Here is a 72,089-nt window from a genome sequence, read left to right on the forward strand (position 1 = left end):
TCAGGCAGTCTCCTCAGTGCTCCTCTCTATTCTTAGGTCTTTTACCTGATTCTCCTTTGTTCCCTCAGGCCATCTTCTCAGCATTCTTCTCAGGCCTCAGGCTGTCCTCTCAACACTCCTCACTGTCTTCAAGCTGTCAGCTCATCACTCCTCCTTGCCCTCAGGCCATCTCAGGGGTGCATATGTGCTCATCTCTGCTCTCAGACCGCCTACTCACAATTCTGTCACATCAGAAGATGTCATTTACCTGCAGATGTTGGGATAATCTGCAGGTCAATAGCAGAATGGCCGCTGTTCTAGAAGCATGACAATTGGAAAAAAAAAAAACGTTTTTCCTTCTAGAAATTGTCGGCTTTCAGTCATACATGTCTGCCAGCATGGCTTCAGTGTCCACTCACACCACACGGAGTTCTGGCTGTTAGCATGACCAGGTACTTACAACAGTCCATTCTGTCCTGCTACACTGATGAGCCGAGGAGTGCTTATTGTAAGCTCTGTGAGCACGCCTATATGACTGAAAGCCAGTGACTCCCGGGATGAATAAAGTTCATTTCCTTCAGGGTGCTGCACTTTCAATACAGCAGGCGGGCACATTAATAATGTTATTAACCTGCAGGGGTTGGGTGGGGGGTGTTATTAGTTTATTTTTTTAATTTTATTAGATAGATAGATGATGATAGATAGCATAGAAGGATAGATGTGAAAAGGGAGATAGATAGAGAGATATATAGATAGATAAATATATTTCTTTTTTTAAGCGATTTGTCCCCCACAAGCTTATAGCAGATCCGTGGAGGGCAGTATTTATTTTTTCTTTACTGTGCATATTTTACACTGTAGCTGAGACATCTCTAAGATTCCTAGCCACAGAGCAACCATCCACAGTGATAGGTCACTTGCAGAGCTGATTTGATGAGCTCGGACCCTGCAGCTTTTTGTCAGGCAGAGACCAAGTGATCATTTGACCAGTGGGTCTAACAGAAGCATCGGCTGTGTCAAAGCTTCTATTCAGCACACAGAACTCACTTTGTGCCTGCAGAAGTGGGGACAGAGAGCGGTGAAAAAACGGTTCTGTCTTCTCAGGGGACACTTATCAATGCACAGTCTGAGCTTAGCAAATCCTGCTGACGCTGTTCAGGGCTATTATAAGGAGGGCAGCGAGGGACACTTGGCCCAAGATTTCCTGCTGAATCTGGGATGGTTGGACGCAATGCATAATGCACACTGTATGTGATTTTACCTAACCCAAATAAAGCCAAAATGAATGCACATGTCTATTAATAAGAGTATAATGGTTAAAGAGTCTGTATTATATTGCTTTACTGTTGGCCTAATGCATATTGATCTGTATGTATTGCAACAACTATTGTTTGTTTAATATGATGTTATTTTATGTCTGCTTGCATTTTGTTCAGATGTTAAAGTTAAAAAAAATAAAGGGTCCTCATTCACAGACAGGATGTTCCTCCTCCTTCTCCCAGTGTGTGTATTCTAGTGTGGAGCTGGAAGCTGAAGGTCACAGCAGATTTTCTCTCTCCCTCTCCCAGAAACCAGACTGATCCTATTCTCATGTTGTAAGCTGGATGTTCTTAATTCTCAATAAATGAATATTCTCTGTTGCTCGCTGTGGACATCACACTGATTAACCCGCTGCTAACATTTACTAACATTGATGTGAATCCCTATGGATCGTCCTATGACCGAAAAATGTGGTCTTCTTGAATTACTTCTAAGGAATGTGTATACTTCTACATAACTACTGAAAACATAATGAACAGAAAATCAGGAAGGAAGACTAATAAAGGACAAAATCTTGCAACATAATATCCGGTAAATGGAGGTTCCCCAGTAGCTTTGATGTTAGAGAGAGTGGATTCCTAACATCCCATATTACCACAATGACCTCTGCTACGGTACAATGAGTCAGGATGACAAGCTTACATTAACCTTCTGCATATTGGAAATGGTAACTTTCCATGATCTATTAGTAATACTTGTAAGAGATATTTCCTTCTTCTTCACATACTGAATAGATATATTAATGAATAGATCAGAATATATGAAAATCCAGTGATGGCAGAGCTAGACTGGGACTTAAAAGCATCCCTGGCTTAGAAACCTCCCAATCCTACATACAATATTGCCATTGTGAAACCTGACCGCTCCATTTACAGAGTAACCCAAAGAAGTACGGAAATTTTGATAATAGAAATCATAACACTTTTAACATCACTAGAAAGAAAGTTATGTGTTTGAGAGTGCACCTGTACAGTGACTGTTTTTTTTTACATTTTATCAATTAAATGTTTACAAGGATGACAGCTAGGGTCACATCTGAGATGAGGTCACCTTGTCCCTGGTAAATGGGCTCATGGAGTTTTGATCAAAACTGTAAACTAAATACTAGAGATGGACGGATCATTCCACATAGAATTAAGCTCGAATTTCCTGAAATTTGCGGTTTCATGTGAAGTTGAACACTTTGTGATTCATTTCATTGTTCGCAAAATAAAAACTTGCCAGACACCAGTTCCTACATTGCTGAAGCTTCAGAATAAGTAACGGCATAAACAATAGCATATTAAAAATAGAAATAATATATATATATATATATACATATACCATATAATATGCAAAGAAGGACTACAATATATGAACCAAATCGCTAAAAACTAACATGTCACACAAAAGAAAAGAAGGCGATCATGTGGTTCAAAAATTGCTTTTTATTAATTGGTGCAGAGAGGTAGAAAGGGTAAGGCAAAACGGATTACATCACCGCAGTCGAAGGGTAAAGAACATATTTAGATGTACATACAAAGTAGCTGGCAAAATCCAGATAAACAGTGCAAACAATGGCCCTTGAATTGGGTCAATATCCCAACAATTGTCCAGCAGCCCATTTATTATCAATGTAAAAAATTACACATGCATTACTATTCACAGAGGTGGAAGCCCAGAAAGATAGAATATCTAGAGCACAGTATAGAGCTGCCGGCATACCAAAAATAAGGAAGCCACTGAAGCATTCAAACTGTGTAAGGAGTGGCCACAGAAACGGATATTTAATGGCACATATGATATTGCTATAAATCTACCCATAAACCGCACATCATGGGTGACCCATTCCCCTTTGGGCAAGGGAATTTTTAATAAGCATCATACAGTATACTATGACATGTGCCTATGTCGGTAATAAAGATCAGCACAACCGCAAAAGAGCACATTTAATGGATACATATATACATAACAGTGGAGGCTGAAACCGTCATAAAAAAGGATCAAAAATTCCACTGAAAGGATAGACTAAATTTAATAGGTGCTCCAGCTAAATTAGTGCGATCAAAAAACCGACAAAGGCACCTGTTCTTATACACCCGCCCAGAGGGATGACAACCAGAGTGCAATACATAGGATGCCAATGTACCATAAATAAACCCCTTCCACAGAGAACTGTTTAAAAGTGGCACAATTACAAAAACTGCTGTTAGTCAGGATACGCCAGCAAGGAATAAATATTACCTAGACAAATATCGCTGCGGTGGTAATGCGCACAATGCACATTTCGGAGTGTACCTTCGTCAGGGGACGGTGACTGCCTTTCCCTGCACCTGTGTTGTGTTTACGGTTCCAATGGCTTCCCACCGGTAACCCGCTCCCCAGTTTGGATGGATGCTAAGGGAGCCCCTTTTGCCCGCAGTCTCTGGCCCTGGGAACTGTAGCCTTGGCGGGACTGTGTTTCCCTCTACGGTGTGAGCTGTTGCCTTCATTCGGGTCTTGACTGCTGGGAAACCCCGGAGGTTCCCTTCCCTAATGGATTTGACCAGTTTTACGGTGACTCCTAGCCTGGTTGGGGTCCGTAGGCCCTGCCGGATGGTGCTGGCTTCTCTTCACTCCCCGATCCGGTACCGGCGGGCCACCGCCCGTCCCCGGTCCTTACGGTTCACTCAAATCAGCCTCTCCTGCAGACGGTCACCACCGTCTGCCAACCTTGCTGTATGTGCCCGGGCCACACACCCGGACACAGTCAGTCTCCTCTACTCCCACTTCACTTCTCCAACTCCCTAACTGATCTGACTCCTTCTCCCGCCTCTAGGACTGTGAATTCCTCAGTGGGCAGGGCCAACCGCCTGGCCCACCCCCTGGTCTGGACATCAGCCCCTGGAGGGAGGCAACAAGGATTTGTGTTTGACTTCGGTGTGCCTAGCCGGGGTGTGGGGTGTGTTGTTGTAGTACCTGTGACGTCCTGGCTTGTCCAGGGCGCCACATCTTATATTCTAGGTTCTTCAAAGTAGCCACTTTTTGCTTTCATTACTACTTTGCACACTCTTGGCATTCTCTTGATGAGCTTCAAGAGGTAGTCATCGGAAATGGTTTTCCAACAGTCTTGAAGGAGTTCCCAGAGATGCTTAGCACTTGTTGGCCCTTTTGCCTTCACTCTGCGGTCCAGATCACCCCAAAACCATCTTGATTGGGTTCAGGTCTGGTGACTGTGGAGACCAGGTCATCTGGCGTAGCACCCCATCACTCTTCTTCTTACTCAAATAGCCCTTACACAGCCTGGAGGTGTGTTTGGGGTCATTGTACTGTTGAAAAATAAATGATGGTCCAACTAAACGCAAACCGGATGAAATAGCACGCCTCTGCAATATGCTGTGGTAGGCATGCTGGTTCTGTATGCCTTCAATTTTGAATAAATCCCCAACAGTGTCACCAGCAAAGCACCCCCACACCATCACACCTCCTCCTCCATGCTTCATGGTGGGAAGCAGCCATGTAGAGTCCATCCATTCACCTTTTCTACAAAGACACGGTGGTTGGATTCAAAGATCTCAAATTTGGACTCATCAGACCAAAACACAGATTTCCACTGGTCTAATGTCCATTCCATGTGTTCTTTAGCCCAAACAAGTCTCTTCTGCTTGTTGCCTGTCCTTAGCAGTGGTTTCCTAGCAACTATTTTACCATGAAGGCCTGCTGCACAAAGTCTCCTCTTAATAGTTGTTCTAGAATGCCAGAACGTGACCCGGGGGGAATACACTAACCAGGAGGGGCCAAGGATGGGATATATACTAGGAGGTGATGAATAAACCAGGATTGGGACATATATACCAGGAGGAGGACATATATGCTAGGAAGGGGACAATAAACAAGGATGGGGACAACGCACTGGGAAGGGCCCAGGATGGGGACATATATACCAAGAACGGGACATATATATACGAGGAGGAGGACATACACACCAGGAGGATATTATATAGAGTTGGGCAATATGTGTGTGTGTGTGTGTGTATGGGAGATAGTATACAACAGGGCAGTATATATATATATATATATATATATATATATATATATATACACACACAGTACAGACCAAACGTTTGGACACACCTTCTCATTCAGTTTTCTTTATTTTCATGACTCTGAAAATTGTAGATTCACATTGAAGGCATGACATGACATACAGCTAAGATGTTGTAGGTCACTGGCGACCACAGTAGCGATGTATTGTTCGTGAATGATCTGAGACAGAGTCAGCTCCCTGCTGTGAATGATGAGAGATGAAGAACCTGTGAGAGCCACTAAATTCTCATATTGGTTCTCAAATGGCTTAAAATTTCAGTCTAAAGGCCGCTTTACATGCTGCGATATCGTAACCGATATGTATGGCACACGTGTGTTCTCCGTGTGTTATCCGTGATAACACACAGAGAGCGGGAACTTTCTCCTCACCTGTCCCTGGCGTCACTGTCCGTGGTGCTGATCTTCGGTCTCCGGTCCTGCCGACTCCCCGCTGCCTCTGCTACCGGCCGCAGTGAAGTAAATATTCAATTAGCATAATGAGCGGCGGTCGGCAGCAAGTGACAGCAGCGGCAGAGACTGCAGGGCTGGAGAAGGTGAGTAAAGGTTTGTTTTTTTTTTCTCACAGACACATGTCTTCTCTCCGGTGCGTGTCACATGGAACACATCCGTGTGGTCCGTTTGCATTACGTGTGACACGTTTGCGTTCCGTGTGACACCCATGATGCAGGAGAGAAAACGGACATGTTGTCGTGAGAAACACACGGACACACGTAAGAAGGGAACGGACACACCTTCCGTACGCAAATACTTACTTGTGTCCAAAACCATAGGAATACCTAGGTCTACGTGTGTACGTGTCTCCGGTACGTGAGAAAACTGCCAAACACGTACCGGAGGCACGTACGTGTGAAAGAGGCGTAGATGGAGCAGAGGAACTATAATTAGCTCCCTGCCCTGTTGGGAACACTCGCAAAATGCAGGCTACTTTTACCCCGAGCCCTGTTGGAGATGATGCACGTAGTGGATGTTGGACAGCACGATGCACTAACATAATCGTGTCATCTAGCACTCACTGCTATCTAGGATAAAATAGGAGATGAAGGCTGTACTGGAAGCAGAACATGATTTAAGTGAGTATAAGATGCTTTTGTATTTTTCCTTAAATTATTTTGCCGCTAAATAGAGGCTATTGTACCTGGGCCATGTGCAGCACATTATACTGGGGCATGTGCAGGACATTATACCTGGGTGTGTAGGGGATGTTATACCTTAAAGCTTGTGAAGAGCAACATATAGGGGCATGTGGGGGATATTGTACTGGGGCATCATACCTGGGGACTATGGGGGACACTATACTGAGGAGTGCGGGGAACGTCGTAACTCCACTTTCTGTTTCTAGAAATAGTATATATTCTTCTCATCTTACTGAGTTCGTTCTTGTATGCTGGAATCTTGTCTCGCTTGTTCAAGGGTTTTATGATCCATGTTAGCATGCAAGCATGTTTGCTGTCTCTACAACTCTTCCTGTTGTCTAAAGTTAGCTGATTGATTGATTGATTAACAAGACAAAATGACCAAGATCTAAGCACAAACCTCCCTATGTACTTAGACCCAACTAAGGGGATGCATTTGTACAGGGGGCATTTGTGCAGATTTTCTCCAATTGCCGACTTTTATAAGTGCCCTGCAGTTAAACATGGCAGTTAGACAGGGCAGGAGACAGTGAAGTCATGCCAGACAATCAAACAAACTTGCGTCTAGATCATTTGTGCTGCAAAATGTTTTCACCATATGTATTTGTATCATTTATTTTCTAGCTGATTCAATCCCTCATATCTACAGCTTTTTCAGACGCTCTGTGCACTCCATCTACAGTATATCAGTCCTTCTCCTCCCGTCTCCTATATACTGCTTTCATGCTCTTTTCAAAATTTTAAACCATCCAGATGCATTCACTCCAACCATGCAACATAAGGGACACTATCATAAATATCTTAACCACATGCTCACGCTTTCTATTCTCCTTCTCCTTGTAGCAGGAGATATTGCACCTTATCCAGGCCCTTCTTATAATAGGAAGTTCAACTCCTTCCCTGCTACATTGAGAAACCCCATAAATCTCATTTATTTTCCTTGCATGCAGTCTGTCTCCTTTAACTGTGCCCTTTGGTACCCACGATCAGCATGTAACAAACTCTCTTTCATCCATAACTTTTTCCTTTCCAATTCCCTTGGGCTATGTTTACACACTGCATCTTTTACTACGTTTTTTTGTGCTTTTTTGAGGTCAGAAAGATGCACCTAAATGCATGCTTTCCCTCTCCCAGCAAAGTCTATGAGATTTCTATTTTGCTGTCTACACAGTGCATCTTTTTTTCGGCTGCCTCTTGGCTGCGTTTTTGAAGATGCAGCATGTCAATTCTTTTTTGCTTTTTTTGCCTGCATTTTTGAGCTCTTGCAGCCTATAGATTTGACTTAAAAAACGCATTGTGCAAAATGTGTCAAAAACGCGTCAAAAACGCATGCGTTTATTATGTGTTTTTGCCGCCAGGGCGTTTTTTGGGGTAAAAAATGCTGCATCTTTGTGGCTAAGAAACTATGCAGTGTGTGAACATAGCCTTAACCTCTTGGCTCTTACTGAGACCTAGATCCAGCAGTCAGACACCACTGCCAATGCTGCTCTCTTGTATGGTGACCTTCAATTTTTCATACCCCTAAACTTAAGAACAGACCAGGTGGAGGTGTTGGTCTGCTGCTTTAAATAAATTGCACTTTTCAGGTCATCCCTCCTGTCTCCTCACTTATCTTCCCTTCTTTTGAGGTCCAGACTGTGAGACTTTACAAGCTCTTCTACCTGCAAGTGGCAGTTGTGTATCACCCTCTAGGCTCCCCCCAACCCCCGTCAGTTCCTGGATCATTTTGCCACTTGGCCTCCACACTTTCTAGCCTTTGACCGCCCTACTCTCGTCATGGGGAACTTTAACATCCCTATTGATAATCCCCTCTCCCCATCGGCTGCTCATCTTTTATCACTAACCTTCTCTCTTGGACTTTCACAACTTATTAACTCTCATACACATGTAGACAGGAATATGCTGGACCCGGTCTTCTCCCGTCTCTGCTCAGTACATGATTTCACTAATCTCTCCTACTCTCTGACCACAGCCTTCTTTCATTATAAGTCAAGAACTGTCAACCCACCCAGGACGCCACCAACTATAACACTTATAGGAACATATGCAGCATTAACACCCAGAAACTTCTGAAGAATTTGCAGTCATCATTGGCCCCAATCTCCTCCCTCATATCCTGACCCTGCTCTGAAACATTATAATGAAACACTGCAAAATGCCCTGGATGAAGCTGCCCCTGCTACACACAGAGCAAATCGGCACAGATGACGGCAGCCCTAGCATATGCTCTAAATGTCTGTGGAGGAACTCCAGTCTAGCTGAAGATTTCATCCATTATAAGTTTATGCTTAAAACATACAACTATAATATCATGCATACTCTCCCCTGCTACACTTCATGTAGCCCACTTTCACTCTTTGATCCAGTCACAGAAAAAGTTACCAGGCTACTCACATCTACTTGCCCTTCTACCTGCACCAGTGACCGTATTCCCTCACATCCATCCGGCCGTTTTTGGTTTACCAGAGACTCTGTCATTGATTGTCTGAGTGAGTACACCAGTGCCGTCCGGCACCACGCCGCGCTGTCCCTGCAACCCTGCACCCCAGCCATCCAGCCTCCCCGTTACACCACCACGCCCCGGGATCACCAACCCCCTACCCACGGAGGGGACAACATCCTCGCTGCGTCCTACCATCTCTCCCGGGATCCCCGTAACCAGCAGCGGTGGTGCCATCATCACCACGTCCCGTGGGTGGCGTCACGAACAATCTCCCTAACCCAAACCATCCCTTTTCACTCACGGGCAAGGAGCGCTGCTCGAGTCCCCGGGTCCGGCCCACCGCTCGAGCCACCGAGCAGCAGCAGCAGAAGCCCCGGACCCGAGCGTGGCGAGTGCGTCCCCTCCACCCGCGACAACTTGGCGTCACGAACAGGATAGAACCGACCTACCTATCGGTAGAAGTGCACCTTGCAGTCTCCGCCGGCGGCGTCCGGCCGAAAAATTTGAAGCGCAGCCATCTTTGGCGCGAAGATTTCCCGCTCGAGCGTCTTCCCTGAGCAGGGAAGGCGCAAAAGCGAAGCCCCCCCCCGAAGAGAGAGGTGCTAAAGAGAACCAAGGGGGGACGGATGGCGTCCTGCCTAATGTAGCCGAGAGTATAAAGAAGCGGGGACTCCAGGACTCCGTATCGATATCCGGTTTCTGGAAGCCTGCCAGCAAGCATGTCTGCCCCATTCGAATGCACTGAATTCCCGGAGCCGGCGTGGATAAGAGCTCGAACGGTTGAGATCTGCCAGCACCACCGGAACCAGATACGCCTCCTGATGGAGCAGTGGACCGCGGAGGTAGAGGAGTTAGCTGCGGTCGCCAGGGCGTATGGGATGGAGGCCATGATGGAGGAGCTGGTGAGTGACCCACGCCCCTATGTCCCTGAGGGACCGGCCGCTACGGCTGAGGGACCCGGTCTACCCCTGGCCCCCATACTGCCCCCTCCTCCAATGCCCGCGTGCCCTGCCGCTGCTGGTCCGTCTGGCTTGCGGCCCCCTGCAGCGACAGCAGAACCTGAAGTGCCGATGCAGGAAGACCCGGAGGCCGCGGCGGCTGGCGGCAACCCGCCCGGCGCGGAAACGGATGGTAGTGATTCCGGGCCCGACACAGAACCGGTCTCCAGCTCAGAGGAAGCAGATGAAAGCCTTCTCGATGGTAGCGCCCCGGTAGCCATGTATGTCCCGCGGAGCGGTGGGAACGGATATCGGATGTCTCTCTCCCACCACGCCTGCTGTGTATTGGAGATATTTGAGGCGGGGGTCGGGTCTGCATCGGAGGGGGAGCTGGAGTAACCGTCCGAAAAGGAGAAAGTTGTCCCCATTGGGACCCTGTGCCGTATGTTGATTGTTACTGATGTGAGTGAATGAAAATTAATCAATCTGAAAAATCACCAGATTACCGTCCGAGAAGAGAACCATCACCGTTGGGACTAGAGTTGCCCCTTTTGTTAAGTTAACTCCCCATACCCACATGAGAAACTCCTCATGGACATGGCCGAGAACTTGCAGGCCACCCACGAACTTGTGGGTTTGTAAATAATGTTGTTGGATGGATACCGTTGCCGCCTCTGGAGAGGCTGATTTGGAGGATGGGCCTGGAGGAAAGTGATGGCCCAGGCCCGCCACTACCGTAACCGATGGCGATCCTCCGTGGGTCAGGGGTTCTCCCTTGGACGTGAGGTCCCCTGAAGTGACAGTCGGGTGCGAGTTACCGTACCCGTTCCCGCTCGGGCAGCCTGAACCTGGACTGGGGTAAAGGGGTGCTGCCCACTTCTTAAGGGCAGCATCAGGGCTAGGTTGCTTGGGTGGGAGAGCGGAAGACATCCGTCCGTCCGTCATTAAAAATGTTTATGTGTGTTGTAACGTTTAAGAGGACCTAAAGTATGCTTATTTTTCATGTTTTACCGTTTTTCCCATGTTATTTATATTTTTACAGTTTGAAAAATAAAACCGGTGATGGACGGGCAGCCCGCGGACGGTCTGCATTTTACCAAGGGGGAGTGTGAAGCCCTGGACTAGCCAGGTAGTCACATAAATACCAACATACACACACCCCCCACCCTAGGCAGTTACAACAGTCAGACAAAAACCCTTGTTGCCTCCCTCCAGGGTCTGATGTCCACACCACGTGGGGCGGAGCCAGGCGGTTGGCCCCACCCACCGAGGAGTTCACAGACCTGGAGGCGGGAAAAGTGTCAGTTTAGTGTTGGAGGTGGAAGTGAGAGGAGTAAACACTTGAGCTGTCTGGGTCGGAGCCCAGGCACTGACAGCAAGGTTGGTAGACGGTGGTGGCCGTCTGCAGGAGTTGGTGGAACTCCGCAGAGCCGTAAGGACCGGGGTCGGGCGTCGGCCCGCCGGTACCGGACCGGGGAACGGAGTGAAGCTAAGCACACAGGCAGGGCCATCGGACCCCGACCAGGCTTGGAGCCGCCGTCAATAGTCAAATCCGAATGTGACAGTAACCCCAGGGGTTTCTTAACAACCAAGTCCCGATTGAAGGCAACCGTCCACCCAGAGAGGATATACAGCCACCGCCACAGGCTAGAGATCCAAGGGCCAGCGCCTGCAGGCAAAACGGGCTCCTACGGCACCTATACGCCGGGGAGCGGACTACCGGTGGGCAACCACAGGAGTCAAGAACATCTTCACAGGTGCAGGGAAAGACAGCCACCATCAGCTGTCCGGGGAGAGCACAACAACACTGCAGCCGGCTGCGGAACCCGTCCATCCGGCCGTTTTGGTTTACCAGAGACTTTGTCAGTGATTGTCTGAGTGAGTACACCAGTGCCGTCCGGCACCGCGCCGCGCTGTCCCTGCACCTCACCAACCCTGCCTCCCCGTCATACCACCGGGCCCCGGGACCACCAACCCCTACCCACGGAGGGGGAAAACAACATCCCGGCTGCTCCCTACCATCGCTCCCGGCATCCCCGTCACCAGCAGCGGTGGTGCCCATCTTCACCACAACCCGTGGGTGGCGTCACGGACTAAATCCCCAAACAAACCACCCCCTTTTCACTCACGGGCGAAGAGCGCCATTCGTGTCCCCGGATCCGGCCCACCGCTCGAGCCACCGAGCAGCAGCAGCAGCGCCGGACCCGAGCGTTAGCGAGCGCAGCGTCCCACCGTCCACGACACAAACATGCCAGCATACACCCATTTCTTTAGAAACCATCCCTGGACCAAAACTGCGCTGCTAACTATAGACCTGTCTCTAATATCCCATTCATCTCCAAATTTCTAGAACACTTGGTCCACTCCTGTCTAATCCACTATCTGTCAGATAATTCTCTTCTCGACCTTACATTCCACTAAAACTGCTCTTACTAAAGTATCCAATGATCTACTAACAGCTAAATCTAATGGTCACTACTCCTTGCTGATGCTCCTGGATCTCTCTGCTATATTCGACACCGTGTATCACACCGTTCTCTTTTGGTTCTCCTCCCATATCTCTGACCTCTCCTTCACTGTATCCTTTTTCCGGCTCCTCTTCCTCTTCTCTTCCCTTTACTGTTGGGGTTCCTCAGGGTTCAGTCCTAGGTCCCCTTCTCTTCTGTCTATTCACTGCCACTATTGGAAAACCATCAGCAGATTTTTTTTCCAGTACCATCTGTATGCTGATGATAACCAGTTATACAATGCACCTCCTGACATCACCCTTGCATTATTACAAAATACCAGTGATTGTCTGTCCACTGTCTCCAACAAAATGTCCCTCTTCTATCCAAAACTGAATCTGTCAAAAACTGAACTTCTCATGTTTCCTTCCACTCCTAACCTTCCTAAACCCAATATTATAATTTCTGTGTGTGGTTCTACCATTATGCCCACTGTCTTGGGGTTATATTTGACTCGGATATCTCTTTCACTCCTCACATCCGATCACTCGCTCGATCATGTCACTCCCTTGTATTCATTCTCGCCTGGATTACTGCAACTCTCTACTAGTTGGTCTTCCTATTACTAAACTCTCCCTTCTCCAATCCAACCTGAATGCCGCAACCAGGATCATTTTCCTCTCCAACCTTTTCACTGATACCTCCGCTCTGTGCCAGTCATTGCACTGGTTGCCCATCTGCTATAGAGTCCGATATAAACTTATCACTCTAACCCACAAAGCTCTCCACACTTCTCTACCACTCTACATCTACACCCTCATCTCTGTCTTTCACGCCACCCCTGCCCTCCATTCTGCTAATGACCTTAGACTGTACGTGGAATGTGGAGGAAAGTCGAGTTTATGCCGCGCTAACACCAAGATGCAAAGTTAATTAATTCATCTCTTTTATTCTTGTACAGGTCTACGTTTCAGAGATCTCCTTCATCAGGACATCAAGAGAAAATGAACATATTGTGCCCATAGATTATACAGCCTAATCAGGCAAGAGAAAAGACAAATATTTGGAAACACTGTTGCTAACCTAAGATGCTGCCTCCCATTCTTCCCTTTATCTTTCTTAGGTTCCTTTTCACTCAAAATGAGCATAATACTAGTCTTCATAATCCTTAGCAACCTCTTGCTTCCTCTTTCCTCTAAGCATTTAATTTAATCTTCATGAATCACACATTATGTAGGTGTTCCCTGCGTATCATAGGTTCTCCAATATATTGTTTCAACATTCAAATCTTACAAAAGGAGCATAAATGTGACTAAATAAATTAATTAATTAATTCGGAGGTCATAGTTGTGTCAAGAATTATTGTAGCAACAGATCTTACATATCGTTAGAAACAACTCCAAGTATAACGTAATGTAGAGAGTGGAAGTTTATTTGTCAATATGCATGGTATGAATGATTTAGTGACGAAATGTATAACTGGTGGGAGAAGATTGAATGTGTTCGTATTTTAGCGTCAATATAAATGACAAAGGCAAATAGAAATCTATAAGTCTGTGAAAAAACTGTACGGCACTTGGATGACATCCATGTGTCCAGGTGACATCCGTGTGCTGTCCTTGTGACATGGACCAGAATTAAACCCTCCATGACCGGGCGATTTTCCATTTTTATTTTTGTTTTTTGCTCCCCTCCTTCCTTCTCTTTGTTTTGTTCATTGCCAAATGAAGGCTTGCTTGCAGGACTAGTTGTACTTTTAAAGGAAACCATGATTTTTACCATATACTGTACTGAAATCGGTAAACAAATTCCAAGTGCGGAAAAATTGCAAAAAAATTCCAATTGCATGATTGTTTTGGGGGTATTTTATTCACCGTGTTCACTATATGGTAAAAGTGATGTGTTGTTTTGATGCCTTAGGTCGGTATAAGTTTGTAGATACCAAACATGTAGAGGTTTACTTTTATCTAAGGGGTGAAAAAAATTCTGAAGTTTGTCCAAAAAAAGTAGCACACCTTTTTAGCTGTTTTCCATGACCCGTACAGTTCTCGTTTTTTGGGATATGAAGCTCAGTTATGGTTTATTTTTTGCGTTTCAAGGTGATATTTTTAACGGTACCATTTTTGCGCAGATCCTACATTTTGATTGCCTGTTATTGCATTTTGCTCAAAATTTGCAACAATCAAAAAATGTAATTTTGTCGTTTGGCATTTTTTTGCTGCTACGCCATTTACTATTCAGTTAATTAATCTTAGATTTTGATATATCTGGCATTTCCCGCAGCTGCCCCAGAAGTGGCGTATCACATTAGATGCGCCAATTCTAGCACTTCGCCACGGCTCTTCCCAATGGCCCTGGTGCGTTAGCAATTGGAGTAATGGATAATGGGGTTGATATCAGTTGTTGTGATGTCTGTCCGGGGCCAAAGGCACAGAAAGACTAAGCACAAGTCCCCCACAAAGCAGGATCTCGAGAAACTCTGAAACCCTTTAACTTCTATACAGTGATCTGGAATTATTGCAGGGTCCAGGAGATTGCTGGCTATGGAAAGGCTGCAGTCGAGAGAGAAATAGTTGCCAGACAGGGTCAAAACCAGGAAGTACAAAAAGGGCAAAAACAGCAGATAAGAAAATAGTAAGTAAATCAGGCCAAGGTAAAAACAGAGATGCCAGTATGGTACAAAACAGCAGGTATGAGAATAGTAAGTAATTAGGCTGAGGTAAAAAAATGGGGAATAATGATGCAAGGGTAGCAAGGAATCTGAACCAGAGGAGCAGCAGTACAAAACTAACCTAAGGCTATATCTGGCAAAGTTCAGCAGACCACTGAAGGTATAAGAAGGGTGTGGTGCTTTCCCATTGCTTGGACCTGGGCCTTACGCAGTTCAGTATGACCATGAAGTGCCAGTAAGAAAAGTCTATGGAGTGTCAAAACAATGCTTCATAGACTTTGTACGTCAGAATCCTCCCTGGACTACGTCGGAGAGGCTGGGAATTTTTTTATTTTTTTTTATTTCTTCTGAATAATGTGGTGAACAAGGGTAGGTGTCTTGTTTTATTTTTCTTGTTTCTGTTTTTTTTTTCAGATATCTTTTTTGGAATAAGACAGGTGTGGTGGAATATGGTGGATCCCCTGGCCTATGGTGGAGTTACTTTTTTTTTTTTCTTTTTTTTCAAAATGGTAAGCGAGGGAAAGTGTACTAGGTTAGTAAGGTTAATAGGTTAGGTTAGTTGTTTGATAGACACCTCTCCATTACAAACCCCTGGGCTTGATGCCAGTTGACAGTACACAGCTCATATGAACACCATAAACTATTACTCTGATTGGCAAGGCACAAGGGCAATCGGAAAGAGACACACTAAAGCGTCAGAATTGGCATGTCTAATGTTTTGCACCACTTTTGGGTTGGTTGCGGGCTGTTATTTTGAGGTTGGGAAGGGCCCAAGATTTATCGACCTTCCCAGTCTGATGTCAACCCCCAGCTGTCTAATTTACCTTTGGTGGTTATCAAAAATGGGGGGGGGGATCCATGTTGCTTGATTCAATTAAATATTTATTTAATTGGCTAGTACTCGGATTTCATACAGGTAACACATAGATGTCACATCCGTATACAGAAGGCCGCACAGATGCTCAAAATGGAACATGCCACAGAGAGACACCATCTTAGTGGTAAAAAGAGACGGGCACAGTTAACTAGAAAATATTTGTGGTACACATATATGGAAAAATAAACATTTTAAAAAATCAAAAGACAACACAAAAATATAGACCTGAATTTCACAATTAAAAATGTATAAACAATTGATTGATATTGAGGAAAGAAAAATACAAAATAGAACTAAACACATCTATAATATGGTCATCTAATAATGTATATATGATTGGACCACACTAATAAAATCAAAATAGAAAATTACCAGGTTATTTAAAAAAATCACTTTTGTAATGTGCAATCATGACCTCTGGCATAAAAAAGACCACATGTGATAAATGAATAGGAATTTGCTGATCTTTAAAAGGAGTCTGACACCAGATTTTTTTCCTCCTAATCTGAATACAGCATAATGTAGAGACAGAGACTCTGATTCCAGTGATGTGTCACAAACTAGACTAGTCTGCTTAGTCTAGTGTTGATAAAATCACTATTTTATTAGCCAGAGATTATCATTAGATGACTATGTGTCCTGCTGCAATGTAGTCAAGCATATTCATGAGCTCTGTGTAACCCCACCCACACCACTGATTGGCAGCTTTTTGCGTACATTGTACATGGACAGGAATCTGCCAATCAGTGGTGGGCGGTGTTAAACAGATCTCAACATTCCAGTAATGTCTAAATCTGCAGCAGAGAAAATATTGATTTTCTAAAAATGACGGCAAACAGCTCAGTAAGTGACTCATCGCTGGCATCAGGGTCTCTGTCTCTACATTATGCTGCTCTCAGATGGGGGAGCAAAAATGAGGTAACATATTCCCTTTAACCCATTTGTTTTTATATAAAACTACAATAAAACCATACCGGAACACAAAATGTCTAATATATAAAGCCAAGTGTATGTATTTATGTATAGCTGTATGTATGTATGTATGTATGCATGTATGTATGTATGTATGTATGTGTGTATGTCCACTAAAGGAATCTGCACCGTCGCAGTCACAATCACGAAATTTTGCACAGACACTCCATGTGACTCAGGGAACGTCATAGACTATGTTTTGATGGGAAAATGTAACACCGCACTTTACAGTTACTCTCCAACAAACCTGCCTCCATTAAAGTCAATGTAGCTACAAGCTATAGGTTATTAATAGCAGCTGTGAGTGGTTGCTATAGGAACGAAAGACATTCATAGTATAACAAGCTTATGTGTGAGGTAATAAGATGTCGGTAGAGAAACAGAGAGAGACAGACAGACATAGGCACAGACAGAGTAAGAGGCAAACAGGGAAAGAGACAGAGAGACAGAGAGAGACAGTCAAAGAGACAGAGGCAGCCAGACACAGGCAGACAGGGAAAGAGACAGGGAAAGAGACAGACAGACAAAGAGACAGATAGAGACAGACACTCAAAGAGATAGCGGCCAACAGACAGACAGACAGACAGTCAAAGAGACAGAGGCAGACAGACACAGACAGACAGGGAAAGTGACAGAGATAGGGAAAGAGACAGAGACAGATGGGGAAAGAGACAGACCTGGAACTAGACAGATCTGGAAAGAGACATCTGAAATGGGACAAACTGGGAAAGAGACTGACAGACACAGACAGACTCAGAGCTAGAGAGAGACAGACAGATACAGAGAGAGACAGAGAGATAGACAGACAGACATAGATAGAGACAGAGACACAGATAGATAGAGACAGAGAGAAAGAGACAGACACGGAAAGAGACAGAAAGAGACAGACATGGAAAGACAGACAGACACAAACAGACAGAGACAGACAGACAGACACAAACAGACAGACACAAACAGACAGAGACAGACAAAACAGACAGAGACTGGGAGAGAGACAAGGAGACAGTTACTATCCCGTGCAACGCCCGGGTACTACAGCTAGTCTAACATATAAAGCTGAATGTATGTATGTGTGTGTGTATGTATGTATGTATGTATGTATGGGTGTATGTCCGCTAAAGGAATCCACACTGTCGCATTTACAATCACGAAATTTTGCACAGACACTCCATGTGACCCAAGGAACGTCATAGACTATGTATTGACAGGAAAATTTAACCCCGCGCTTTACAGTTGCTCTCCGGATCCTGGAACGACTGGTTATTAGCAGCTGTGATTGGTTGCTATAGTAACAAAGGACAGTCACAGTGTAAGAAGCTTATGTGTGAGGTAATATGATGTCGGTGGGGAGACGGATAGAGAGAGAGACAGAGAGAGACAGACAAAGAGAGAGAGAGAGAGACAGTCAGAGACAGACAAGGAAAGAGACAGACAGGGAAAGAGACAGACAGAGATAGAGACAGACAAAGACAGACCGTAAAAGAGACAGACAGAGACAGACGGGGAAAGAGACAGAGACAGACAGGGAAAGAGACAGACAGACAGAAAGACAGGGAAAGAGACTGACAGAGACAGATGGAGAAAGAGACAGATGGGAAAAGAGACAGACGGGAAAAGAGACAGACGGGGAAAGAGACAGACGGGGAAAGACACTGACCTAGAAAGAGACAGACGGGTAAAGAGACAGACAGAGACAGGTAGACAGAGACAGACAGGCAGGGACAGAGACAGGCAGACAGGGAAAGAGACAGACAGAGAGACAGACAAAGACAGATGGGGAAAGAGACAGACCTGGATAGAGACAGACAAGGAAAGAGACAGACAGACACAGGACAACAGGGAAAGAGACAGACAGCAAAAGACACAGACAAAGAGATGGACAAAGACAGACAGGGAAAGAGACAGGAAAAGAGACGAGAAGACAGACAGGGAAAGAGACAGATTTGGGAAAGAGACAGACCTGGATAGAGACAGATGGGGAAAGAGACTGACATGGAAAGAGACAGACGGGTAAAGAGACAGACAGAGACAGGTAGAGAGGGACAGAGACAAGCAGACAGGGACAGAGACAGGCAGACAGGGAAAGAGACAGACAGAGAGACAGAGAAAGACAGATGGGGAAAGAGACAGACCTGGATATAGACAGACAAGGAAAGAGACAGACAGAGACAGACCAACAGGGGAAGAGACAGACAGCAAAAGACAAAAAGATGGACAAAGACAGACAGGGAAAGAGACAGACCTGGTAAAGAAACAGACTTGGAACGAGACAGATGGGGAAAGAAACAGAGAGATAGAGACAGATGGGGAAAAAGACAGACAGACAGAGACAGACAGACAGGGAAAGAGACAGACAGGGAAAGAGACAGAAAGGGAAAGAGACAGATGGGGAAAGAGACAGACAGGGAAAGAGACAGACGGGGCAAGAGATAGATGGGGAAAGAGAGAGACAGACAGATACAGAGATAGAGAGACAGACAGACACAGAGACACAGAGATAGAGACAGACTGATACAGAAACAGACAGAGAGATAGAAACAGACAAACAAAGACATAGACACAGACAGACAGAGACTGGGAGAGAGACAGTGACAGTTATTATCCCGCGCAACGCCGGGTACTATAGCTAGTTGTATATAAAAACGAAAATGTAATTACACAACATGCTGATCTTTGACCTAGTACTTAACCTAAATCAAAGCATTCAATATCCTTGAAAATCCAATAAAATCAAGGAAGTTGGTGAGATGGGACAGATTAGCAGTGATAGTGACCTCTGTAGTAACTGTTCCTGTTCCCTACTATAGCTGAAAGGCCATTATGGACTGCTGAAATATAGTGCCACAATATTTAGAGTCTGTGATCACATCATTGTGCCCTGTAAATATGTAGCTTTATGAAAGTGCCATGCTTTTCTTTGTCTAAAACTAAGTTAGGCTTTTGAAAGCATATTTACCAGAATTCTGGTGTAAAACACCATTAATGTTGCCAAAAAATTGTGACTTTTGTCATTTTCACTCTAGTTTGCATTTCTGGGGTGGAATACCAAATGTTGTGGCAAAAGTTCCCCCATAAATGGTACTCTAGTCCATGATTGAAGTGACATTGCTGGTGAGGCGTACATAATTACATGCCACTGATAAGTTGTACAATATTCAGTAAAGTGAATCTGTCAGCAGGTTTTTGATACCTCATCTGAGAACAGCATGATGTAGGCAAAGAGACCCTGGATGCAACCATGTATCACTTAGATTTCTGACACAATCAGAGCTTTTAAATTTATCTATGTAGCATAGCAGAGAAAGCTGGCCAGGCTCTCTATATGCAGTGTCTATAGACAGTGAGCTACTTATCCCAAGAGAGGGCATACCGGATTAGGGCTGTTGTAGTATGCGCAATTATAAGGTCCTGGTGCTAAAACAATCATTGTAAACAACAGCTCAGACCTTGATAAGAGAGGCATTGTTGAAATCTGTGTGTTAACCCCCTGCAGCATTCAGTCTTCAAATTACATAGCAATAATTTGCTGACAGATTCCCTTTAAGAAGTGTGTGCCTTTTAATGAATTAGACGCATCTTATTCCTGTGCCATAAAGAATGTGGTACAGAAATAGTACAGGTTTTTCCTTGAATTAATCTAGTGACTGAGAAAGATTTAGCAAGGATGGTATCTAATGATATAAGGGGTCTACAGTATGTAAAGTGTGGCTGGTAGCAGTGGGATACGACCTCTTTAAAGCTTGATAGTGATGACATCTGGGTTGCAAATTTTAAGTCTGTGTCTGCCATTTTGGTGTCCTTGCCTGATGCTGTCATAGTCCTTAGACTTTGGACCCAAATATATGTCTCTGCCCATATGTTTAATATTAGGAGATCAGGATGGCTGTGCCATTCGGTAGCCATCCATGGGTGATACCATATAATTTAGAAAATAGAATAGCTTCGGCACACCAATAATGAAAAAGGAAATAGTCTGATCAGCAACTCTCGTTATTTATTGGTCAGGTAAATATAACAAAGAAAAATGTCCAACGTAGCGACGCTTCAGGGGTTTTTCTCAAGGACAATTGGTCTATAGAGGTACGTGTACAATTCTCAGGAGGTATATATTTAACCTTGATTATATACCAAAGGAATAGATAAAGAGAGGTTTGAAGCTCGACGAAGTCCAAAGTAACTTAATGGCCCATGAACCATCCAAAACAGATGATGGAGTGTAAGTCATTAATGGGTGGATAAGTGAAGGTGGTCACTAGGTTATGTATCAATGGCTAGGTCCAGTAGTCGCGTAAGCTATCTCCACAGTTAATAGGTAGCATGCGAGTGAATATTTTATTATCTGCCATATGGCGTATTTATTTCAGGAGCAGAGGTAGCTGCAGGAAAATATATGGCCTGTAATTGGTATATGGATAACTAGAAGGATCCCCCAAATATGGGTAGATTTTGGCTGTGGTGAGCCTGTGTTAGCATGGAGAAAGAAATTGGGCCTTACCTATTCCTTAAGTATATAATCAAGGTTTAACATATACCTCCTGTGGACATTTTTCTTTGTTATATATACCTGACCAATAAATATCGAGAGTTGCCGATCACAGACTATTTCCTTTTTCATTATTGGTGTGCCGAAGCTATTCTATTTTCTAATACTATTTTTTTGCTCTTTTGATAGTTGAGCCAGGTCTTACATACAGATACAGTATAATCTACCTGCCATAACTGTGCTCATTTATACAAAGCTACACTAAGGCTGTTTTCACACCTCCGGTTTTTCCTGTGCGGCACAATACGGCACTTTGCAGGAAAAACGCAACCGTTTTTTTTTTTGCTGCCGGTTGTGTATTTCCTGCATAGACTTTAATTAGTGCCACATTGTGCCGCATGGGCTTGCATTCCGTCCGTTTTTGCCGCATGCGGCAGATTTAGCCGATGCGGCGGCCGGATGGAACGTTGCCTGGCACGTTTTTTTGTGCGGCAAAAAAACGCATTGCACCGCATCCTGCTGATGCGGCGCATTTTTCAATGCATGCCTATGGACGCCGGATGCAGCGCGATGCGGCAAACACCGGACGGGCCGCATTTAAAAAACTTATTAAAAGGATGCGGCTTTTTCGCCGCATCTGTTGCATAGGTTTTAGAGCCGGACTGGCCGGCTCTGCACCTACCGGATGTGTGAAAGCAGCCTAACTCTGAAACAGTATTTAGTAACTGTGTGCCTAAGTACGGCAGAAACTTTCTATTGTAAGTGGTTAGAAAAAATCTATTCATGCTTTCTACTTCTCACAGGAAGACATTAACCCAAGACGAAATGAAAAGATGAGAAGTTGTGAGTTTCCACTACAAAAGCCACAACCAATTTCTATTTGAGGTTTGCGTTACCTTATATGTGCTTGTCCACTGTTAACAAGAAATTTCCACTTTTGAGGGGCTTCATATGGGTGGGGGAACTTATCATACCTAAATCTGGAAAATGCCACTTCCTTCTAACGCCCTATAAGTATGTCAGAGCGAGTAGGATATGTCATCATTAGAACTCAGGACCCCCATCTATTCCTGTCTTTGCTATCAGGCTGAAGGATGAAGTTATATCATATTCCTCTTCTCACTTTCATTGGACTTGTTCTGTCGGCAACACAAAGTCATGGTGAGTGTTTTGAAGATGCATACAACATTTTGATTACTAGGGTTCTCTCCTCCCCCCACTATATTGGATTAGTGCAGTCAGACCAATGATATATAATGGGGCAGTGCTGATATGCGTTTTTTTTCTCATACTGATCCGGCATGAATAAAAAACACAGCGTACTGCGATTTGCCCCCAAATTGGATGCCACTAAAGGCGGCGTTACATGGTACGATTTATCTGACGATATGTCGTCGGGGTCACGGATTCCGTGACGCACTTCCGTCATCGTTAGCGACGTTGTTGCGTGTGACACCTACGTGCGACTCCGAACGATCGCAAATAGGGTGAAAATCGTTGATCGTTGACACGTCGTTCACTTTCAAAATATTGCTCATCGTTTGGATCGCAGCAGACATATTGCTACATTTGACACCCTGCCAACGACAAACAACATCCACATGACCGCCTTGGTCAAACAATATATCGCTGAACGATTTTGCGTCGCTTGTGAGATCGTTACGTGTGACCACTAATAAACGACCTATGTGCGATCTCGGTAAATCGTAACTACGATCTGGGCATGTCACATTGCTAATGAGATCGTCAGATAAATCGTAGCATTTAAAGCGGCCTTTACCTATTCAAGTCTGTGGGTGCATGGAAAACATTGAGCTACACTCAGATGTCATCAGAGTGCAGTCCAATTTCTGCAGACACACAATGAAGAAGATGGAGAATTTCCGTCTCCATCTTCCCTTCACTGTGGGCTCTGATTCTTGCATCCAAGAGCCTCGGATCAAATGTCATTGCCATAATCCACCCGATTCTCTCAGATGAGAAGATCTTCAGTCGTGTGACCTTGATCTTAACGCTCATGTGGTATTGTTAATCATGATTAATCCTCACATGAAAACTCACAAGGCTCTGCCCATACCCAGAGTTATGTTACTATGTTTCTCTTCCCTGTTTTGACATATCCAGATGGCATTGTTCCTTCCAGAATGATATCATTATATTAAAGCAACCCAAAGAGTGATCATTTATGCAATGAATATTACATGTTATTTAAAAACATTAATCTTTTCTATATGACAAGTCTAGGGTGCCATACAGTATGGAATAATTAGCCAAGGCTGGTGGCTTCTATAAAACTCAATGGATAGATAACCAACACGTATTTCAAATGCGAAGCTATAGATAAAATAGAATAATAGATATAGTGTCTTACCTGTTGCACAGTTGTTGTTTTTACCCTATTGTACGTTATAGTAATATACTCATAATCTACATAACAAAGTCCCGTTTCTGGACCATGGACTTATTTCTCCCTGCTGTCAGGATACGTTCCTACGATCAGTGTTACTCGTGTTTTTGATGCTTCGTATTTTCGCTGCATCTGAAACGCTGCGTTTCTATACTACAAGCACAGAGGATGGGATTAATAGAAATCTCATGTCCACCGTGCTTCTATTTGGTACTTCATTGAATAATGGTTCAATGAACATCTTGAAATATAAATTTACGGCTGTCTGAAATTCCCATTAGTGGAAAAGTTGTGCAGAATCCAGCTAGTGGTAATCTGTGATCTGTAGAAATCATACAAGAAAGATATAACTTCAATAATGGCATGCAACATCCATCATGTCACTATCCCACCATATGAATAATGGACCAGCATTTTATCCTACAATTTCTCCGGATAAACACATTTGTGATATATGAGGTGCTTAAAAAAAGGTTTTGATCTGGTTAGGTTTGGTATTATGGTTGTGGTGTGGTCTGCAATTTACTGGCAAATTGCTGCCTTTATTAAGGATGACGTATAGGGTTACTCTTTATACAGTAACTTAGTGACCGATTCATGTCATCCCTTCTCCAACTCCTAGCTCTGCTGTATGGGTGCTTTCAATCATGTGTTACTCAGTAAGTGGCATATGCGTAGTTTTACTTTTCTTTGGATCCCAAATCATTAAATTATAATTGTATATGGTTGACAGGTCTCCTTTACATTACTAAGTTTGTGTTTGCCTGAAAGGGGTTGAATACAGTCCTTGGAGACCTAAGTCTTTTTAGGACAGTTGGAGGCTTTGGAGAACTTTCAATGAGCCACCAGTGGAATCACCATGAATTAATTGACTGTGAATCGATTCAATGCAAGTCTAATTTTTGGGACGCCGGAGAATTAACATTTCAATATGTTCATCTGTGACTATACTGTACATGTGGTTCTGAGAGCCGCAGCCAATACCATGTTTTAGGCCGGACTCGCATCACCTGGCACGGCCACACACTATTCGGACTTGAGTGTCTCAACTGCATAGAAATACATACAGCTGACCTGCTGCTCTCAGGATCGGTTCGGCTACATGTATTTCTGTGCAGCTGAGACGGTCATGTTCGGAGAGTGTGTGACCATGCCGGGTGATGTGATGCGAGACTCACGCGAGTCTCTCGCAAGTTTGGCTCCAACCTTATAGTCATAACGTATTCCAGCTCATCGCGATACACTGGCTTTTCCACCCAATAGATGAGCCAGTATTTCTGTGTCAGCAGTGAAGGACATACATTGTTAAAGGCGGCATTACATGCTACGATTTATCTGACGATATGTCGTCGGGGTCACGGATTCCGTGATGCACATCCGGTATCGTTAGCAATGTCGTTGTGTGTGACACCTACGTGCGACTCTGAACGATCGCAAATAGGTTGAAAATCGTTGATCGTTTACACGTCGTTCACTCTCAAAATATTGTTCATCGTTTGGAACGCAGCAGACATTTTGGTGCGTTTGACACCCTGTCAACGACGAACAACATCCACACGACCGCCTTGGTCAAACAATATATCGCTGAACGATTTTGCGTCGCTTGTGAGATCATTACGTGTGAGCGCTAATAAACGACCTATGTGCGATCTCGGCAAATCGTAACTACGATCTGGGCGTGTCACATCGCTACTGAGATCATCAGATAAATCGTAGCGTGTAATGGGGCCTTAAGGCTGCATCCCCCTCCTCATTATTACCCTATTCCAATATATTTTAATACATGTAAATGACTTTAAGGTAAACCATCATCAATGAGCAGCAGTTGTCTGCTCTCTATTCTACTTCATTTATCTGACACATCCAACGCCTGGACATCAGGAAGGACGTTGTCAAGGGAGAAGAAAATATTTGTAGACAAGCGACACTGTCATGTCACAAGGTGTAAATTGAAATCACCATGTGTTTTGTAACAAGAAACTGATTCAATTTTTGCATTATGACATAAGGAGGAAATGCCTCTATGTAGACTTGTCTGACTTAACCAGATGTTCTGTGAGACTACCCAAGATACTCTCATCGGTTCCTTATTTAATACGTTTCTTAGTCAAGTAAAGTTTAACCAACAAGAAGGGTTTTGGCAATTCCAGAAAAAAGGAAGTGAGGAAGAATTCACTAATTTCCTAAACAAATCAAGGGGTAATCAAAGCACAAGATTAATGCCATAGTGGTATTATACAGCTTTGATGTCCTTTCGATAGGGAATCTCTAAAAGATGGCAAGAAAGCACGGCTCTGCAACACTTGAATGCTCTGTTCAGCTTTTGCATTGGCCAGATGATTGGCCCAATACAGTCAGAATCTGAGCATGCAGCTCCCGAAAAAGCAGAGTGGAGCCAATATCATGGTTAATGCAGTAATGTATGAAAGCACAGACATGAAAATTTCTCTGTTCCAGCAAAACCATATTTACACTGTCTTTGTAGAGATGTCTTCCACATTGACTTCTTCAGGCCATTTCACCACCACAGGACTGAAAAATCCTGTGAAAGTCTCCTTTGTTTCCTCTTTCTCACTCTCTCTTTCTACATGTCTTTGTTCACACACTTGCACTTCAGCCCCAAAGCCCTACTGAAGCTTACTCACTCACAATATATGCTATTTACATCATCTAGCCTTTCATTCATTAGCTACTTAAGGTGGTAGACACCACTGTCCTGGTGATCAGATTCTCCTTAAGAACGTCTTTACACGTAAGTGATTTCTTTCATATGCAAATGCACAAATAGCACTTATAAAAAAAATTACATCTGATCAAGCCCTAAGGGTGAGCTTCTTCTTGACCTTCCTTACAACTACATCTCTCTGTCACTGAAACATCACTGCAAGCCATAATATTTCCATAGTTTTTTGTCACCATAGGTGCAACACTCTCCTTTTGGGCTAGCAAAACTCATAGAAGCAATTTCTCCTCCATAACCTCGTACGTCACACCACATTCAAATGTGTTTTCCGCTCATTACAAATCATGAACTGTATCAATTAGCATAGATCCTACCCACTCCACATACCCTCTGCCTTGTGGCGTAACAAGACTCCGTTGGGCTCATGGGCAAAGTTTCGGCTTGGGCCCCAAAGTCTGATGTATTGCCTTTGCAGCATTCTAAATCCTATAAAGACATAAGAGTTGGTCCCCCTTCATTATTTAGTAATGTCCCCTATGCTATACTAATGTGCCTCATCCTGGTTCACTTCCTGGTTAACTTGTCCCCCATCCTGGTAAATATGTCAACCATCCTGGTATATAAGTGTTTTTTTCCTGGTATATATGTCCCACATCCTGGTATACATTATATCTTCACCATCCTGGTATATAAGTCACAATTCTGATATATATGTACTCATCTTGGGCCCATCTTGCTATATATGACCTTATGCTAGGCTCATCAGGGTATATATTTAGCCCATCCTGGTATATACAGTATGTCCTGATCCTGGCCCCATCCTGGTATATATGGTCCCCATTCTGGTATGTATGGTCCCCATCCTTGGTCCACCCTAGCATATATGCCCTTATCATAGGATCCTTCCTAGTATATACAGCCCTTGGTCTGTCTAATGCATAAAAAACCCATTCTACTCATCTTCCTCTGCTCCCATGCCATACGGAGTTCTCTGTAGCCAACATCACTGTCATGTGTCCCCAGTCATGGTACCGCCGACGTCAGCTGCCAGCCACTGTTTGGCCAGTAGCTTGTATTGGTGTGCAGGGATCAGAGGGGTTTCTGTGCTGCAATGCATTTCATCTGGATGTGCGCCCTCGAACGCACAACCAGCTAAAAAAGGTGCTTCAGGCCCGGTTGCGGTAGCGACCTCTGCGACTGCGATTGTTATGCCCTGGCCTCTGCAACTGATCACACGTGGGGATAAACCATCCCCTACTTGACTTAAGGCTACTTTACACACTGCGATATCGGTCCCGATATCGCTAGTGTGGGTACCCGCCCCCATCTGTTGCGTGACACGGGCAAATCGCTGCCCGTGCCGCACAACATCGCCCAGACCTGTCACACATACTTACCTGCCCGGCGACGTCGCTGTGACCGGCGAACTGCCTCCTTTCTAAGGGGGCGGTCCGTGCGGCGTCACAGCGACGTCATTGAGCGGTCGCCCAATAGCAGCAGAGGGACGGAGCTGAGCGGGACGTAACATCCCGCCCACCTCCTTCCTTCCGCATAGCGGCCGGGAGGCAGGTAAGGAGAGCTTCCTCGTTCCTGCGGCGTCACACATAGCGATGTGTGCTGCCGCAGGAGCGACGAACTACATCGTTACTGCTGCAGTAACGATAATCGAGAATGGACCCCCATGTCACCGATGAGCGATTTTGCACGTTTTTGCAACGATGCAATATCGCTCATCGGTGTCACACACAGCAACATCACTAATGCGGCCGGATGTGCATCACAAATTCCGTGACCCCAACGACTCCGCATTAGCGATGTCGCAGCGTGTAAAGCCCCCTTTAGAGGTACTTCACACACAGCGAGATCGCTACTGAGATCGCTGCTGAGTCACGTTTTTTGTGACCTCATTAGCGATCTCGCTGTGTGTGACACTGAGCAGCGATCTGGCCCCTGCTGTGAGATCGCTGCTCGTTACACACAGTGCTGGTTCGTTTTTTTATTGTTGCTCTCCCGCTGATAAGCACACATCGCTTTGTGTGACAGCGAGAGAGCAACAATCCTGAATGTGAAGGGAGCAGGAGCCGGCGTCTGACAGCCTGCGGTAAGCTGTAACCAAGGTAAACATTGGGTAACCAAGGTGGTTACCCGAAATTTACCTTCGTTACCAGCCTCCGCAGCTCTCACGCTGCCAGTGCCGGCTCCCTGCTCCCTGCACACGCTAAGTTAAGCGGTGTGAGCTGGTAACTAAGGTAAACATCGGGTAACCATACCCGATGTTTACCTTAAGGGGACTTTACACGCTGCGACATCGCTAATGCGGAGTCGTTGGGGTTACGGAATTTGTGACGCACATCCGGCCGCATTAGCGATGTTGCTGCGTGTGACACCGATGAGCGATTTTGCATCGTTGCAATAACGTGCAAAATCGCTCATTGGTGACATGGGGGTCCATTCTCGATTATCGTTACTGCAGCAGTAACGATGTAGTTCGTCGCTCCTGCGGCAGCACACATCGCTATGTGTGACACCGCAGGAACCTCTCCTTACCTGCCTCCCGGCCACTATGCGGAAGGAAGGAGGTGGGCGGGATGTTACGTCTCGCTCATCTCCGCCCCTCCGCTGCTATTGGGCGGTCGCTCAGTGACGTCGCTGTGATGCCGCACGGACCGCCCCCTTAGAAAGGAGGCGGTTCGCCGGTCACAGCGACGTCGCCGGGCAGATAAGTATGTGTAACGGGTCTGGGCGATGTTGTGCGGCACGGGCAGCGATTTGCCCGTGTCGCGCAACAGATGGGGGCGGGTACCCACACTAGCGATATCGGGACCGATATCGCAGTGTGTAAAGTAGCCTTTAGTTACCAGTGTCCGCAGCTTCCAGACGCCGGCTCCGTGCAAGCGCAGCGTCACTTGCACGTCGCTGCTGGCTGGGGGCTGGTCACTGGTCGCTGGTGAGATCTGCCTGTTTGACAGCTCACCAGCGACCATGTAGCGATGCAGCAGCGATCCTGACCAGGTCAGATCGCTGGTCGGATCGCTGCTGCATCGCTAAAGTGTGAAGGTACCCTTAGGCCAGACACTCTCAATCCTTTTTTACTGCAATCATCAACACATTTAACGTCTCACTTAGCAAGTGTGTGGCGCCCCTGACCTGGTCAGGCACCACTGAGTACTGCACCCATGCTGGGGACAGTACAATACAGGTAATCCAGAAGGCTGACCGAGGTGTGACTACACAGGCGCATAGTGATCAGGTCTCACACATGTACCTATGAGAGGACCCCTGGGGATCCCAGGAGGGGGAAAAGCCTTCACCTTCACTGGAATAGTGGAGGGGGCCAAAAGCCTCCATCTCCTCTCAAGGGGTGTGGTAAGAGAGCCTGGTTGCTAGGTGGCGTAGGCAAGAACAGGAGAGGAGGAGCAGTGAGCCGGTTCAGTGCAGAGTCCAGGGAGCTCCGAGGAGAGCTGACCCCTTCCCCTGGGCTGTTGCAGTCTGACAGCGTCCGCGCAGTGGCTACCGACGGGGGAGAACGGTCACCTAGGAGGGCTACCCGAAACCCATCTCCAGCTAGAGAGAGAGCACAGAGTGGGAAGTAAGGAGACTGCTAGGGAGAACCAGGCCCAAACGGGCGGCAGATCCCGGAGCGGGGATAGATCCACCTTTCCCTGCTAAACCTGCCGGTGTGGGGCCCTCAAAGCCCACACCACAACACCTAAAAGCCGCAGCCACGTAGCCACAGTTAGGGCCCACAGTTCACAGGAGGCAAGCAGCTGGAGTCATCTGGCCCAGGCAACAAGCAAACGGCAAACGAAGGGGAGAGAGGCTTCAGCAACTTCCCTGGGTGACCCCCATAGGGACTAAAAGTCGGGGTTACCCCAAACCACCAAGGGCTAAGGAAGGCGAGTTGGTAGTCACCATCAGAAGTCAGCCTGAAGGATACCTGGTTCCCGCCTGGTTCATCCCAGCTACGCCCGGGTTACTCACCCTGCCACCTGAAGTGAGTAAAACCCCTGAAAGACATCCTGCGTGTGTGGAGTTATTCTGCGCCTTGTGGTACTACGCACCTACACAGGGCCCTGGGGCTTGCCTCACTCTCAGGAGGCTATTCCAACTAACTGCACTTACCATCAGCCCCAGGCGTCCCTCAACCTGCAGTGGCGGTCCCCACTGACCGCAATACTGAGAGTGGCGTCACGACAGATAGAAGATCTCCTACCAGTGACAAGATCTAGCAGAGTGGAGTCCCTGAAGGTAATGCACCGACACAGCGTTCTCGGGTCTTCACATCTGGCGTCACGAACAGGATAAGGACTAGACCTGTCTAGACAGGTGACCATGTGCCTGGGCGGTCCGCTTGAAAAATTGGAAGCGCCGCCATATTGCCACCATGAAAAGCGCGCTGAAAAACAACAGCAGCCCGCGCTGGGAGAAGTTACCGCCCACGAAGAGGTGTGGCTACCCAGAGATCCCCTGCAGAGTTCTGACCTCGCTTGTGAAGAGAGCGGAAGCGTCCAGAGACGGCGGAACGGAAAGGAAGCCAGCAGCTTGTTGCTAGAGAAAATGGCGTCTGAATGCAGAGACCCAGAGCCAGGCTCCGCTGCCTGGTGGTGTCGGGAGCTCGCCGAGTTCTGCGATCAACTGGAGGCCAGGGTCGGAAGGCTGATTAGAGAGGGACGGACGGAGTTTCTGTGGATGACCGCGGCGGTTCAGGCCTATGAGGGGAGAGCCGCGCGCCGAGTGCCAGACCGGGCGGTGACGACTCAGACCCCGATGCTGCCACCGATGGGTGAGTCCAGTGATGCCCCTGCCGGCGCGAGTGCCCCGACCCCTGCTACCACGCCCGCAGTCCATGAAGAGGCGCCCGGCGCGGCGACGCTGAGCCAGGCCGCAACCACGCCAGGTGCGGCCCGCCAAGCCCCGGCCGCCGCAGCGATGCCCTGCCCGGCCCACCAAGACCCGGTCCCTGCAGCAACGCCCAGTCCGGCCCGCAGAGAACCGGCAGCCACCGCGACCCTCATCCACGCCGCAGGTGTGACGCTGACCCAGGCCGCCGCCTTGCTAGGCCCGGCCCGCCGAGACCCCACCGCAGCAGCAACGCTCGTCCGCGCCGCAAGTGAGGTGCTGAACCGGGCCGCAGCCCCGTCAGGTGCGGCCCGCCAAGCTCCGATCGAGGCAGCGACGCCCAGCCCAGCCTGCAAAGACCCCATCGCAGCTGCGACGCCGATCCAAGCTGCGCCAGAAACGCCCATCCAGGCCGCCGCCATGCCAGGCGCGGCCCGCCAAGACCAGGCCGCCGCCATATCGGGCGCGGCCCGCCGAGACAAGATTGCATCACCATTTTCCCCGGCCTGCAAGGCCAGAGCAGACACTGCTCCCCAGTCCAAGGAGGTCCCTGCTAGGAAGCCCACGCTGGGGGAGGACCCTGCATACTGGCAGCTGAAGGCTGACATGGAGGCCAAGTTCCCACAGGAGATGGTGGATCAGTACATGCTCCCTCCGCACACCCCCAAGAGGATTCCGGCAACCCCTGCAGCAACCACGCCAAAGAGTCCCCCGCCTGGGCCTGCTGAAGAAAGTCCATCCCCAGCACTGCCACCACCGGAGTGCTCAGAAGAACTAAGGGGGAGGGGAGGCCAGGAAGCTGAGGAGCTGACTCAGGAGCCACCAGCAGTGGATCCATACCCCGAGCCAGAAATGCTGCCATATTCCCGCTGGGACGAGGAAGACCTAACACCGTCTGTTGAAGAAGAGTTGCCCAAAAGCCTCACCTGGGAGCTGGTAAGCTGTACCTCGCAGAATCCAGTCCGCAAGACACGGCGCCGTAGCAGAACCCAGTCTTTCCCTGCACCGCCATCCCCAGAGCAGAGAGAAGTCACGGCCCGAGACCTAGAAGAAAAACGGTTCCTGAGAAGAGCCAAAGCACAGGTCAGAGGACCCCTTTGTAGAGGAGTTGTGGAAGACTTTAACTTGAAGAGCGGATATGGCTTTATAGTGGCACCAGGTATAAAGGAAGGTATCTTCGTCAATAGAAGAGATGTGGGAGCTCATTTGCCCAGAGGACACCCTGGCAGAAACTTAAAGATGGGAGACTCCGTACAATTTACCATGCATCAAGGAGAAAGAGGGTGGTATGCGCTAGATGTAGCACCATGTCCTAAAGAAGAAGACAGGAAAGACAGCGATAAAGAAAGAAAAGACAAAGAACCCACTGATGAGACTACCACAGATGAAGAAAGAGGTCAAGGAAGCAACAGGTGCCGCAGCCCTACAGGCCCAAGCCCTGGTGAGGAGGAGTCTGCATAAAGTTCATGTAAAGTAAAGCAAGTTGCCAGTTTTGAAGTTTTGCAACGTTACTGTTTAAGAGATGTGCCCACATAAACTGATGTGAGAAATGAACCTTAAGGCTATGAACTGGCTATAGCCACAAACTCTCGCAGTGTAAATAGTTACACCAGAGGGCACCACCACCACCAGAGTCAGCCTGTTTAGGGGCTTGGCTCGTCTGCAACCAGGGAGCCCGTCCGTATATAGGGCCTTGGCTTACCTGCAACCAGAGAGCATGCCTGTTTATGGGGCCTGGCTCTCCACCACAAAGAGGGTACCTGGTCAGCACCAACTGTGGAGGCCGCCTCTACATCCTGCCAGAAGAGGCTGAAGGCGCGGATCCACCAGGCCAGGTATACCCTGAAGACCACCAGACCATGAAAGCCGCCTCTACATCCTGCCAGAAGTGGCTGAAGGCGCGGCCAACGTGAGAGGGTTTTGGGTGGGTTAACGGACTTGTGGGTGGAGGGTGGTGATGTATGGTACCTGGTGGTTTTAAATGTTTTACCATGTTTTTACTGTTTTATGCATTTTAAAATGTTGTCTTGCAGCCCGAGGACGTGCTGGTGATAACTAAGGGGGAATGTGGCGCCCCTGACCTGGTCAGGCACCACTGAGTACTGCACCCATGCTGGGGACAGTACAATACAGGTAATCCAGAAGGCTGACCGAGGTGTGACTACACAGGCGCATAGTGATCAGGTCTCACACATGTACCTATGAGAGGACCCCTGGGGATCCCAGGAGGGGGAAAAGCCTTCACCTTCACTGGAATAGTGGAGGGGGCCAAAAGCCTCCATCTCCTCTCAAGGGGTGTGGTAAGAGAGCCTGGTTGCTAGGTGGCGTAGGCAAGAACAGGAGAGGAGGAGCAGTGAGCCGGTTCAGTGCAGAGTCCAGGGAGCTCCGAGGAGAGCTGACCCCTTCCCCTGGGCTGTTGCAGTCTGACAGCGTCCGCGCAGTGGCTACCGACGGGGGAGAACGGTCACCTAGGAGGGCTACCCGAAACCCATCTCCAGCTAGAGAGAGAGCACAGAGTGGGAAGTAAGGAGACTGCTAGGGAGAACCAGGCCCAAACGGGCGGCAGATCCCGGAGCGGGGATAGATCCACCTTTCCCTGCTAAACCTGCCGGTGTGGGGCCCTCAAAGCCCACACCACAACACCTAAAAGCCGCAGCCACGTAGCCACAGTTAGGGCCCACAGTTCACAGGAGGCAAGCAGCTGGAGTGATCTGGCCCAGGCAACAAGCAAACGGCAAACGAAGGGGAGAGAGGCTTCAGCAACTTCCCTGGGTGACCCCCATAGGGACTAAAAGTCGGGGTTACCCCAAACCACCAAGGGCTAAGGAAGGCGAGTTGGTAGTCACCATCAGAAGTCAGCCTGAAGGATACCTGGTTCCCGCCTGGTTCATCCCAGCTACGCCCGGGTTACTCACCCTGCCACCTGAAGTGAGTAAAACCCCTGAAAGACATCCTGCGTGTGTGGAGTTATTCTGCGCCTTGTGGTACTACGCACCTACACAGGGCCCTGGGGCTTGCCTCACTCTCAGGAGGCTATTCCAACTAACTGCACTTACCATCAGCCCCAGGCGTCCCTCAACCTGCAGTGGCGGTCCCCACTGACCGCAATACTGAGAGTGGCGTCACGACAGATAGAAGATCTCCTACCAGTGACAAGATCTAGCAGAGTGGAGTCCCTGAAGGTAATGCACCGACACAGCGTTCTCGGGTCTTCACAAGTGCAGGATAGGCATGAGTAAGCACTTTCCATTGAAACACAGCACATAAAGATTGCAATGATGAAGATGAACAGACAATAAACCATATAGGAGAGCACTCATCATAAGTTCAGGTGAGATAGCTGACGGCCCTTAAGATAAAGGCTCAGACTCTGCTGTAAGCTGGAACAGTTATTTTCAATCTGCTAACAAGCCAGCTGCCCCTTTATTGTTACGACACCTCTACAGCTTTGCCCTTGCATATCTTTATGTTACTTTTAATTATGTGAATTGGAGAATATGAGCTAGAAGATACTGCTTGGATATTGGAACACAGTAAACAAAAAGCGTGATATATTCTGCTTAGTCGCTCCAGTGTGGGCTGGCAGCACTATCATCCCTATATTCTTCAGAGTGTTGAATATGGAACGCATACTGCCCACCTCAATTCTAAAATGATGCATAAGTGGGCTTCAGGAGCTAAGCTCAGCCCAGCCCCATCACACCCAAAAAGCCGAACAGAAATGAATGATACAGTCATACATACAATTATGAGCTTTCACAGTTGTGACTTGTGAGTCTCGCCACGCACTACTCTTGTAGACATGGAAATTGTCACTTGTGGTTGAGAGCAATCTGTGAGTTAAGCACATGACTAGTGAGTGTCTACATAAAGTGTAAACTCGTGACAAAGAGAGTGCAGAAATGAAGTGTGCATGGAAATTACAAGAGGAAAAACTTCTCTTTCACCTCTATTTTACTATTGACTTCCCTAACTTAATGGGGTTGTCCAATTCATGGTATAAATGATTAATGTATGAGTTCAGGGAATCCGATCCCACCAATCTCAAGGCAAGGGTATCCAAAATCTCATGTGTGAATAGATTAGTAGTGAGATTACCACGTTATTCACTGTATATGGGAGTGGTGGTCGCACATGCGCCCTACTGCATTATACACATAGGGGACTTTGGACCTCTCAATTTCAAAATCAGTAGAGGTGTTAGTAGAAAACTCCAGATTTTTCATCTATAATGTGAATGCGAGAAACCCTTTGTCCATCTTCCATCCATGAATGTGTACTGGGGAGTATATACTGTAAATTATATTAGAATCATTTTAATATCAATGCAATACTTTTAAAAGGAACCATACTTTTGACAAACTTTGGAAATTCAATAGTACAGACAAATGTAAGAAACTGTGTAATATTTCTCATCAGAAAAATCATATTCTTTCCACTTAGCAGACAGTTCTATCTCCCTTCCCCCCCCCCCACACACACAACTGTCACCTAAACTTGTCAGCTACTCAGAAAAAACAGCTCAAATAGCCCCTTATACTCCATAGAGGGGTGTGGAGGAACGAGAAGCAGGGAGCGTAAACAGGCAGAGGAAGAAATAAAAAGTGTTGTGAACTTTCTAACAAGTCATTTAACTCACCCCAGAGCTGATTCACAACAAAATGACAGCAAAACTCTCCTGTTTAATGTGCTCTATTCTGTTTCAGTAAAGTAAAAAAATAATGAAATGCAGGAATCCCTCTCTGCATACTGTACTGTGTATGGCAGAGATAACAGCAGCTCATCTGCTCCCACCAGCTCAGAGCGGATTGTAAATTAAAGATTGAGCATGCATAAGAGAAAACTGGTGAAATTATAGGAAACAAGTCATATATTGGCCAGATATAATGTTATTACTGAAATACACACATATAATAGCTTATTTTGAAACATTACCTGAAAATACAGTTACATTTTAAGAAAAAATAATGTGTTTCTTAAACTTTCATATCATTTTATTTCTAGGACTGGAAGTCAATTTTACAGATGTGTATGATTGCTCAGAAGTGCAAACAAGAAAAGTTGATATTAAAATCCTAAAAAGTTACACAATAGAAGCCAACCCTATCGATGCAGTTCTGTAAGTATCCAGGGCAGAATGTTCAAGCCAGTATTGGTTAAAGCAGGGGTGCACAACCTTTTTTGGTCTGAGGGCCACAATGTCATATTGATTGACTTCCAGGGACCACAGTAAAACTAAACAAGGATTACCTTTTCAGAGGTTGTTGGTATGTCAAAAATATATGCCATAAATGTCTAAGAGAAGCAGGTTCCATTGTCAAGACTCCCACATATCTGGAGAATGAAGGACTTATTTTTCCCCAACCAGACCTCTAGAGAGGAGGAGACCTTGCACACATGTATCTCTCTGTATTGGAGACTACCGTATATATGTTGTAATAGGTGGCTCTATTTCACAATTCCCTTACAATGGTATAGTGAGAGCTGCAAGGTCAAGGAACCCCAGTCACTTGATGTATGGGGGAGCCAGAATTGGCTACTAAGTGCTCTATTTGCACTTGCTCCTCTCTGCCCTTGAGTGGTGTGCTACACTTTTCCCTGTGACATGGAAACTACTATACTGTATATAGAAAGTTGAGAGCTACACAAAATGGCATGCCGTCCATATGTGGTTCCACAGGTTTTGCACCACTGGTTTAAAGATTCTAAAATTCAATGAGATTCAATGAAATATTAGTAATGTAACATAACATTGTATTAAAAAGGATTGTGCGGTTTAAACAGATGATGGATTTCTTGCCTCTCATTGACATGACAAAGCCACTGCAACACATACTGTCCCGTTGAGCCCTATTGTGTAGCCTTAGGTAATTTATGAGCCATTACAATATATAGTGGCACCATACTGCATCACAGACTTGTACAATGTGAATGCGCCGGTGTCCATGAAGGGATGCTGACTTCCTCATTGCCCCGTTTGGGTTGCTTCCTCCCCCGTTGCCCTGCGGATTTTCACGTGTGCACCTGTTTCCTTCTTCTCCTATGCACACAGCTCAGGTCTCCCAGGAGTGTGCTTAGGGCTGGGGCACTATTTCCAGGAAATGCCTCTCAGTCTATAGCTAAGAGGCACTATGTATTTAAGGCACCCTCCCATTAGGGGAGGTGGCTGCATAACATCCTCAGTTAGTTTGGCTACCAGTCTGCTAGCTAGTTGTCAGGTCCTGTTATCCCTGTGTCCGTCACCTGTACTTGCCCTCCCATACCTATCTGTCCCTGCCGTGTCCATCGACCCTGTCAGTACCCACCTGCCCGTCTGCCCCAGCCATCTTGCCTGCTCCTGACTGCACCCATGTCATTCTCCTGTCCTGGGGGTCAGCTGTCACAGTCCCGATCACTGCCCTGGGAGTAGTACCTGGTATCCGCCTCGCGGTAGGCACTTAGTTAATCCCCTAACACTAGAGGGTAAGCCCAGGTCGCCCCTGTGGTCCAGTGGGTCCACTAACCCCGCTCACTGCCCCTCCGCCGGCTGTGAGCATTATACTTGTACTTGTCCATAATATTTCCATGTGTCTACCCATTTTCTAAAACTCTGCGGAATGTTTCGGGAGATTTGGCAAGTATTTAATTCTGCACTTGGGAGCACTGACTGGGGTACACTGACATGTTGTATATTCTGTATGATGGGATTTGCTTTACATCTAGTAAAACCTGCAATGAAAAGTTGAGTAGTAATTACATGTGTTTAGTGATCCACCATCAAATACTAATCCTCCTGTCTATACAAATGTCTTTTATTTAAAGGTTTTCTACTAAAAATGGTACAAAGATATGTGCTGACCCCAATGAGGCTTGGGTTAAAGAAGCTATTGTTACACTGGACAAGCAAACTGCAACCCATTCACCTAAAACGGGAGCGAAAAACGGGAGTAAAAGGACAGTAAAGAAGACTGCGAAAAAATCCCCAAAAGCACCAGGGAAGAAAAGTGAAGGAAAGAAGAAGAGAAAGCCCCAGCCAAGAGAGAAAACAGCACCAGTTATGTCCAGAAGGAATATTCTAGCCCCCCGGAGGTTTGCCGGAAAGCCCTGAGGAAGCATTTCCCCAAATATCACTGAAAATAAACTGATAATGGCAACCAAGATTACAGCTCCGTCATTTTTAGCTGATCAATGTATGGGTGTACAGCCACACATATAATAGGAGATGACTGCTATTGTTTTTCTTGAGGAGCAGCAGATTTTTAATTACTGATAAAGAGAATTTCCAAAACACTTTGACCTGCTATAAAGAGCGCCCTCCAGTTTGGAGGACTCACGTATAGTCATTACATGGACAGTACATTGATATGTAGGAGATAAATGTAATGCTTCATTTCTCCTGCGGAGGCACTATAGGGAAATTAAACATATTTTTACTGGTCTATCTGCCCACACATTGAATAGCCTCTGACTCTACACTCTACAAACACACACAATTCCGTCATTGTTTTTTGGGTTTTGTTTATACAATGTTAATTACATGCTAAAAATAACCTAATTACATGATCCTCCAGGTCAGTACTATTATAGAGACCCCTAATGTGTACAGTCTGGTCAAAGTTTATAAAAGTATAAATATATACATATATATATATAGATATCTATCTAGCTATCTATCTAGCTATATATATATATATATATATATATATATATATATATATATATATATATATATATATATATATATATATATATATATATATATATCTATATATATATCTATATATATATCTATCCATCTCTATCTATCTCTATCTTTATCTATATCTATATCTATCTATATATATATATATATATATATATATATATATATATACAGTTTCATTTTTTTACCACTAAAATAAATTATATCTATCTATCTATATATATATATATATATATATATATATATATATATATATATATATATATAATTTTTATGTTTTTTATTTTTTAAAGTCTTTGCCACTGGAACAAAAATCTTGTTTGTATTCACAGAGGTACAGAGTGATACATTCGTATTCACTTTATTCAATACATTTCAATTGCAGCCAAATAAAAACATGGGAAAACGGACAGACACAAGGCAATGTTATACAAGGGAGGTACTAATATCAGAATAGCATAGATGCAAAATGTATAATAGAAATGACATGATCAAGTTAAAGGGAATCCGTCACTAGGTTTTTGCCACCTAATCTGAGAGCAGCATAATGTAGGAACAGAGATTCTGATTCCAGCCATGTGTCACTTACTGAGCTTCTTAGTGTAGTTTTGACAATCTCTTGCTGATTAATCAGTGATTTTATCATTAGAGGACTACTTTGCGTGCTTCCAGGTAGTCCAGCATATTCATGACCTCTGTATAACGCCACCCCCATCACTGATTGGTTGCTTTCTGTGTATGCTGTATATGGGCACAAAGCTGCCAATCAGTGGTGTGGGCGGGGTTATAGAGCTCCACATTCAAATAACTGCTATATCTGCAGCAGAAAAAATATTGATTTTACCAAAATGACAGCAAGCAGCTCAGTAAGTGACACATCACTGGAATCAGGGTTTCTGTCTCTACATTATGCTGCTCTCAGATGGGGGAGCAAAAACTTGGTGACAGTTTCCCTTTAAATATTATCTAGTAGCACTGGTATAATAGGTGCCATGTGCCAATATGTGATTATATTTATTTATCACTAATATTACATGCACATTGCTAAGTACTATCACCCTACACACATTTAATATGACCATGAAATTACTGTTCTATATTTTTCTTCTATGCGCAGGGCACTTTATGTACTTTTGATATTAATGTATCATCCCTGTTTTTATTTGCTTTTAATATAAATGTCTTTGCCTACAGTTATATTATGGATTATATAAAGGCAGTGCTGTGTACCTTTGGGACTATGACATTAGATACATATTTATAGAGGAATGGGAAGAAAAAAAATTCTGGGAGTGCTTCTATAATCAAAATAGGTAAAAAATAATAAATATTGCAAAATTGCAATACCACTTATCACCAACAGAGTGTGCTGCTGAGCACAACCAATTTTATCAATGTCTATTTATATGTTCATGTATTGAATACTCGAGAGACAAAGTCCAGCAGTGATAAAAACTCCACTTAAAAGTGTCATGTGAGGGTGTGCTGCTCCTGTATTTTATCTTTTCTGCCATGTAGAAAAGTTGTTTTAACATGTCATATTGATAATATCATTGATTTGCTGATATGAAGGATTCTCAGCTTTGCTGAGTTGTAAAAATCTGTATATGATATATAATAAATTATTTGTTTCCTATATGTAATACATTAATACATTATTTTTTTTTCTTTCAATGTAATGGCTTTATATTAAAACCAGGTTTCAATGATGATATCCATGGTTCCAGGTTAGACTCATAGTTTATAGCTGTGCAGCCTGATCATTGAATTGCAAGAAGATGGAACCCCTCATAGAAAAAACTGGGTAACATCCCCCCAGGTTAGTCCAGTAACTGAAGTCAGGTATCTATTGGTGTTCATCTGTCATGAAGTTTATACTTCCCAGTCTGAAGGCAGCATTATATAGTGAAAGAGATCCTGATTCCTGCAATGTGTTTCTTACAGAACTTTTAGCTATTCTTTTTTTTTAATCAAAATCACTGTTTTATCTGCTGCGCCTATGCTAGTCTTCTCAGTGATCTGCTATTTCATACAACATAAAAAGCTAAGAGGGAAAGCCACAGTTCAGAGATTATCATAGAGAGGACTAGCAGAGGTGCAGAAAATAAAACCATTACATATCAGGGTCTCTGTCCCTACTTCATGCAGCTCTCAGATGGAGATGGAAAAACCTGAGGTCAGATTCTTTTAAAAGCTAAGGCAAAAAGGAAAGAAAATGTACCGTATTTTTCATTTTATAAGACGCACTGGATTATAAGACGCACCCCAAATTTAGAGACAAAAAAAGGTAAAAAAAAAAATAAAAATGGGGTCCGTGTTTTACTCCGGTGTTGTCTTACCGGAGGGGGTCAGCAGCGGTTGTGGAGCGGGGTCACAGGAGGCAGAGGCTGTGCTAGCAGTGGCGTCGGGTCAGTGGTTTCAGCGACGGGTCAGTGACACCGGCAGGTCGGTGGTATCAGCGGCAGGTCAGTGACAGCGGCGGGTCAGTGGTTTCAGAAGTGGGTCAGTGGTAGCGGGAGCGGTGGGTCAGTGGTGTCAGAGGCGGGTCAGTGACAACGTCAGCGGCGGGTCTGTGACAGCGGTGGGTCAGTGACAGCGGCAAGTCAGTAGTGGAGCAGGCCAGTGCGGGTGGGTGGCCTGCTGGCTGGCACTCTGTGCGGGCGGGCAGCTGTGATTGCCGAAGCGGCGCATACGTAGATGGAGCTCTCATCCAAGAGCCATCATTTGAAACCGGGACCGTGGGCAGACTGGGACACTCATCGCACAGCCAGACACCGCAGTCCACACAGCTAACTGCCCGCACAGAGTGGCAGCCAGCAGGCCGCCCCCCGGCACAGAGAGGCAGCCGGGACAGAGAGGCACAAGGCCTCTGGCACCGACAGGCACCCGGCCTCCTGCTCACAGCGACACGCACTTCGCCGCCTGCACGCAGGCCGCACGCACCCGGCCGCCCGCACACAGACAGCCCCCGCCCCCCAATAGGCTATATTCAAATGTTAAGACGCACCCCCCATTTTCCTCCCAAATTTTTGGGAGGAAAAGTGCGTGTTATAATCCGAAAAATACGGTATATTTTCAGCCTACCGTACTCGATATGTTTTCCTTAATGTTGATAAGACAGTAATATCCTTGTTAGATGCACGAAGAGCACGCCGGCAAGTCCATCCAGTGAGTGGTCAATCAGGAGAAGGAAGAAGGAAACTTTTCAATTCAGCACCAACAGGATTTTTTTTTTTAAATATATTTCCTTTATTTCTCACATATTAAAAAAGATGAAAAAATCCAAACAATAAAAAAAATCACATAAGTCTAACTCAGGTAACGTTACGCGTTTCAGACGTATGGTTTGCCCTTACTCATAGGCATATTTAGATATTACTGAATTGTCCAGATATAGTGTGACGCCCTGACAAAATCAGGGTGTCAAAGATGACTGCATCCATCTTCCAGGTGCAGGATTCCCTCCTCCTTGGCCTTCCAACACAACCCCACACACAGGTACAAACACAAGCCACAAAAGCCTAGTCATCCCCCCAGTACAATAGAGACACACCAGTGGACGGGGCCAGGCAGATGGTGACGCCCACCTAGGGGTCCTGAGGTGTTCGGGGAGGGAACAAGTCAGTCTGAGTCAGACAGAGTTGGAGTTGAGAGGAGACAGTGGAAGTGAGAGCAGTGTAGCGATAGTCGGGGGTTGTAGCTCCCCAACTACCGGACTACCTGAGCTGACTAGGTGGCAAACGGCAGAGCAGGGCCACAGGCGACGGAGATCCGGTTGCGGGAGACCTTAAATGGACCGGGGCAGGGTTATAGCCCGCCGGTGCCGACAGCGGGAATCCGGTCCGGAGGCCATGCACAGTTGGGGTACCTGCACCCCAGGGTGAGGACAGCTGCAAGCACCTTGTCAATTAGCCAGCCGGGGAGAAGATTCCAAGTCTTGTCCCACTAAAAGCCCAGATAGAGAGAGACAGAAGCCCAACGCGGGGGATAGGGCGTCTGCAAGTGCCTGCAAAGATCCCAAGGGTCAGATCTCGCGGACCACAGCTCCCACAGCAAAGACACCGGGAGTTGACTTTTCCCGTTTCATGCGGACTAGTCAAAACACGAGACACCAAACTAAAGTGCAGGAGGAAGGGCCCCTGTTCTGTTCACCGGTGTGCGGGACCCGAGCACACCCCTCCAGAGGCTACCAGTATCTTGCACTTGGTTTACTATCTGGACTCTGTGTGACTTTATTCAAACAGTGAGTACACCGGTATCATCCGGTCCAACCCTACAAACTGCGTTTCAGCACTCCACCTACACCTGGGCCCTTGGACAACACCTCCCCTACCCGTGGAGGGGATACCATCCTGCTGCCCTGCTCCATCAGCCCTGGGCACCCCATACCAAGGCAGCGGCGGTGTCACGAACTGTCCCTGACAAACTCTCCCCTGTAAATAACCCCTTTATTAAGTTATGGGCAACGGGCTGCTGCACGAGCCCCAGATCCGGCTGCCACTCGAGCCACAACCACAATCTCGTATCCGAGCGTCTCGAGTAGCCCCCCTGCCGTGGTCTGCGCCCCCGCCCACAACAATAGCTTCTACCTTTGGAAAACGTAGAAGCTATATCTGGACAATCCAAAGGTAGAAGCTATCTCTGGGCAACTCTGTAATATCTAAATATGCCTATGAGTAAGGACAAACCATACATCCGAAACACGTAAGGTTTAGAGTTGAGCGCGGTTCGTGGTTCGTGGTTCTCCAGTTCGCGGCTCGAGTGATTTTGGCGCATGTTCTAGATCGAACTAGAACTCGAGCTTTTTGCAAAAGCTCGGTAGTTCTAGAAACGTTCGAGAACGGTTCTAGCAGCCAAAAAACAGCTAAATCATAGCTTGGTTTCTGCTGTAATAGTGTAAGTCACTCTGTGAATCAAACTATTATCACATTTCAGTGTATAGTGTGCGTGAACAGCGCCTTCAGATCACTGCTGTTTCTATAATGGCGATCGCCATTTTTTTTTTTTTTTTTCTTGTCTTCCTTCCCTAAGCGCGCGCGTCTTGTGGGGCGGGCCAGCATGTCAGCCAATCCCAGACACACACACAGCTAAGTGGACTTTGAGCCAGAGAAGCAACGGCATGTGTGATAGGATCTGCATGTCACATGTCCCTGCATTATAAAACCGGACATTTTCTTCACGGACGCCATTATCTGCCTTCTGCGTCTTTGGTGTCAGACATCACTGTCGCAGCTCCGTCTTCCTGAGTCCTATAGCCGATACAGCTGTATGCGCTGCATACACAGCGTTAGACAGCTTAGGGAGAGCACTTTATAGCAGTCCTTTTAAGGGCTCCAACCGGCAGGGTCAGAGAGCCATAGGTGACAGGTCCTGCAAACAGCAACAGCGTCTGTGTAGCCCAGGTCAGGGATTTCCTACCTGCATTTCACCATTAGGAGGGAATAGAAAGGCAGGCTTCCATTCCTCTACCCAGAGCACCACAATCCTGCCACTGTACCCTCTTGTCCTCTGCACACTCCAACTGATAACTAAGCCATTATACTAGCAAACACTCAGTGTACCTAGTGGCATCCTATACGTGGCTATTGGACTTTGCTATAGTCCCACTAGTGCAAAGACATTTGCAGAGCGCGTCTGCCTGCATTGCACACTACAACTCATTCTAACCAAGCCATTATACTAGCAAACACTCAGTGTACCTAGTGGCATCCTATACGTGGCTATTGGACTTTGCTATAGTCCCACTAGTGCAAAGACATTTGCAGAGCGCGTCTGCCTGCATTGCACACTCCAACTCATTAAAACCAAGCCATTATACTAGCAAACACTCAGTGTACCTAGTGGCATCCTATACGTGGCTATTGGACTTTGCTATAGTCCCACTAGTGCAAAGACATTTGCATAGCGCGTCTGCCGGCATTGCACACTCAAACTCATTTTAACTAAGCCATTATACTAGCAAACACTCAGTGTACCTAGTGGCATCCTATACGTGGCTATTGGACTTTGCTATAGTCCCACTAGTGCAAAGACATTAGCAGAGCACATCTGCCTGCATTGCACACTACAACTCATTCTAACCAAGCCATTATACTAGCAAACACTCAGTGTACCTAGTGGCATCCTATACGTGGCTATTGGACTTTGCTATAGTCCCACTAGTGCAAAGACATTTGCATAGCGCGTCTGCCTGCATTGCACACTCAAACTCATTTTAACTAAGCCATTATACTAGCAAACACTCAGTGTACCTAGTGGCATCCTATACGTGGCTATTGGACTTTGCTATAGTCCCACTAGTGCAAAGACATTAGCAGAGCACATCTGCCTGCATTGCACACTACAACTCATTCTAACCAAGCCATTATACTAGCAAACACTCAGTGTACCTAGTGGCATCCTATACGTGGCTATTGGACTTTGCTATAGTCCCACTAGTGCAAAGACATTTGCAGAGCGCGTCTGCCTGCATTGCACACTCCAACTCATTAAAACCAAGCCATTATACTAGCAAACACTCAGTGTACCTAGTGGCATCCTATACGTGGCTATTGGACTTTGCTATAGTCCCACTAGTGCAAAGACATTTGCATAGCGCGTCTGCCTGCATTGCACACTCAAACTCATTTTAACTAAGCCATTATACTAGCAAACACTCAGTGTACCTAGTGGCATCCTATACGTGGCTATTGGACTTTGCTATAGTCCCACTAGTGCAAAGATATTAGCAGAGCACATCTGCCTGCATTGCACACTCCAACTTTTTTAAACTAAGCAATTTTACTAGCAAACACTCAGTGTACCTAGTGGCATCCTAAACGTGGCTATTGGACTTTGCTATAGTCCCACTAGTGCAAAGACATTTGCAGAGCACGTCTGCCTGCATTGCACACTACAACTCATTGTTACTAAGCCATTATACTAGCAAACACTCAGTGTACCTAGTTGTATCCTAAACGTGGCTATTGTACTTTTGTCAATTCACAGTATTGGAACGTTATTTGCAGCACGTCTGCCTGCATTGCACACTCAAACTTTTTTAAACTCAGCCATTTATAGTAGCAAACACTCAGTGTACCTAGTTGTATCCTAAACGTGGCTATTGTACTTTTGTCTATTCACAGTATTGGAACGATATTTGCAGCACGTCTGCCTGCATTGCACACTCTAACTTTTTTAAACTCAGCCATTATACTAGCAAACACTCAGTGTACCTAGTTGTATCCTAAACGTGGCTATTGTACTTTTGTCAATTCACAGTATTGGAACGTTATTTGCAGCACGTCTGCCTGCATTGCACACTCAAACTTTTTTAAACTCAGCCATTTATAGTAGCAAACACTCAGTGTACCTAGTTGTATCCTAAACGTGGCTATTGTACTTTTGTCTATTCACAGTATTGGAACGATATTTGCAGCACGTCTGCCTGCATTGCACACTCTAACTTTTTTAAACTCAGCCATTATACTAGCAAACAGTCAGTGTACCTAGTTGTATCCTAAACGTGGCTATTGTACTTTTGTCTATTCACAGTATTGGAACGTTATTTGCAGCACGTCTGCCTGCATTGCACACTCTAACTTTTTTAAACTCAGCCATTATACTAGCAAACACTCAGTGTACCTAGTTGTATCCTAAACGTGGCTATTGTACTTTTGTCAATTCACAGTATTGGAACGTTATTTGCAGCACGTCTGCCTGCATTGCACACTCAAACTTTTTTAAACTCAGCCATTTATAGTAGCAAACACTCAGTGTACCTAGTTGTATCCTAAACGTGGCTATTGTACTTTTGTCTATTCACAGTATTGGAACGTTATTTGCAGCACGTCTGCCTGCATTGCACACTCTAACTTTTTTAAACTCAGCCATTATACTAGCAAACACTCAGTGTACCTAGTTGTATCCTAAACGTGGCTATTTTACTTTTGTCTATTCACAGTATTGGAACGATATTTGCAGCACGTCTGCCTGCATTGCACACTCTAACTTTTTTAAACTCAGCCATTATACTAGCAAACACTCACTGTACCTAGTTGTATCCTAAACGTGGCTATTGTACTTTTGTCAATTCACAGTATTGGAACGTTATTTGCAGCACGTCTGCCTGCATTGCACACTCAAACTTTTTTAAACTCAGCCATTATACTAGCAAACACTCACTGTACCTAGTTGTATCCTAAACGTGGCTATTGTACTTTTGTCAATTCACAGTATTGGAACGTTATTTGCAGCACGTCTGCCTGCATTGCACACTCAAACTTTTTTAAACTCAGCCATTATACTAGCAAACACTCACTGTACCTAGTTGTATCCTAAACGTGGCTATTGTACTTTTGTCAATTCACAGTATTGGAACGTTATTTGCAGCACGTCTGCCTGCATTGCACACTCAAACTTTTTTAAACTCAGCCATTATACTAGCAAACACTCACTGTACCTAGTTGTATCCTAAACGTGGCTATTGTACTTTTGTCAATTCACAGTATTGGAACGTTATTTGCAGCACGTCTGCCTGCATTGCACACTCAAACTTTTTTAAACTCAGCCATTATACTAGCAAACACTCACTGTACCTAGTTGTATCCTAAACGTGGCTATTGTACTTTTGTCTATTCACACTACTGCAAATCTATGTGCAGCACCTCTGCATGACAACCTCGTGCTCTGTTTTTAATAAGCTATAATGATAGCACAAAATACTGCCATTTTGTGGCATCATAGAACTGGCTGTTGTATTCCATTAGTGCCCCACTGGTGACAAGCTATTTCTAGCACCTCTACATCACACCCTCATGCACATTTAGCTACGCTAATGTTATAGCAAACTCATGGAATTCATTGCTGCATTTCATAATTCGGAGGGATAGAAAGTCAGGCTTCCTTTAGCTTTTCCTTCTGTTCATAGACAGCATCTCCAAGACAAATTTCCCCTCCACGTCTAAGTGTGGAGAGGCAGCTAGTGCGCATGCGTGTGCCGATGTACCCCAGCTGCAGCATAATTACAGTGTTTCGCCTAGTGAGTATGCTCAGCCTGACTGTGCCATTCCTGACGCTAAGTCTTCATTTCGGGATACAGCGCATGCTCCCACACTAAGTGTGAAAAGCCTCTTTGCACAGGTGCTTGCATTCTGTGCCGGGTCTAAGTCCTGTTTTGTGCCTAGACACCATGCTAAAGCTGATAGTCTTTTTTCAGAGACTGTATTTCATGCTACTGAGCATGCTCAGGCACTTCCTGCATCAGAGACTAGGTCCGGTAATGAACTCTTTGGCCCTGGCCCTGATGTGGGGGTCCCATATAGACCACAGGGCATCAGGTGTCCTCCCAAATGGCTTGCAGAGGCCCACACCTATGACTTGTCACCGCATTATTGATGGTCAGACGATGACTGGTGAGGTGTTTGGGTCATGGCAGCCATGAGGTCATCATTGAAGTTGCGTTTCCAAATAGGACGCTAGTTATGCCACTCATGACGTGTCACTCTGCTTTTGTCTCCAGGAGGTGCATTGTGGTTCACCCTGGTTTGGGGCGGACCCAGGTTATAAAAGGGGCTGGAGCCAACAAGGAGGTGCGCAGTCTTCTATTATGCTCCGAAAGAGCACACCTCCATGTGTTGAACCCATTGCGGCTTTAGGCCAGAGGTAGGCAGGGATAGGGTGGTGGATGCAGGCCACCACCACAGTTGGTAACGCAGAACGGTTAAGACCAGCTCCTGTCCTAACAGTCCTGCTTGTGCAGCCCAGTGGCATTAACAGGCCTGCTGCTGCTGATGCGCCTGCTGTCCACAGGTGTGGCCCCTACGCACACGGTCAGCGTACTCAATGGCCCCTGTGTTGTTAACAGGGAGTTCCTGGGCTGGGTGGGCATGTGGACCCTGTGACGCTAACAGGGCTCACAGTCTCCAGATCCGAATGGCGTCTAACTCGGTTCAGGCTACTATTAGTTTCATAGCCACACAGCTCTGTATCCTCCACCAAACCTTCAAGTTGCCAACCTCTCCTTTTCCAACTGGGAGCACGGTGGACACTGACTGCTGAAGGTGATATATACCTTTCTCTTTCTTTTCTTATTAATTTTTGTTATATAGCGGTCACAGATTATATACCACTTTATCCAAATCTGCCAGTCCCACTGTAACAGATGTTGTTTCTTCAGCAAATGTTACAGTTGTTTAACCACCAAATCCACGGACCAAAATTTTTTTCCCCTTTCCAACACACCTGTTCCCCTTTCCAACAGCATCTGTCCTTTTTCAACTCATTTTGGGATATGACCAAAAGTGCAACTGTGCAGGGACACCGTACTCAACGCCATCTCAGCACAGCAGCCATCCCTCGGTCCCTCCGATGTGGACAAGTAAAAGACCATTTCCTCCTATCCATGACAAAGTGTTGAGATTCACTCTGTGCAGCACTGGTGTTTAGTGGAAAAGTAGATCTAAGATTGCGTACCACATTCTGCAGATACTCCTGTATACGTGCGTCTATTTCTATGGCAGGAATTAGTTCGCCAAATTTTGTCTTGTACCGGGGATCTAACAGTGTGGCAACCCAGTATTCAGGATTACTTCAAATTCATACAATCCGAGGGTCATGTAGGTAGTGCAGCAAGAAGGCGCTCATGTGTCTTGTGCATCCAGGAGGACCAAGTCCTTGGTGTGTTGGTGGCAGAGAGGTGAGAATCGTGCATCCTTCCTCTGCCCTCTACCCACAACCTCGCACAACCGAAATGTGAGCAAGCTCTCACTCATCTGCTGAGTCTTCCATGCCCATCGCCAGTTCGTCCTCCATTTCTTCATGGGCTCCTGCACTTTCATCAACACTTTTTGCTGATACTATGCGCCCTTGTTAATCCCTCTCCCTCACCATGACTGCCGCATAGGTGCCGCTGACCATCTGGACCTCGTAGATCTTGTTATCCCTTCCGCATATGACTCCTCCTGTACTTCCTCCCCTTCCTCTTGTCCCAACACCTGACTCCGAATAATAATTACAGTGTGCTCCATCATGTAGATGACCAGAATTGTCACGCTGAGAATGACATTGCCAGTGCTAAACATCTTCGTCGACATTTCAAAACTGTGTAGCAGGGTGCATAGGTCCTTGATCTGACACCACTCCAGCAGCGTGATCTGCACCACCTCTGGATCAACTTATCCCAGGCTATATGTCTTACCGTATTTCAGCAGGGCTCTGCGGTGCTGCCACACACGCTGCAACATGTGCAGATTCCAATTCCTGCGTGTCGGAACATCGCATTTCCGGCGTTTAACTGCCAGACCCTAAGACTTCCGGAGTGATGAAAGTTGTTGAGCTGCTGTGTGCGCACGATGGAAGTGAGCACATAGCGAGCGTGCCCGCTGCACAAGGCCATGTAGGCCGTGATGGTGTTTTAAAAATTGCTGGAGAATTCGGATCAACACGTGAGCCATAAAAGGCACGTGTGTCACATTGCCCTGAGGATGGCCCGCAGCCAGGTTTGCATCATTGCCGCACACGGCTGTTAAGTCACCAACGGAGTCCGCTCCGTCAATTTGTACTCCGGTCGCCAGGTGACAACGTGTTCCTTTCATGAATAGTGCTGATGATGGGAGAGTAGTCGATGCCAGCGGCGCAGGTGGACGCAGGTTATGCTCACCCACTGGGCTGCATTACCTTGACAGATGCAGAATCTCTGGCTGAATGTAGCTGGTGGGTATCTCACAGATGAAATACCATCATTCAGCTACAACCAATGGGAAGACACCACACCCTTTTTTATGCCCATCCTGTCTGCAGACCACTGCCAGACATAGCTATGAACCTCTGGTTAATTTTACCCCCAGTTCAGTTTTATGATTTTGTGTGCTTGTTACCTGACTACTTTTCCTGCTTGCTGTTTATGTACCTTGTTGGCCGATACGCATTTCACCTCTGCTTGTTTTCTGATTAAGTCCTGGCCGTCCCATTCTGTTCCTGTTCCTCAATTAATGTTTTGACCCTGCCTGACTACTATTCTCTGTAATAGCGGTGTGACTCACATTTCCCATACATTTCAAAGTAAAACTTTGACCGCCTGATGGCATTGAGCTCTGCTGCCAGCATAGTAAGGAGGTGTGTGGTAGTCCTTGTGCGCAGTTGCAAGGAAGGGTGGCCTGACCACACAGGGTTTGCGCAAAGGTAGAGGACCCACACGAGGTTGAAGAGGCAGAAGCAGTGTATTAACTTCTACATACAGAACAAGGATTGAAACAACTCGTGGGGACGGCAAGACTTGTACAGCAGACCCTTCTCCATCTCTCACCATAGTTTGCCAGTGCCCAGTCAGTGACATGTAATGACCCTGTCTATGCTTACTGGTCCAAGTATCTGTGTTGAAATGCACCCTGTCGCACACAGATTTTCTCAAGGAAGTGGTGATGTTGTGTGCGACATGCCGGTGTAGCGCGGGCATGCTTTTCTTGGAGAAGCAGTGGTGATTGGGCATCTGGTACTGGGGCACAGCGACAGACATAAGGTCTGTAAAATCCTGTGTGTCCACTACGCGTAAAGGCAGCATTTCGGTAGCCAACAGCTTACAGAGGGATAGAGTCAACCACTTAGCTTTGTCATGGGTCGCAGTAAGTGGCCTTTTATTTGACCACATCTGAGGGACAGAGATCTGGCTGCTGTCTGTAGACGGTGTTGAGTAGGGTGTCCCTGGAAAAATGCAGGTTTGTGAGAAAAGTGCAGGCGGAGACATGATGTTGGCTTCATCTTGCCTTCAGATCTGTTCATCTTGTATCATTTTTAAAAAACACAGCAAGCAAGGGTTACTCCAAGCGGAGTCTCCCTTTTTTTCCAAAAATTGGGCCCCACACAGACACCTTATCAGTGGCAGCACTTGTGCCCTAGTTGCAAACAGGATGTTTTGATTTGCATCAAGCACATTCCAAATCCACAAGCATTTACTCTCCCCAGGATGACACAGGGGTAGTAAATTCCTTCTGGATCCATGACTTGTTCATTTTGATGAACGTCAGTCTGTCCACATTGTCACTGGACAGACGCGTGCGCTTATCTGTCAGCACACACCCAGCAGCACTGAAGACACGTTCAGAGACAACGCTGGCAGCTGGACACGACAAAATCTTCGAGGCGTAACTGGAGAGCTCTTGACATTTTTCTAGATTTGAAGCACAAAAGGAGCAAGGCTCCATTTGCAAAGTCATTGCATCGATGTTCATTTGGAGATACTCCTGTATCATCCTCTCCATCCGTTGACTATGTGTCAGACTTGTTGTCTCTGGTGGCCTTGCAAAGGAGGGTCTAAAAAAATTATGAAAAGATTCCATAAAATTGCTGTTACCAGCACCAGATACGGTCCTACTGGTACGGGTAGACTGTTGAAGATGACGAGGCCGTCCCATGTTTGTCAAGTTACAACTGGGAGAATCACTCCCTTCACCTGCACGGTTGTTTGGTGGAAAAGCCGAGCTAAGATCGAGTAACAGCTTCTGCTGATACTCCTGCATACGTGCGTCCCTTTCTATGGGTGGAATTATGTCACAAAATTTGGACTTGTCCCGGGGATCTAATAGTGTGGCAAGCCAGTAGTCATCATCACTTCTAATTTTGACAATACGAGGGTCATGTTGGAGGTAGTGCAACAAGAAGGCACTCATGTGTCTTGCGCAGCCATGCGCACCAAGTCCACGCTGTGTTTGTGGCATAGAGGTGCTAACCGTTCTTTCTTCCTCTGTCATCTCCCCCCAACCTCTTTCAACTGAAATTTGACCAAGGTCCCCCTCATCTGCTGAGTCTTCCATGTCCATGGACAGTTCGTCCTCCATATCTTCATGTCCTCCTGCACCTTCCTCAACATCTCACCTGCTACCATGCGCCCTTGTTGATCCCTGTCCCCCATGGTCCCATGCCTGCCGCGTTGGTGATGATGAACGTCTGGACCTTGGTGATGTTGTTGTGTCTTGCGCATATGAATCCTCCTGTAGTTCCTCCCCTTCCTGTTGTCCCACCCCCTGACTACGAATAGTGTTTAGCGTGTGCTCCAGCATGTAAATGACTGTAATCGTCATGCTGATAATGGCATTGTCAGCGCTAAACATATTCGTCGCCATGTCGAAACTGTGCAGAAGGGTGCATAGGTCCTTGATCTGAGATCACTCCATCAGGGTGATCTGCCCCACTTCTGCATCTCGTTGGCCCAGGCTATACATCATGACGTATTGCACCAGGGCTCGCCGGTGCTGCCACAGTCGCTGTAACATGTGGAGAGTTGAATTCCAGCGTGTCGCCACATCGCATTTCAGGCGATGAACCGGCAGGCCGAAAGACTTCTGGAGCGATGCAAGTCGCTCAGGTGCGGCGGTTGAACGGCGGAAGTGAGCACTGCAGACAGTTTCCGTGCCCTGGTCAGAAGGCCATCTAGGCCGGGATAGTGTGTTAAAAATTGCTGGACAACAAGGTTAAACACGTGAGCCATACAAGGCACGTGTGTCACCTTGCCCAGGCGAAGGGCCGCACCCAGGTTTGCAGCATTGTCGCACACGGCCTTACCAGGCTGCAGGTTGAGTGGAGACAACCATTTATCAAAATCAGTCTCCAGAGCTGCCCACAACTCAGTCGCTGTGTGACTCCTATTTCAAAGACATGTCAAGCTAAAGACCGCCTGATGCCGTTGCGCTCTGCTACCAGCATAGTAATGAGGGGTGCGTGATTCCTTCTGCGCAGTGAGAACGCTGGTGGCCTGACCAGGCAGGCTTGGGGCGGAGGTGGAGGACCCAGATGAGGTGGAGGATGCAGAAGCAGTGGCGGAACTTGGACAGACAGAGGATTGACACACAAGTCGTGGGGACGGCAAGACTTGTGCAGCAGACCCTTCACCATCTATCACCATAGTTACCCAGTGGCCAGTCAGCGACATGTAACGTCCCTGTCCATGCTTACTGGTCCAAGTATCGGTGGTGAAATGCACCCGTTCACACACAGAGTTTCTCAAGGAAGCGGTGATGTTGTGTGCGACATGCTGGTGTAGCGCGGGCACACCTTTCTTAGAGAAGTAGTGGCGACTAGGCATCTGGTACTGGGGCACAGCGACAGACATAAGGTCTCTAAAATCCTGTGTGTCCACTAGGCGGAAAGGCAGCATTTCTGTAGTCAACAGCTTACAGAGGGATAGAGTCAACCTCTTCGCTTTGTCATGGGTCGCAGGAAGTGGCCTTTTATTTGACCACATCTGAGGGACAGAGATCTGGCTGCTGTGTGTAGACGGTGTTGAGTCGGGTGTCCCTGGAAAAATGCAGCTTTGTGAGGAAAGTGCAGGCGGAGACATGATGTTGCCTTCATCCAAAGTTGGTGCTATCGATGTCTGAGAGAGCTGTACACACTCACTTGTTTCCCCTTCCAAACCAACTGACGACCTACCAAGCAAACTGCCTGTTGCGGTTACAGTGGTGGAAGTTGTGGGTGGAAAAACAGGTGTGACAGCTGTCCCCACAGTCCTAGAAGATGACGAGCGCGCGGATGCACTGGAAGGGGCAGGCGGTGGATGGTTCGCTCCGCTAGGCCGCATTGCAGCACGGTGAGCTTCCCATCGGGCCATATGATATTTATTCATGTGACGATTCATGGAAGAAGTTGTCAAACTGCTGAGGTTTTGACCTCTACTAAGAGAACCATGACAAATTTTACAGATCACATAATTTGGGCGATCTTTTTCTATGTCAAAAAAGGACCTGGCTAGGCAAGGCTTAGAGGCCATGCGACCTGTTGATCCACCCCGAATAATGCTCAGAGGCAGAGTGGTGGCTGAGGATGCAGTTGTAGACGTGCTACCAGTGCTCCGACTGTGTCCAGGAAGGCGCCAGGTTACTTCGACGTCGGTTGCATCCTCCTCCACCGCCTCTGTTGACCTCCTCGAGTGTCTGACTGTGGGTTGACAGTAGGTGTGATCTAGAACTTAATCATCAATTGTTGTGTTTGCACTCCCCTACCCCTCAGACCGAGTTTCTTCTTGCCCTGACCGAATATTTAAGTTGTCATCCCAATCGGGTATCTGCGTCTCATCTTCATCAGTATGTTCCTCATTGCCTATAACCACAGTTGTTGGAAAGGCAGCATTTTGGTAGCCAACAGTTTGCATATGATGAAAGTCAACCTCCAAGCCATTTCATGCCCTTCTAAAAGCATGTAAAACACAGCGAGGGGACTCCAACCACAGTCTCCCTCGTTGCCACTAACTGGGCCACACACACCCCACTTGACTGGCATCGGTTGAGCCCCCTTTTGAAAAAGAAAAAGATGCTTTGCATGAAGCACTCTCAAAAATACGCGTGCCTTTCCCGTCCCCTGGCTGACCCAGGGGAAGAAAAGTCCTCTGAGAGCCATGACTTGTTCATCTTGGTTCTTTTAGAGACACAGCGAGGGGACTCCAACCACAGTCTCCCTCGTTGCCACTAACTGGGCCACACACACCCCACTTGACTGGCATCGGTTGAGCCCCCTTTTGAAAAAGAAAAAGATGCTTTGCATGAAGCACTCTCAAAAATACGCGTGCCTTTCCCGTCCCCTGGCTGACCCAGGGGAAGAAAAGTCCTCTGAGAGCCATGACTTGTTCATCTTGGTTCTTTTAGAGACACAGCGAGGGGACTCCAACCACAGTCTCCCTCGTTGCCACTAACTGGGCCACACACACCCCACTTGACTGGCATCGGTTGACCCCCCCTTTTGACAAAGAAAAAGATGCTTTGCATGAAGCACTCTCAAAAATACGCGTGCCTTTCCCGTCCCCTGGCTGACCCAGGGGAAGAAAAGTCCTCTGAGAGCCATGACTTGTTCATCTTGGTTCTTTTAGAGACACAGCGAGGGGACTCCAACCACAGTCTCCCTCGTTGCCACTAACTGGGCCACACACACCCCACTTGACTGGCATCGGTTGAGCCCCCTTTTGAAAAAGAAAAAGATGCTTTGCATGAAGCACTCTCAAAAATACGCGTGCCTTTCCCGTCCCCTGGCTGACCCAGGGGAAGAAAAGTCCTCTGAGAGCCATGACTTGTTCATCTTGGTTCTTTTAGAGACACAGCGAGGGGACTCCAACCACAGTCTCCCTCGTTGCCACTAACTGGGCCACACACACCCCACTTGACTGGCATCGGTTGAGCCCCCTTTTGAAAAAGAAAAAGATGCTTTGCATGAAGCACTCTCAAAAATACGCGTGCCTTTCCCGTCCCCTGGCTGACCCAGGGGAAGAAAAGTCCTCTGAGAGCCATGACTTGTTCATCTTGGTTCTTTTAGAGACACAGCGAGGGGACTCCAACCACAGTCTCCCTCGTTGCCACTAACTGGGCCACACACACCCCACTTGACTGGCATCGGTTGAGCCCCCTTTTGAAAAAGAAAAAGATGCTTTGCATGAAGCACTCTCAAAAATACGCGTGCCTTTCCCGTCCCCTGGCTGACCCAGGGGAAGAAAAGTCCTCTGAGAGCCATGACTTGTTCATCTTGGTTCTTTTAGAGACACAGCGAGGGGACTCCAACCACAGTCTCCCTCGTTGCCACTAACTGGGCCACACACACCCCACTTGACTGGCATCGGTTGACCCCCCCTTTTGACAAAGAAAAAGATGCTTTGCATGAAGCACTCTCAAAAATACGCGTGCCTTTCCCGTCCCCTGGCTGACCCAGGGGAAGAAAAGTCCTCTGAGAGCCATGACTTGTTCATCTTGGTTCTTTTAGAGACACAGCGAGGGGACTCCAACCACAGTCTCCCTCGTTGCCACTAACTGGGCCACACACACCCCACTTGACTGGCATCGGTTGACCCCCCCTTTTGACAAAGAAAAAGATGCTTTGCATGAAGCACTCTCAAAAATACGCGTGCCTTTCCCGTCCCCTGGCTGACCCAGGGGAAGAAAAGTCCTCTGAGAGCCATGACTTGTTCATCTTGGTTCTTTTAGAGACACAGCGAGGGGACTCCAACCACAGTCTCCCTCGTTGCCACTAACTGGGCCACACACACCCCACTTGACTGGCATCGGTTGAGCCCCCTTTTGAAAAAGAAAAAGATGCTTTGCATGAAGCACTCTCAAAAATACGCGTGCCTTTCCCGTCCCCTGGCTGACCCAGGGGAAGAAAAGTCCTCTGAGAGCCATGACTTGTTCATCTTGGTTCTTTTAGAGACACAGCGAGGGGACTCCAACCACAGTCTCCCTCGTTGCCACTAACTGGGCCACACACACCCCACTTGACTGGCATCGGTTGACCCCCCCTTTTGACAAAGAAAAAGATGCTTTGCATGAAGCACTCTCAAAAATACGCGTGCCTTTCCCGTCCCCTGGCTGACCCAGGGGAAGAAAAGTCCTCTGAGAGCCATGACTTGTTCATCTTGGTTCTTTTAGAGACACAGCGAGGGGACTCCAACCACAGTCTCCCTCGTTGCCACTAACTGGGCCACACACACCCCACTTGACTGGCATCGGTTGACCCCCCCTTTTGACAAAGAAAAAGATGCTTTGCATGAAGCACTCTCAAAAATACGCGTGCCTTTCCCGTCCCCTGGCTGACCCAGGGGAAGAAAAGTCCTCTGAGAGCCATGACTTGTTCATCTTGGTTCTTTTAGAGACACAGCGAGGGGACTCCAACCACAGTCTCCCTCGTTGCCACTAACTGGGCCACACACACCCCACTTGACTGGCATCGGTTGAGCCCCCTTTTGAAAAAGAAAAAGATGCTTTGCATGAAGCACTCTCAAAAATACGCGTGCCTTTCCCGTCCCCTGGCTGACCCAGGGGAAGAAAAGTCCTCTGAGAGCCATGACTTGTTCATCTTGGTTCTTTTAGAGACACAGCGAGGGGACTCCAACCACAGTCTCCCTCGTTGCCACTAACTGGGCCACACACACCCCACTTGACTGGCATCGGTTGAGCCCCCTTTTGAAAAAGAAAAAGATGCTTTGCATGAAGCACTCTCAAAAATACGCGTGCCTTTCCCGTCCCCTGGCTGACCCAGGGGAAGAAAAGTCCTCTGAGAGCCATGACTTGTTCATCTTGGTTCTTTTAGAGACACAGCGAGGGGACTCCAACCACAGTCTCCCTCGTTGCCACTAACTGGGCCACACACACCCCACTTGACTGGCATCGGTTGAGCCCCCCTTTTGACAAAGAAAAAGATGCTTTGCATGAAGCACTCTCAAAAATACGCGTGCCTTTCGCCTCCCCTGGCTGACCCAGGGGAAGAAAAGTCCTCTGAGAGCCAGGTCCACATTGTCAGTGGACAGACACGTGTGCTTATCTGCCAGCAGACCCCCAGCAGCACTGAAGACAGGTTCCGAGAGAACGCTGGCTGCAGGACACGACAAGATCCTCAAGGCGTACGTGGCGAGCTCAGGCAATTTATCCAGATTGGAAGCCTAAAATGAGCAGGGCTCAAGTTGCACAATAATGGAATCGATGTTTCTTTGCATATACTCATATATCTGTGTGTCTCCCTCTTTTTCCTTGTCCAGCTGTTTTGTTTTCACATGAGTATATGTCCTTGTCACTTTCCCATGTGTTTGTGTTATGTTGTGAGTTGTTTGTCACCTTTTGGACACCTTTCAGGGTGTTTTCTAGGTGTTTTACTGTGTTTGTGATTGCCTGCCATTGTTTCCTATGGGCTCGAGTTCGGTTCGTCGAACGTTCGACGAGCCGAACTCGAGCCAGACCCCCCGTTCGGCGAACCGCCTCGAGCCGAACCGGGACCGGTTCGCTCATCTCTAGTAAGGTTACCTGTATTGGACTTGTGATTTTTTTATTCTTTGGATTTTTTCATCTTTTTTAATATTTGAGAAATAAAAGAAATATATATTTTTTTAAAAAAAAAATTCCTGTTGGTGCTGGATTCAAAAGTTTCCCTCTTCCTTCTCCTCTTTTAAAAGCTGCCAAAAGGAAAGCAGGACATTTTCCTATAGAGTAAAGTTCACTTGATTGTATTGGCGCTGTATTTTCTCAGCCGTGTGAGGTCTGACCTTCCCAGTCCAACAGCGAGTTCCTAAACCCAAGGTAACAGCCTCACATATCTCTACAATACTGTTAGTTCAGTGCTTGAAACTCGCAGCTCAGCCAGGAATTGCAGCCATTAAACAGAAAGGACAAAATAATGCAGCATCAATACTCCAGGGTCTATTTGAATCTGGAAATGCCGTTGTTATAGCACCCTCTACTGGAGCAGCATATATATAATGCCTTATGCACAGGTAATCCCTATGCTTCCCGCATTCACTGGTATGGACGCTACATAGATGACTTTCAAATCCTATGGCATTGTCCTGTAGTGTTCATACCAATTTTTATGGAGTATATCAATACCAATAAACTCAACTTATTACTTACTTTTCATTTTGACAACACCACTATACCTTACCTAGGCATCCTACTAAATGATAATATAGTTCTTAAAGGGGTGGTCTGAAATACAGGTTAGTTTTCATACTAAATGCCTATCTATTTAATGCCATAATATTTCTAATATATTTTAATTATATATTCCCTACCCTTCCCTGACTTCACAATCTGACTTATCTTTTTTTTACTACTTCCCTTTTTGATGACGCTTTGTTTGCGAATCCCAGTACATGCTGGTATACTCAAATGAAGTGTCATCAGGGGCAGGGGCTGCAGTCTCCGCCCCCTTCCTGAAATGACACGTCATCAATTGTCATGCCAAGAAGAATTAATTTTTCCACTTTTAAGTAGAACCCATCAGCACAATTTTGTAATGTAAAGTAAAGACATGGCTGTAATGGCGCTGTAACACTGATTAAATTGATACCTATGGTGAAGAAGTCCACTTTGTTGTTCTTAGATTTTAGTGCACACATGTCACTATGTACACTGGGTCTTTTCTGTGATTCCCCAGCCCCTCCACCTGCCTTCAGTCTGTGAATTAGCGACTTCTGGGTCTCCTTTCTGTAATGACCCCATCTTTTCCCCTTTATGTAATAATGTACCCCATCCTAGTCCCCATATGTCTTCCATCCTGGCCCTCATAAAATTCTCCATCCTGGTTGCCATATATTCTCTATATGTCCTTCATCCTGGTACTCATATGTCCCCATCCTGGTTCCTATATGTCCTTCAACCTGGTCCCCATATATTCCTCTATCCTGGTCCCTATATGTCATTCTCCCATATGCCATCCACCCTGGTTCCCATATAATCCAACATTTGTGCATCATTGGTAGTGCAGATGGGCCAGTGCATGGCAATGACATCATACACCCAAGTCACCTGCTGGCCTCTGATTGTTAAAATTGCAGTCGGTTCCCCAAACCGGCAAGAATTAACCTTTCGGTTCACCAAACCAAAGAGAACCAGTTAAATGCCACCCATGATCTAATGCCTTGGAAATATTTTTGTACCATTCTCCTGACTGATAACTTTCAACAGAAAGATCCCTTTGCTGTGTTGTAAGCTGCTTTCAAACCATGGCTTTTGTTGTAAAAATGCAACCAACAAGTGTCAGGAAAATCCTCATAGAACAGCTAAACTTTATATCGAGTTAATCAGAATCACTGTAAATGATGACAGCTGTGTACTGACTACAAGTTATTGTGACGCCCTGGCAAAACCAGGCAGTCACACAGTTTTAGGCCCCCGCACAACACCTCTCCCACACAGGGTTAAAGCAGCCAACCTGAAATCCTAGTCACCCGCCTCAGGGAAGGACAGACTTACCAGTGGGTGGGACCAGGCGGATGAAGAACCCCCACCTAGGGGTTTTGAGAGCCCGAGGCGGGAGAGCAGTCAGTTTGGAGTTAGCAGTTGAGTTATGTTAAGTTCTGAGTGGAGTGGAGTTCAAGCTGACAGGCGCCGGGGTTGGAGCCCTGGTGCATTGGCTAGGTGGCAGACGGTGGTCAGTGCCAGCAGGAGAAGGAAAGATGGCTGCCGGAGATCCGAGGTGGACCAGGGCAGGGTTGTAGCCCGCCGGTACCGACACCGGAGAACTGGCCCGGAAACCGTGCACAAAAGGGGGTACTTGGACCCTGAAGCCAGGACCGGCACTAACGACCTAGCTAATTAACCAATTGAGGGAAGGATTATAGGTCCTGTCACAACCTAAGTCCCGAAAAGTAGACAACCACTCACAGAGAGGGATAGGGCATCCGCCAGGGCCCGGTAGATCCCACGGGTCAGCGTCAGATGGGCACGGCTCCCAAGCGAAGGACTGGGAGCAGACTCTTGTGTTACACACCGGTAAGTCCATCGCAGAAAATACAGAGTGCAGAGGAAAGAGTCACTGATCACCAGCCTGGGTGTGGGACCAGATACACCCCTCTGTGGAGGCCGGCCACCATCACCTTGGTTTACCAAAAGAAATGTGTGTTTATTGACTCCACACATCAGTGCAACCTCATCCAGCACCAGGACAACCAAACTGTAAGTGTGCTGATCCTTGCAACCCTGCACAACACTGGGCCCCGGGGCATCCATCCCTACCCACGGAGGGGTTAACATCCAGCTGCCATCACATCTTTCCCGGGCATCCCATAACGGCAGCAGTGGTGCTACAACTCACCAAACACCGTGGGTGGTGTCACAGATAGTTTTACAGCAAATCCCGTACAATTACGTCGCTTTTTATTCGAAGTGTCCACGCGACCCCCGGGTCCGGTAGAGTCCCTCGAGCCATACCGCAGATCCGGATCCGAGCAGCACTGGCTGCTGGCATGGGGGCGGCACATTATCATTATATAAATTTGATTGCCTAATTATGAACACAACTCCATCATCAATTATAAGAGGGTGTTCATACTTACACAACCACATTACTTTAGTTTTATTTTTTTAATTTTTGCTCAAAGCAATTTCAGTTTTTTTCCCAGTGGCTTTATACAGATTATTGGTAGTATTAGAGGTGGAAAACGTCTGAAATTATTATTTTTATTATGATATTTTTTGCATGAGAAAAACCTGGAATTTTATCCATGGATGTGTAGATCTTTTATATTCGCTGTATATATCCTAAGCAACTTTGAGTCCACAAATTTTAAGAAACGTCAGTGACGATGGGGCATATTCTGAAATCATTGCCTTGAGCATCAAGAGCGCATGTACCATCTCCGATAAGGAAACAGCACTCACATCATTGGATCTGCAGCTTCCATTGACTATAATGGTCATTAGGCTATGTGCCCAGTAACGTTTTATGTGCACAAAAAAGCATGTTTTGGCAGAAAAAAAGCTGCTGAAACAAATGCGCTTTTTTTCATAGGTTTTGTGTCTTTTATACTTTTTTCATGCTTTTCCACATTCTTTATTTCCTGCTTCTTTGTGCTTTTTTTTAAATCATGGCGATTGTGGTGGTTCTTGTGCTGTACCTCCGCTATCTCCGCCGATTCTCCGACTAATGTTACAACCAGGACCTGGCTCTCACTGCCCGATGTGTTGCTCACACTGCTCCCGGCAGTTTAACCCTTTGAATGCTGTGATCAATGCAATCGCAGCATTCAGGAGGCAGGGAGGGAGATCACTTACCTCTCCCTGGTGATTGGGTACCTGGGATGCGATGATAGGGACCCGATCGCTGCCATGGTAACCCTGGGTCATCACCATGACAACCCTGGGTTACTGAGGTACGAATCGCCTCACAGACCAGGGCACCTATGTCAGCAGAGTTCCTTCCAGCAAGGTCCTGCGGTAAAGACCACAAGGCCTAGGTTGCTGGGAACCCTGGTGACGTCAAAAGGTTAATCGAGTCAAGTTCATGCCGGCACATCTGCAGGAAACCCGGCATGAACTGGATTCACCTTGTGACATCACCGGTGTTCCCTGCAGTTGGTCCAGCGATAAAGATTGCGAGATGAGGCTGCAGGGAACCCCAGTGACGTAAAAAAAGCAACATGGGCATATCACATGTTTTTTCCTGCCTTTTTCACTAACTCTATTGAAGTCAATTGGGGGAAAAAAAGCAGGAACAAATTGACACGCAGCTTCTTTTTTTCAGCAACAAAAAAACAAGGAAAAAAGCAATGTGAGAATGGCAAGTCACGATTCTCAAAGACTGTGCTGGGATCATTTTTCCTTGCTTTTATTGATTAGTAAAAAACAAGCAAAAACACTAGAAAATGCAAAAAAAAGTTCTGTGGGCACAAGGCCCTAATGTCTTTTCTTGGCAGGGCCGGCGTCAGCACGCGGCATACCTGGGCAAATGCCGGGGCCCTGGAGAGCCGGGGGGGCCCACTCGGCCTCGTCAGTTCTGGTGCCCCTTGGCCGGGGCCCCCTCACCTTAGTTCTGCTGCCCCCGGGCCGAGTTCCGCAGTCCTCGGCAGGAATCTGCAGCGCCGTCTCTTTAAGGCGCGCAGACTTCCTGGTTTGAACTTCATCTGTGGGCGGAGCTACCGACCAGCCTGCTCAGTCCCACAGATGAAGGAGTTGCAGTGCCAGCCAGCGACCCCCAGCACAGCTCTTCTCTCCGGCGCTGTGTGGGCCCCCTCTCCGGCGCTGTGTGGGCCCCCTCTCCGGCGCTTTGTGGGCCCCCTCTCCACCGTGACCTGAGAGGTATGTGCCCTCCCCGCCCCCGATTTATGGGCCCTGGGGAGCTGTATGGGCCTCTCCCCCCTTAGGTGTATGCCCTGCCCCCCGGTGCTGTATGTGCTGGCCCCTGGAGCTGTGTGTGTGGGCCCCACAGAGCTACGTGTGTGTATGTATGTAGCAGAGCTATGTGTGTATGTATGTAGCAGAGCTATATCTGTATGTATGTAGCAGAGCTATATGTGTATGTATGTAGCAGATTCATGTATGTATGTAGCAGAGCTATGTGTGTATGTATGTAGCAGATTCATGTATGTATGTAGCAGAGCTATGTGTGTATGTATGTAGCAGATTAATGTATGTATGTAGCAGAGCTATGTATGTAGCAGAGCTATGTGTGTATGTATGTAGCAGAGCTATGTGTGTATGTATGTAGCAGAGCTATGTGTGTATGTATGTAGCAGATTCATGTATGTAGCAGAGCTATGTGTATGTATGTATGTAGCAGAGCTATGTATGTAGCAGAGCTATGTGTGTATGTATGCAGCAGAGCTATGTGTGTATGTATGTAGCAGAGCTATGTGTGTATGTATGTAGCAGAGCTATGTGTGTATGTATGTAGCAGAGCTATGTATGTAGCAGAGCTATGTATGTAGCAGAGCTATGTGTATGTATGTAGCAGAGCTATGTGTGTATGTATGTAGCAGAGCTATGTGTGTATGTATGCAGCAGAGCTATGTGTGTATGTATGTAGCAGAGCTATGTGTGTATGTATGTAGCAGAGCTATGTGTGTATGTATGTAGCAGAGCTATGTGTGTATGTATGTAGCAGAGCTGTGTATGTATGTAGCAGAGCTATGTATGTATGTATGTAGCAGATTCATGTATGTATGTAGCAGAGCTATGTATGTAGCAGAGCTATGTGTGTGTGTATGTATGTAGCAGAGCTATGTGTGTATGTATGTAGCAGAGCTATGTGTGTATGTATGTAGCAGATTCATGTATGTATGTAGCAGAGCTATGTGTATGTATGTGTGTAGCAGAGCTATGTGTGTATGTATGCAGCAGAGCTATGTGTGTATGTATGTAGCAGAGCTATGTGTGTATGTATGTAGCAGAGCTATGTGTGTATGTATGTAGCAGAGCTATGTGTGTATGTATGTAGCAGAGCTATGTGTGTATGTATGTAGCAGAGCTATGTGTGTATGTATGTAGCAGATTCATGTATGTATGTAGCAGAGCTATATGTATGTATGTAGCAGAGCTATGTATGTAGCAGAGCTATGTATGTAGCAGAGCTATGTGTGTATGTATGTAGCAGAGCTATGTGTGTATGTATGTAGCAGAGCTATGTGTGTATGTATGTAGCAGAGCTATGTGTGTATGTATGTAGCAGAGCTATGTGTGTATGTATGTAGCAGAGCTATGTGTGTATGTATGTAGCAGAGCTATGTGTGTATGTATGTAGCAGAGCTATGTGTGTATGTATGTAGCAGAGCTAGGTGTGTATGTATCCAGCAGAGCTGTGTATGTATGTAGCAGAGCTATGTGTGTATGTATGCAGCAGAGCTATGTGTGTATGTATGTAGCAGAGCTATGAGTGTATGTAGCAGAGCTATGTGTGTATGTATCCAGCAGAGCTGTGTATGTATGTAGCAGAGCTATGTGTGTATGTATCCAGCAGAGCTGTGTGTGTATGTAGCAGAGCTATGAGTGTATGTAGCAGAGCTATGTGTGTATGTATGTAGCAGAGCTATGTGTGTATGTATGTAGCAGAGCTATGTGTGTATGTATGTAGCAGAGCTATGTGTGTATGTATCCAGCAGAGCTGTGTATGTATGTAGCAGAGCTATGTGTGTATGTAGCAGAGCTATGTGTGTATGTATCCAGCAGAGCTGTGTGTGTCTGTATGTATGTATCTAGCAGAGTTGTGTTGTGTGTGTCTGTATGCATGTATGATGTGTATCTATGTATGTCAGTGTATATGACTGTATAGATATGTCAGTTCTATACGTATTTTTGTGAGTTTGTCTTTAAATATGTATATGTATGTGTACGTATGTGTGTGTCTGCGTGTGGATGGGGCCCACTGGGACTCTTCCGCCCGGGGCCCACAAAAACCTGGAGCCGGCCCTGTTTCTTGGTATCAATATCCTATGAATATCTATGATAGCAAACCAAAGTCAGAAATGTTAGAATATTTTTCTTTGTTTTTCTAGTCCTTGTATTATGCTTCATTCCTTTACATTATTGTATTACATTTCAAAGTCTCCGCCTGACTGTAGGTGACATGGTCGTCCTTGATTACATGATGTACCCACATTATAGATCACGCTTCATGTAAAACAGGCAATACTTGCTGTATATTCTAGAAGCACTTTATATAAAGTACAAAAAAAAATCATTTTGGAAGGAATTAGCAAATGATGGGTGATAGCTTATCGGCTGGAATGAGCGTCATACGGAGGCCACTGTCACACTGGTTCTACCATAAGGCTGTCAACAAACCAGTCACTCCAACTGTTCCCGAGCCGGAGCCACTGACAATCCAAGGTCAATATGTGATTAATCCATCTTCCCAAGGAATGTTGAGACACTCCATTGTCCACAATGCTACAGACCTGCCATGTCTGGACCAACAAACGTAAACCACACTTGCCATGTTAGGATGATGTGCCGTATTTGTAAAACATTACATATGCAATTATTGAATAAATGTCATTTAGACGGATGCCATTAGATGATAAGTTTATTACAAAATGGAACAAAACCATGACGTCCAAACTAAAGACTCTCACTTAACTGTGTTTTCTATGTTTGCTGCTCTGCTCTGTATAAAGAGTGTCAGTTCTGAGATGGTTGATAAATGGCCGGTGGGGCTTTGTATTTCATTATGTCCCCTCTCCATCTGTTTGCAGATATAATCAGAGATCCCAAACTGATGCTATCACATTAATGCAATTGTGCACAGCTTTTGCTCATATTGGAGCATGTGACCATTGTATTTCATTTTCTTTCCTTGATTATCCTGAATATGTATAGCTTTTTACGAAATATCAAGCACTTAACTTTAAAAGGTAAAGGACAGCGTACTGCATATACTAGTAATGCACACTTCTACAAGTACAGGATATAAAGAAATAATTCAGCAATGACTCCACAAATTCTGAGACGTTTTCTGTTTATAGATGTTTAAAGCAAGAAAAAGAACAAAACTAATAGATGGATGGATACTAGATAGATGATAGAAAAAGATATACGCTATATTCCAAAAGAAAAAGTACAGTGAAACCTTGGATTACGAGCATAATTGGTTCCAGGACTTTGCTCTTAAACCAAGTTAAGGGGGCTTTACACGCAATGACATCGCTAACGAGATGTCGTTGGGGTCACAGAATTCGTGACGCACATCCGGCCTTGTTAGAGACGTCGTTGCGTGTGAAACACAAAAACGATCGCTAAAAATCAAAATTACTCGTCATATCGTTGACACGTCGTTCTAATCTCAAATATCGTTGCTGTTGCAGGACGCAGGTTGTTCGTCGTTCCGGCGGCGGCACGCATCGCTATGGGTGACACCGCAGGAATGAGGAACAACATCGTACCTGCGGCCGCCGGCAATGAGGAAGGAAGGAGATGGGCGGGATGTTCTGTCCGCACATCTCCTCCCCTCCGCTTCTATTGGGCGGCCGCTTGGTGACGCCGCTGTAATGCCGCGCGAACCACCCCCTTAGAAAGGAGGCGGATCGCCGGTCACAGCGACGTCGCTAGGCAGGTAAGTCCATGTGACGGGGACTAATGATGTTGTGCGCCACGACCAGCGATTTGCCCGTGACGCACAACCAACGGGGGCGGGAGCTTTCACCAACGACATCGCTAGCGATGTCACTGTGTGTAAAGTGGCCTTTACTCTTATATCAAAGCAAATTTTCTGATAGGAAATAATTGAAACACAGAAAATTCGTTCCACAACCCAAAAATATTTACTGTATTTATACAAACTTATTAAAGTAATACAAAATAATGTCCTGTATTCATATAAAATTATTACAGTACACTAATACAAAATACTGTACAGTACAGTAGACAACATAAAAACAAATTAAACTGCACTTAAGCTTACAATAAAATTGTTGGTGTGTGAGAGGTACAGTATAAGTAATGTGCTGTACTGGTTAGCAGAAAGTACAATACTTTTCCATAAATGCAAATTAATAGACATGCTATATAGTATACACTGTACTGTACAATGGTATACAGTATACAGTATATATGTACAGAAAGTTACCTCCAGAGCGGGTCAGAGCGCGGTGAAAGGACAGAACCGGAAGTGTGCACGGGGAGTGTTTGCTCTTATTGCAAAGCATTGCTCTCAAACCAAGTTACAAATTTGTAAAAAGCTTTGCTTGTCTTGTAAAACGCTCTCAAACCACGTTACTCTTAAACCAAGGTTCCACTGTATAGGCCTCACATTTTTGTAAATATTTTATCATATTTTTTCATGGGACAACACTGAAGATATGACACTTTGATAAAATGTGCAGTAGTCAGCATGCAGCTTGTAGAACAGTGTAAAATTGGTGTGCCCTCTAAATAACAGCCATTAATATCTAAACTGCTGGAAACAAAAGTGAGTACACCCCTAAGTGAAAGTGGCCAAATTGTGCCTAATTGGCCATTTTCCCTCACCGGTGTCATGTGACTCATTAGTGTTACAAGGTCTCAGGTGGTAATGGGGAGCAGGTGTGGTAAATTTGGTGTTATCTCTCACACACTCTTTAATACTGATCACTGGAAGTTCAGCATGGCTCCTCATGGCAAAGAATTCTCTGAAGACCTGAAAAAAAATAATTTTTGATTTACATAATGATGGACTGGGCTATAAAAAGATTGCTAACAACCTGAAACTTTGATGTAGGCAAAGAGGTCCTGAATCCAAAGATGTATCACTAAGTTTACTGTTGCAACGGTTTTGACACAGAGTTTTTAGATTTAGATCACACCAGGTTCTGTATGTACAATTGAATAAACAGTGAACCAATCAGCGCAAGGGGTGCCAGACTAGCTGTTCTCTAGCTGACTTAGTCTGGCAATGATAATCTCCTGAAGCTAAAACAGACATGGCAGGTAATGCAACTGCATTGTATTGCGCACATTATAAAAAGATATGTATCACTAAAATCTATGCGGTAAACTCTACAGCATGCTGCCTTCAGATTACATGTCAAAAACCTGCTGACTGATTCCATTTAACTTCTGTATTCAATTCTTTTTTTTTCAGTTAATGATACAATACCTCTATCAGTTAAGTTTATAAGGAGATGTACAGGTCATGACAAGAGAATTTTAGTTCTGACTGTCATGCAAAGAGTATACTAATTAGCATAATTTATTGCTCTGTATAAAACCTTTTTTTGTATTTTTTAATGTTTTTTGTTGCTTGATTTACATTTTCTTATTTTAACTTTTGCATACAGTTTGGAAATATTAAGGGCTGTGCATTCAAAAGTTTGCAATAGAGCCCCGCTTCTTATAGTTATGCCTGAAAATTTGCTTTTATGTAAGCTGAGACATACTGCTTACTCCAGCTCTTTCTTCCACATTTCTTTTAGCTTCTAGCATACAGACAGGAAAACAAAAAAGGGAACTCGATGGTTGTTCCATATCCTCTGCTTACTAATAAAGAAATAAAAGGAAAATTAAGTTGATGTGCATAGGACTTTCCAAATCTAAACACATTCTGAGAATGGAAAAAGAGAACATGTCCGAACTGTGAACTGGATGGAGGTTACAAGGCTACTGACTTGAGAAATTTTAAGAATTATTTTTCACAGGGAAAATGAGCAAGATTTGGAAAAATGAGCAAGTAACTAAATAAGTGTTTTACCGTTATATAAATTAGAGGGCTCAACGGAACCTGTCATGTCAAAAAAAGCTATTAATCTGTAGATATAGGGTTAATCTGTATGTTACTAGCTTTCAAAAACTGTCCACTTAAATCCTGGCTACCGGGAGAAAATTAAAGGGAACCTGTCACTAGATTTGGTAAGCTGTGGCCACAACCAGCGAGCTGTTATATACAGCATTCCAGAATACAGTATATAAGAGCCCAGGCCGAGCTGTATAACATAAAAATCACTTTTATAATACTCCCCTGAGGGGCGGTCCGGTCCAATGGGTGTCGCTGCTCTTTGGTCCTGTCCCTCCTTTCTATTTGTATATTGCTTAATGACCACTGAAAAGTGCAGCAAGTCAGTGATATATCACCAGAACCACCATCAGTACAGCAATATGTCACCAGAGCTACCAGCAGTACAGATGTACGTCACTAGAACCCCCATAAGTTTGGAAATACATCACCAGTATCACCATGTCACGATGGTAATGAAGTAACTGGTAATAGAGGCTCCTAAACTGGCCCTCAGGCTATGGAGCCCTTACTGTCCCTTATTCTAGAGGTACTTCTGAAGGTGAAGAGGTCTGGACTACCAGCGTAGCCTTGACTCCTGAACAGCTCTAGGTCTAATACCCCCTCACCCAGACCAGGAGATGGCCGGGACTGGAGTGGTAAATCCCAAACAGAAAGACAGACTAGGAGAAAGCAAAACTCAAACTCCCAGCAATCACTGACAGAGTCCAATAGTAGGAAAGGGACGGCAGTCACCAGAATCCAGCAAATGTCTTTATTATAGCAAGGTGTATTAAAAGCGGAAAGAGCTGAGCAGACAGCGAGCCCCCTCACGGACCAGCAATCACTCACAGAGGTATAGGCAAAACACGGAAATAAAGAACAGGAAGGAAATAGCATACAACAGTTAATCAGAAGCTGAATCACCATGCACATAGACCAGAATTGCATAAAGCTATTATTGGCATGGAGGAGCAGATTCTATCATCTTTTAAAGAGCAGAGATGGCTGTGATAGGTCTCTGTGTCACCCAGGGTTATAGGGTACTCGGTCTCGGGCAGAGTATAACTGGGGAATGAAACTTTGGTGGCCGTTGCCCGGTTCCGTGCCCTGGGTGCTTTTTGAAAAGGGAAATATTTACTGGGGATTTGAATAATGTTTATATGTGATGCCACTTGCGGTGTTGTGGCTATAGGGATGGAGCTGCCGCTGCACAATATTCACTACTGGGGCTGGTGTTAGTGGCAGCCTGGATGTTAGCCCCTCCGCAAGCAGGGACAGGCCCCAGAGGATAGGTGTGGTAGACAGGTGTGGAAAGAAGGTAGGCCACACAAGGGTTTCAGTGTAACTGGTTCTTTACTCACTTTCTAGTGGTAACTGGTCGCCTGAGGCTGGCTGGTTTTAACCACAGGTCCCCATAGTCCCAGTGCCGGTTTAGTGACCTGGTGGCTTCTTTACCCTTCACCTGTCTTTGGTTGGTGGGTCCCCGTGGCTTAGGGCGGCTGGGGGTCCCCTCCTGGTTGTCTTCTTCAGCAGTTCGTATGACGGTAGCGTAAACCCTGTGGGGTTGGAGTCTCTGGTCCTGTCCCTGGTTCTCCCTTTACTACTGAGTCCCGAACTTCAAGGTCAGTGAGGTCCTTGATGGTCCCCTCACTGTGCAGATTTTATCAGGTCTGCCTGGAGCTTTTAAAAAAAACCAAGGAGAAAAATTGTATGAAAAATACCCTGAATATAAATAAATAAATTGCAAGTGCTTAATAACAGGGTACTTAGTGTATACATTTTTGCAAAAAGGTAAAAAGCTGTCTCACCTCGTCACGGTGTACCCATCTGAGACAGTCCCTAACCTACTGAAGTTAAAAACATTATCAATACCTGACTTGTGTCATGTCAGAACTCCAATATGGATGGTGACAAGTGGTTAGCTGTGTCCCAAATAAAATACACAGCAAAGTGAGACGCAATCAGCTGTTCAGTCTCAGTACTAGGAGGGCTGCACCCCCAACTTGCAACCAAGCAAGAAAACATACAAAAAATACAAAAACCTGAGCTGAAACAATGTTCAGTAAACATGCAACATTAAGCATGTGAATTGCAGCCTTAAAACTAGAAAAAACCAAGGAGAAAAATTGTATGAAAAATACCCTGAATATAAATAAATAAATTGCAAGTGCTTAATAACAGGGTACTTAGTGTATACATTTTTGCAAAAAGGTAAAAAGCTGTCTCACCTCGTCACGGTGTACCCATCTGAGACAGTCCCTAACCTACTGAAGTTAAAAAGTTTTTTAACTTCAGTAGGTTAGGGACTGTCTCAGATGGGTACACCGTGACGAGGTGAGACAGCTTTTTACCTTTTTGCAAAAATGTATACACTAAGTACCCTGTTATTAAGCACTTGCAATTTATTTATTTATATTCAGGGTATTTTTCATACAATTTTTCTCCTTGGTTTTTTCTAGTTTTAAGGCTGCAATTCACATGCTTAATGTTGCATGTTTACTGAACATTGTTTCAGCTCAGGTTTTTGTATTTTTTGTATGTTTTCTTGCTTGGTTGCAAGTTGGGGGTGCAGCCCTCCTAGTACTGAGACTGAACAGCTGATTGCGTCTCACTTTGCTGTGTATTTTATTTGGGACACAGCTAACCACTTGTCACCATCCATATTGGAGTTCTGACATGACACAAGTCAGGTATTGATAATATTGTTTTTAACTTCAGTAGGTTAGGGACTGTCTCAGATGGGTACACCGTGACG

The 72,089-nt window shown here is 46.0% G+C and overlaps 1 protein-coding gene across 1 annotated transcript; it reads left to right on the top strand.

The window, feature by feature from the left end:
- The first annotated feature begins 22,393 nt into the window (after window positions 1-22,393).
- Window positions 22,394-38,842, top strand: LOC142295637 (lymphotactin-like). The gene is made up of 3 exons (XM_075338737.1): window positions 22,394-22,489; window positions 36,262-36,376; window positions 38,059-38,842. Exons 1-3 carry the CDS (start codon window positions 22,423-22,425, stop codon window positions 38,342-38,344), a joined length of 468 nt encoding a protein of 155 aa, XP_075194852.1. The 5' UTR covers window positions 22,394-22,422; the 3' UTR covers window positions 38,345-38,842.
- The last annotated feature ends 33,247 nt before the right edge of the window (window positions 38,843-72,089 follow it).

The sequence above is a fragment of the Anomaloglossus baeobatrachus genome, chromosome 3 (genome assembly GCF_048569485.1).
Source record: "Anomaloglossus baeobatrachus isolate aAnoBae1 chromosome 3, aAnoBae1.hap1, whole genome shotgun sequence".
Lineage (NCBI taxonomy): Eukaryota > Metazoa > Chordata > Amphibia > Anura > Aromobatidae > Anomaloglossus > Anomaloglossus baeobatrachus.

Coding starts and splice junctions, on each gene's coding strand:
- LOC142295637 (XM_075338737.1), top strand. CDS start 22,423: ATGAAGTTATATCATATTCCTCTTCTCACTTTCATTGGACTTGTTCTG. Junction 22,490..36,261: donor GTCGGCAACACAAAGTCATG/GTGAGTGTTTTG, acceptor TTTTATTTCTAG/GACTGGAAGTCAATTTTACA. Junction 36,377..38,058: donor AACCCTATCGATGCAGTTCT/GTAAGTATCCAG, acceptor TTTTATTTAAAG/GTTTTCTACTAAAAATGGTA.